Raw genomic sequence first — 60,948 nt, 5'->3', positions numbered from 1 at the left:
CAGTGGGAGCCAATCAGCGGGTCCGGTGGCCACCGCAACCCGTAGATCGTTCAGTGGAGAGACGGAGCAGCGGTGTGCCTATGTAAAGAGGCAGACCGCTGATCTGTCAGGGAGCAAAAGAGTGAGCTGTGTTTCAGCTAAGTTAAAACACAGATCTCTCTTTTCCTCCAGTGTATTCCTTCCCCCCACACAGTTAGTAAGGACCTCCCAGGCACACACTTAACCCTTTGATCGCCCCTGGTGTTAGCCCCTTCCTTGTCAGTGTCATTAATACTGTAACTGCATTTTTATTTAGCACTGATCACACTATTGGTGCCACTGTTCCCCAAAAAGTGTCAATTGGTGTGCAATTTGGCTGCCGCAATGTTGGAGTCCCACTAAAAATCGCTTATCGCCGCCATTACTAGTAAAAAAGATCAAAAGTCCCTAAATATATCCTGTAGTTTGTAGATAACGTTTGCGCAAACCAATCAATATACACTTATTGGGATTTTTTTTTTTACCAAAATATGTAGCAAAATACATATTGGCCTAAATTGATAAAGACATTCGATTTTTTTTTTTTTTTTAATTTTTGATTCTTTTTTTTTTTTTTATATATTTTATAGCAGAAAGTAAAAAATATTGTTTTTTATTCAAAATTATTGTATTGGTCTTTTTTTGTTTATAGCGCAAAAAAGAAAAAACACAGAGGTGATCAAATACCATCAAAAGAAAGCTCTATTTGTGGGCCAAAAAGGACATCAATTTTATTTGGGTACAGCATTGCACGACTGTGCAATTGGCAGTTAAAGTAAAATATTTCAAATAAGTAATTTTGTTTCTTCACTGATGTGTGCTGATAGGCTGCACGGATAATCAGTGCCCTGATAATATGTGTAAGAGATGTGTTGACAGGCTTGCTGATTAAAGAGGAAGTAAACCCCTGATGGGTTTTACTTCCTCTTTTGCTCGCTGCAAAGCCTGCAACTTAAAAGCATAATGGGCCAGTATGCATCGCATACTAGCCCATTATGTGCCACTTACCTGCAAAAGAATCCAGCGATGTCCCCTGTGTAGGCAGCGTTCACCTTCTGGCCCCTCTTCCTTCCGGGCTGCGGACTCCGGCTCTGTGATTCGTCTGAGCCACATGCCGTCCCTCCCGTGCATGCGCACAGGAGCCACGATTAACGGCACAGGCTAGGGAAGAAACGGTACTTAGTTTAGTTTCTTCCCCGCGCATGCGCCGTTGGAATTTTCGGCGGACTACAAGTGAAATATCTCCTAAACGGCGCACGTTTCTTATTCTAGGCTTACCTAGAGGTAGAAGTCCAAAAAATGGGTTTACAGCCTCTTTAACGTCTCTCCTTTCCTTCAACAGACACAGCGTGGAAGGAAAAGACTGTAGCTAACCGGCAAGTCAGTTTACTTGAGGTCAGCTGCGATTGGACACTCCTCTTCACATGATAAAAGGCTGCTGTGATTGGTTCTTTACCCCGATCTGTAATAAGCAGTGTCCGAATGTAGTGGTCACAGAGTGCATCCGATGAGTACACCCAGAAGTTGGGGTTCTGGGAGGACCTCTATGGATGCCCTCCCAGAACTGGAAAACCACGCTGTAGCTGTCTTTTGCATATAGCGCGATCGGGAGGTGGTTAAAGCATTAGTAAACTCATTTACAATTTGAACGTACAGGTAAGCTTATAATAAGTCTTAGCTGTAGGTACGGTTTATATCTCCAAAACTTGCGCCATTTTGGAAATATTTGCATCACCTTTAGATGATGACGTCACTGCGCATACATACTGATGCTCTTCACCCAGTGACTTGTCATGCAATTTGACAGCTCCACCCTATTATTGGCAATGGAACCATTGAAATCGGTGCAACTCTGACTTTGCAGTGCCACACTGATTTGAAAAAAAAAGCCTCTTGCACTATTTTTTGCGCTTTCAGGAGTGACTTGCATAGACATCTATGCACGAAATGGCACAGATATCAGCCAAATAGCACCTGAAATTGTGCTACTTCAAGTGAAGTAGCACAATTTCGAAAGCATCATTGTGAACCATGGGTCAGAAAATAATAAAAATATAAGGTCGGCAGACTTTACTAGAGATTGAAATCTTGTTGCTGGGACTGCACATGCAAGTGTTCATTTAAAATAAAGAACAACTTTCCTTCTTTCTCACCTGACTACTCAGTCATTTCCTACCATGTATACAAGCAACTGGAAAAGGTTTAAGCCATTTGTAGTGTCAGATTAATAGGTTTAACAATTTAAAAAAAAAAAAAAAAAAGTTGTTTCCGCCCGGTTTCGAACCGGGGACCTTTCGCGTGTTAGGCGAACGTGATAACCACTACACTACGGAAACTTCACTAGGTGTCTTACTGCAGTATAACTCAGATCACCTGATCATAGATCAACATTGGGCTTTTTTAATTTTTTTTAAATTTATTGTTAAGAGATTCAAGATTAGGGATGAGCCGAACACCCCCCTGTTCGGTTCGCACCAGAACATGCGAACAGGAAAAAAGTTTGTTCGAACATGCGAACACCGTTAAAGTCTATGGGACACGAACATGAATAATCAAAAGTGCTAATTTTAAAGGCTTATATGCAAGTTATTGTCATAAAAAGTGTTTGGGGACCTGGGTCCTGCCCCAGGAGACATGGATCAATGCAAAAAAAAGTTTTAAAAACGGCCGTTTTTTCAGGAGCAGTGATTTTAATAATGCTTAAAGTCAAACAATAAAAGTGTAATATCCCTTTAAATTTCGTACCTGGGGGGTGTCTATAGTATGCCTGTAAAGGGGCGCATGTTTCCTGTGTTTAGAACAGTCTGACAGCAAAATGACATTTTGAAGGAAAAAACTCATTTAAAACTACCCGCGGCTATTGCATTGCCGACAATACACATAGAAGTTCATTGATAAAAACGGCATGGGAATTCCCCAAAGGGGAACCCCGAACCAAAATTAAAAAAAAAAAATGACGTGGGAGTCCCCCTAAATTCCATACCAGGCCCTTCAGGTCTGGTATGGATATTAAGGGGAACCCCGGCCAAAATTAAAAAAAAAAAATGACGTGGGGTTCCCCCTAAATTCCATACCAGACCCTTCAGGTCTGGTATGGATTTTAAGGGGAACCCCGCGCCAAAAAAAAAAAAAAAAAAAACGGCGTGGGGTCCCCCCAAAAATCCATACCAGACCCTTATCCGAGCACGCAACCTGGCAGGCCGCAGGAAAAGAGGGGGGGACGAGAGTGCGGCCCCCCCTCCCTCCTGAACCGTACCAGGCCACATGCCCTCAACATTGGGAGGGTGCTTTGGGGTAGCCCCCCAAAACACCTTGTCCCCATGTTGATGAGGACAAGGGCCTCATCCCCACAACCCTGGCCGGTGGTTGTGGGGGTCTGCGGGCGGGGGGCTTATCGGAATCTGGAAGCCCCCTTTAACAAGGTGACCCCCAGATCCCGGCCCCCCCCCTGTGTGAAATGGTAAGGGGGTACATAAGTACCCCTACCATTTCACAAAAAAAGTGTCAAAAATGTTAAAAATGACAAGAGACAGTTTTTGACAATTCCTTTATTTAAATGCTTCTTCTTTCTTCTATCTTCCTTCATCTTCTGGTTCTTCTGGCTCTTCTGGTTCTTCCTCCGGCGTTCTCGTCCAGCATCTCCTCCGCGGCGTCTTCTGTCTTCTTCTCCTCGGGCCGCTCCGCACCCATGGCATGGGGGGGAGGCTCCCGCTCTTCTCTTCTTCTTTTCTTCTCTTCTTCTCTTCTTCATTTTCTTCTCCGGGCCGCTCCGCAATCCATGCTGGCATGGAGGGAGGCTCCCGCTGTGTGACGGCGCTCCTCGTCTGACAGTTCTTAAATAACGGGGGGGCGGGGCCACCCGGTGACCCCGCCCCCCTCTGACGCACGGTGACTTGACGGGACTTCCCTGTGGCATTCCCCGTGACGTCACAGGGAAGTCCCGTCAAGTCACCGTGCGTCAGAGGGGGGCGGGGTCACCGGGTGGCCCCGCCCCCCCGTTATTTAAGAACTGTCAGACGAGGAGCGCCGTCACACAGCGGGAGCCTCCCTCCATGCCAGCATGGATTGCGGAGCGGCCCGGAGAAGAAAATGAAGAAGAGAAGAAGAGAAGAAAAGAAGAAGAGAAGAGCGGGAGCCTCCCCCCATGCCATGGGTGCGGAGCGGCCCGAGGAGAAGAAGATAGAAGATGCCGCGGAGGAGATGCTGGACGAGAACGCCGGAAGAAGAACCAGAAGACCCAGAAGAACCAGAAGAACCAGAAGATGAAGGAAGATAGAAGAAAGAAGAAGCATTTAAATAAAGGAATTGTCAAAAACTGTCTCTTGTCATTTTTAACATTTTTGACACTTTTTTCGTGAAATGGTAGGGGTACTTATGTACCCCCTTACCATTTCACACGGGGGGGGCCGGGATCTGGGGGTCACCTTGTTAAAGGGGGCTTCCAGATTCCGATAAGCCCCCCGCCCGCAGACCCCCACAACCACCGGCCAGGGTTGTGGGGATGAGGCCCTTGTCCTCATCAACATGGGGACAAGGTGTTTTGGGGGGCTACCCCAAAGCACCCTCCCAATGTTGAGGGCATGTGGCCTGGTACGGTTCAGGAGGGAGGGGGGGCCGCACTCTCATCCCCCCCTCTTTTCCTGCGGCCTGCCAGGTTGCGTGCTCGGATAAGGGTCTGGTATGGATTTTTGGGGGGACCCCACGCCGTTTTTTTTTTTTTTTTTGGCGCGGGGTTCCCCTTAAAATCCATACCAGACCTGAAGGGTCTGGTATGGAATTTAGGGGGAACCCCACGTCATTTTTTTTTTTTAATTTTGGCCGGGGTTCCCCTTAATATCCATACCAGATCTGAAGGGCCTGGTATGGAATTTAGGGGGACTCCCACGTCATTTTTTTTTTTTTAATTTTGGTTCGGGGTTCCCCTTTGGGGAATTCCCATGCCGTTTTTATCAATGAACTTCTATGTGTATTGTCGGCAATGCAATAGCCGCGGGTAGTTTTAAATGAGTTTTTTCCTTCAAAATGTCATTTTGCTGTCAGACTGTTCTAAACACAGGAAACATGCGCCCCTTTACAGGCACACTATAGACACCCCCCAGGTATGAAATTTAAAGGGATATTACACTTTTATTGATTGACTTTAAGCATTATTAAAATCACTGCTCCTGAAAAAACGGCCGTTTTTAAAACTTTTTTTTGCATTGATCCATGTCCCCTGGGGCAGGACCCAGGTCCCCAAACACTTTTTATGACAATAACTTGCATATTAGCCTTTAAAATTAGCACTTTTGATTTCTCCCATAGACTTTTAAAGGGTGTTCCGCCATTCGAATTTGCCGCGAACACCCCAAATTGTTCGCTGTTCGGTGAACTTGCGAACAGCCAATGTTCGAGTCGAACATGAGTTCGACTCGAACTCGAAGCTCATCCCTATTCAAGATATGTTAGGTGTGTATTAACGAGTTTGAAAGACACATTTTTATACTGTATACAGCCATATAAAAATAAGAGGAAAAATTAAATTAAGCGTCCCTGGGTGGGCTCGAACCACCAACCTTTCGGTTAACAGCCGAACGCGCTAACCGATTGCGCCACAGAGACCTTGCTGATGATTATTGTGGAAAAGAGAGATCCTAATACATTATCCATTCATTACATTACAGAGATCTTGCTGATGCTTTTATAATAATATGAAATAGTTTATGTCGTATTGGACTACTGATAAGTGCTGCAAGATTCTTCAAATGATTATATCTGTGTAGATGGAGCATCTATAGTAAAATGAGTATGATAATTAAGAATTAATACAGTGAAATAAATAATCTAGGGAATTATCAAGACTTTCTGTGCAATCCTTTCTTCATTCAAATATATGACTGAATAAAATTAATCATTTTAATTACAATTAAAATGTGTCATTCCAATAAATGATTGAATAAAATGATTTAGTTTAATGACAATTAAAACTTGCCATGGCAAAATATGATTCCCATACCGGGAGTCGAACCCGGGCCGCCTGGGTGAAAACCAGGAATCCTAACCGCTAGACCATATGGGAGGCTGTTGAAAAGATATGGAGTTTGGCAGTGAAGGGTATATTCTATACTTCTAGGATAACCCATGAGTACATATCACATGGGCACATTTTTCAAAAGGTTCTGCAATCCTCAACCCCATACAAATTAAAAGCATAGGTGTGCGCAGCCCTATTGCATTAGGGTGTGCACCCCAAAGCTAAAAAACACTAAAGCATAGTAAACTGTGTTTACTAAGCTTCAGTTTGTAAATAAACACAGTGAGTGTGTTCACTGCATTCAATTAGCAAAGGAAGGGGCCAGTAAATGACACAATGACTAGCCCTTTCTCCTGCTCTCCATCCTGAAACATCCCCCGCAGCAGCCAAGGGGAGAGGAGCTTTACCACTAATGCACCCGCAGTTGCATTGTCAAAGGGCTCTTAGTGAACCCTGGAGGTTGCTCGCTCTAACTGGGTGCCACTCAGGTAACGCTTTGTATTTTCTCAATGTGTGTGAAGCGTTCTATGATTGGATGAGGTGGAGAGGCATCACAATTTCCACCACATCCAATCAGAGAACGCCTTGTATTCATTAATAATATTGGCTTGAGGGATAACTTCCCTCAATCGCATCAGGCAGTTGGAGTGGAAATTGTAGGAGCAGGGTACATCCGTAGTCTTGTCTCTCTTAGGGTTGCCACCTGCCTGGGATTCCCCTGGACAGTCCGGGTTGTGAATCATGTCAGACTAAAATCCGGACACCAGTGGCGGCTGGTGCTCAATTTTTTTGGGGGGGGCGTGGCAGACAAACCTGCCCCCTTCACTCGCACAAGAACCTTCCCCCACCCCCCGCGTGAGATGAACGGGAAGGCGGCGATCAGTCCAGCCTCACCTTAGGTTGCTCCTCACTCCAGGCTCCCAGCCGAAAAGGCGTTGCTTCTCTTTCCGGTCAAACAGGAAATGGGTCCTGAGACCCAATTGGCTGAGAGTCACAAGACTCCCTGGCCGACCGGGTCTCAGGACCTGCTTCCTAATTGGCCAGGAGGAGAAGCAGGAAGACTATAGCGAATATTAATTTGCTATTTTCACACAACTGAGTGGGCTCAGGGTGCAGTGCTCTGCACCCCGAGCCCAACCTTTTTTTAAGCCAATTAGAGCCTCAGGCTCTAATCATGTGCTTCTAAAAAAACATTGAAATCAATGCATCTGGCGCCCTGCATGTAGACTGCGCCCCTAATGAAACAGCCGTTACTGCCAGAAACATTATTCAAACCGGGCTGTGGCTCCCCAAGTAACCAAGATAGTCACACACAAATCTGTTGCTGTCCGGGAGCTGTGGACTGCTGTCTGGTGGCAGGTTTGGCGTCACTGGGGGGCAGGAAGCTGAGCAGCAAGAGCAGTTTGGCCTCACCCACTGTTCGCTGCAACACACTGTGAGCATAGTAAAGGTGTCCCAGGCTGATAAAGTGTTCGGGTTTGGCTTGCAGAAAAGGCGGCAACCCTAGTCTCTCTCTCTCTCTTCATCACCATCTAAACCAATAATTTCTTCCAGGCATCTGAATAAACAGAAAAGATCTGTTATGCATAGAAAACTGAATGAGAAATACAAAAGTCATTAATCTCAAATAAAATCCTAAAGTCCATCATTTCTTCATTGCTTAGGTTGCGTATGTTCCAAATGTTGAGTCTCTGGTTCTCTTTATTGTCAGTGTAGCACCCTTTAGGTAGGTAGGTGCTAGAGGTAGGATTTTTATTAGGACAGGTAAATTTAGGCAGGCCTGGCTGGCAGTCAGGCCTGTTTGTTTTGTTCTGATCTGGGCTGGGAGTGGCTCAGGGTAGCAGCTAGTGACTCACAGGCAGCATCACCAAGACCTCCCTCTTCTTTCCAGAGTTTGCTAGAAAGATCGGGAAAGAGAGGAGAGGAGAGGTGGAGCTGCCTCTGGTGTTTTGGGGAGCCCTGACCAATCCCCAACCTGGATTGGCAGCGGGCAGGCCTCCTTAAATATCCAGGGTCAGCCCAGCTGGGGAGGAGTTGTCAGCTGGAATTGCTGGAGTGAGAGAATGTGGAGGCTGTTGGGTTATTTGAGGGAGCTCCCCAGTCTGGGGGGTGACCTTGGGCCTGGGCTTGGGTGCAGTCGGGACCACCTTCAGGAACGCATGGAGAGGTCCTGGACTGGAGGCACAAGAGAGAGCAAGGAGAGGATAGTGGGAGAGAGCACTGCTAAGAGACCCTAGGGAGGACAACTGGTCGCAGCCAGGAGGGCTGGTGAGTGAGGTACAGTCAGGAGGACTGGGAAGGCACGCCTAAGAGGACTGGGAGTTTGCAGTCTGAGATGGGTGAAGAACCAGAAGTGTGGACTGTGGTGGAAGGGGCAGTGGAAAGAGGCAGCTGCAGCCAGGAGGGCTGGCAGGGCCTGAAGAGGGTTTACTGGAATCAGTAGACATAGTTAAGGCTACTAGCACAAGGTCTTTTCTGCTACACCTGTGGGCCCCGCGGTCCCAGCCTGCAAGGGCATTTGCGGAGGCCTGGCTGAGTCAGTGTCAGGCCTAACCAACAAATAGCACTAGCTGTCCCTGGGGAACCAAGTGATGTGCTGGAGGTGACTAGAAGTAACAGTCTGCAGCAAGTGATGTGCTGGTGGGGTGAGTTGTCCAAAAAAAGATTGCTGTTTATTCATGCTGGGCATCCCATATCTCCCATCACCGTCCAAGTTATACCCCTCAATAAAACAAAACAAAAAAAAAACAAAGTTCACTGACTCTTTTATGCCTCGGAGTGCCTGAGAGTGAATGCAGGACTGAGCAGGGTGATAGACAAACCATAATTCTCAACAGCCCCTGCAGGGGTACCGCTACATCATCATCCTAAAGAAATAAACCTCCTCTCTGCTCCACTCTAGTTGCTAACTGCCAAACTGCCTCCTCCTAGTTTAGCCAGCCAACTTCCCACCAATGATGGGCTGCCAAATGTGCCCTCCTCAGGCCACTGGATGGAAGTTTATACCTCATGTGATATCTAATGTGCATGTAGGCAAGTTGCCTACTGTGAGCTAGTTAGCATGGCTGCCCTAACCAGGGGGAAGGGGTTAATGTCTTCTGCCACTGCTCCAGATCAATATTCACAGGCTTTTTTGGGTCTGACACACTGGTCTCATGTCTTAAAAAATGGACAGCAGTCCAGACCCGAGAGGTTGGCCGAGCCTTGAGTTCCAAAGAGCAGCTGCTGGAGAAGAAGATGCCGAATCGTCAGTATACCAGCATCTATGGACTATGCCTATAAGGGCTCTACCTGTGCAGGTATCCTGGGGCAGCCACCATTAGAGTTAGTTAGGAGAAGGACTTTTGCCTGTTATGCTGTTATGTTGAGTTCCAGCAGCCTGGTCTGAAGTTATTCAAACTAGTGCATGTTGGGTTCTGGCATATTCTTAAGAACCTGGGTCTGTAAAGCACTATGGGGTATGATTGACACAACTACAAGAAGTTAGCTTGGCAAGACAAGGAAGAGGAGGTAGCTGCCACAGTTAACCGAAGGGAAGAACATGCTAAAGGCAAGGTGTGGTACCTGGTTAACTGACAGGTCCTCTAGTAGCGAGGGGGGCGGTGCCCTGGCTCCCTCCCTAGCAGTCCGTCTCCCATAGTAACTGGAAACAGACTCACGTTACAGAGATACAACGCCTGATCACAAGGTACTGAAGGAAGGATTTAATGAGCATGCATGAGGTCCACGCTATGTGCTTGGCAGGACCCCATTTTGTTACTGGGAGTGAAGTAACAGAGCTACGTTAGATTAGTAGAGTGGGAGCAGGCGCAGTGCATCCATCCTAATGCAAAACATTCAGGTACAATGTGTAGCAACATTGGACAAACCACCTTCAACTCTACACACGGTGAGGCTCATCTCTAAGTTGGGGAACTGTTAACTGTTAATGTTCAAATTTTCACATAACCACAGTCCCTGCCTGGTCCCAGGCATTGATCCGCGTGAACTATACCCCCCATGTGCACAACCATATCCCAGGCAAAAAAGCAAGGACCCTAAAAGGGAAACCTTTGTACCCCCCGGTACAGTGGGACTTTACAGGCGAACAAAGCAGTTGAATTATAATAAAAACTATTTATTTATTGAAAATTGCTTAAAGAAGCATGAAAACATGAGAATCTAGACATAGATCTATACAAAGTGCTTATGCAGAGTGCAACAAACTTTTTTTTTATATATTTCTTTACACTTTCAATTGTGAATACATATTTCTCCATGAGCCTGACATGTTTCAGAACGGTGTCCCTTCTTCAGAGGCGTATTGAGGAGAGAAAATATGGGTGTATTCAGTATCCAACCTTTGGAAAAAGTAGTGCAAAGACTACGCAAGAAAAGCAAACTCTCCTATGCAGAGAGAAGAATGATGTGATTAAATGAATAGATATATGACCGCCAATTAACTGAGGGTAGACATGGCGGCTTCCATTTGGGCCGAGAGAAAACTCCGCAAAGGCCTCCAAAGAAGAGGATGAACCCCGCCAAATCCACAGTAGAGCCTTTCTTAAATTAAAGATTTTCAAGCGAAATGCTGGAGCGTGGTTGTTGGTGGCGTGTATGTTTGACACTTGTCAAACACTTGACAGCGTCAAACATACACGCCACCAACAATTATATATATATATATATATATATATATATATATATATATATATATATATATATATATTGAATTATAATTCAACTGCTTTGTTCGCCTGTAAAGTCCCACTGTACCGGGGGGTACAAAGGTTTCGCTGTTAGGGTCCTTGCTTTTTTGCAACATATTTTGGGATGTTGGCAACGCTTTACTGAGGGTTATATAATTTCACTCTGTGGTTCACCATACTATATAACCATATCCCAGGAGGCACCCACAAAGAAGTGGAGTACATATCATTCTTGTCTAGGCTAAAGGGGCAATGAGAGGGCTGGAGCATGCAGAAAAAAAGTAAATATATTTTTGGGTTGGAGGACAGGCTTTAATCATGCAAAATAATTTTTTGGAGTGAATGTCCGCTTTAACTATATTGGAATTCTTTGTGGATTAACAAATGAGGTTCACCGTTATATGGCAATATCATACAAACCTGGCATATATATCATCTGTCCAAAAATGCCTTCCGGCTCAAAGGAAGCCAGATATTACACAAATGAATCTGAGGTTTTGAAACTTCCTTGTGAGACAGTTGTGATGAGGAAAGTCAACCACATACATCCTTTCTGAAGCGGATGTTGCAAAAGTTTTGCATTAGTAGAACAGCACATTCAAATCATGCAAAGTAAATGGCATCTGATGGAGTGAACCTGATCTAAACAGGAGAAAGCTCCAAGAGATCTCTGCACATCTTTTTCAATATTCTTGAGTCTTCCAAAATGCCTTTAATCTCAGGTATTCAGAGTCACGGCAGCTTCCAGCAATTTGCAAATGTTATGCCCCGTACACACGGTCGGATTTTCCGATGGAAAATGTCCGATAGGAGTGTGTTGTCGGAAATTCCGACCGTGTGTGGGCTCCATCGGACATTTTCCATCGGATTTTCCGACACACAAAGTTTGAGAGCAGGATATAAAATTTTCCGACAACAAAATCCGTTGTCGGAATTTCCGATCGTGTGTACACAAATCCGACGGACAAAGTGCCACGCATGCTCAGAATAAATAAAGAGATGAAAGCTATTGGCCACTGCCCCGTTTATAGTCCCGACGTACGTGTTTTACGTCACCGCGTTCAGAATGATCGGATTTTCCGACAACTTTGTGTGACCGTGTGTATGCAAAACAAGTTTGAGCCAACATCCGTCGGAAAAAATCCTAGGATTTTGTTGTCGGAATGTCCGAACAAAGTCCGACCGTGTGTATGGGGCATTACACCTTTACAATGGATTCTACAGCAATACATGGAATGTGATGTTACTACATAGATCAGTGTTTCTCAACCACCTGAGTAATCTGCAAATATTATTTTTTTTTTTTTTAACTTTGAGGCATAGAAGCTCTTCAAAAGAAATGACTAGGCCCAAGTTGCACAAGTACTGTTCTATTCTAAGTATTCTTTTATAGGAATGGCTGTTTTTCTGAAGAGAGGTTTTCACGTGGTGAATTTAGATACAAAATGCTGATAGACAGATTGTTCAATAGTAAAAAAATTGTTGTAAACTTTGAGGAAAGCTATTAAAGTGGTATTAAACCCAAAACCAAAAATGCAGTAGATTGAAGTTTGCCAAATATTAAAGTAGTTTTAAAGCCTTAAGTTTTTTTTTACCTTAATGCATTCTCTGTATTAACACCTTTCTCCCCGGTGTATAGTAAAATGACGGCCGAACGTTCAGCTTCTGTTAAAGGGGCATGAGCGAAAAAAAAAAAGTCTGCCGATCGGCATGCGATTAGTACTCTCAGCCACTTGCTGAGAGCGCTGACTGGTGTATTCTGGTGTGGGGCCGCTCCCCTGTCAGAACACAATAGCTCAGCAGCAAGATCGCTGTACTAACATTGGATAGTTAGTACAATGGCTCATCCCGAGCTCCTTGTTTTGTTTTCTTTCAACCTGCTGTGTTATATGAAAAAAAAATCTGCTAGTGTGTACTAGGCTTAGGCTGCATTCACACTACAGCGTTTTGAATTGCGGGTAGATTTGCCACGGATCTGCCCGCGATTTGACAGCGCCGAGGTGTGATTGACAAATTGTGGGACTCACATTCGAGATGCCATTCATTTGAATGACACCTCAAATCATGGTGTGGGTCTGCCGCGATTGTCACACGATAAATCGCGATGCAATCACGGCAACCCGCATCGTGGGACGCATGTCGCTCCAAAAGTAGCTCCTGAACTATTTTTGTGCAACATGTGTCCCGCGATGCGGGTTGCAGCACGTTTTATGGCATGACAATCTCGGTAGACCCGCACCGAGATTTGAGGTGTCATTCAAATGTAAGGCATCTCAAATGCTTGTGCCGCGTTTTGTCACACTTCGGCGCTGTCAAATCGCAGGCAAATCTGCCTGCAATTCAAAACACTGTAGTACAAATGAAGCCTTAAGGCTATATTCACATGGGGGATGGGGTGCCGATAGTTTGTTGCATACCTCCCAACTTTTTGAGATGGGCATGAGGGACACCTATTAGCATAAGTATGTAGTCACAGGCAGTGGCAGTGACCAGGGTGAAGATGCCAAAATGCGCCCCCCCCCCCCTCGCAGAGCAGGGGGTGGAGCTAGTATAAGCATTTGCAAAAACATATATGATGGCTGCAGAGGGCACCAGTATTACTATTTACATTTGTGATTGGTCATCACAATGATCACAAAGTACACAGCCAATTAGATTGCTTTGATGACAGCTTGGTTCGCAGCCAATAATGAGTAACCTGGCTGCCCAAGGGTGATTTTTGAAGATTATAAATGGTGCTCTAGAACTAGCTGAAGCTGATCTTGGTCCTGCTGGAAAACATCTTTCGATATGGGGGCTGCAGCACTGATCATTGTATTCTGACAGTGGAGGAGTTCTGCTGTCAGAGTACAATAGCACAGAGGGGGGATTCCTCCACCCACCTTGTTTGAGTGGATGCATGGATCTGTTCAGCCTGCTGGAAAAATAAATAATAGCATATACGAGGACTGCACTGATACCGATATCGGTGCTGATACTAAGCATTTGCACAAGTATTTGTACAGCTGCTTGTCTGACAGAAGATCTCACAACCAGTTTCCGTCGAACAGACATGCTGAAAAACCAGCAGCCGATCGGCATCCGATCAGCACTTGCAGGCAACGGCTGCAAGCTCTCACCGATGTGTGCTGGCGGGGGGGCTGTCCCCCTGTCAGAACAATAGCACAGCGGGCAAATTGCTGTACTACCATTGCATAGTTAGCTCAGCGACCTCCTCTATTTTTTTTTTTTCGTTCAGCCAGCTAGGTTGAATGGGAAAAAAAAAAACTTAATGTGTGTACTAGGCATTACTGGCTGGATCACCAGATCAAAAATAAAAGAAAAATAAATATATATATATATAGCTGCAATATAACACATTCTTGTTTTTTGGTTTAATAGTTTGTTAAATTTGAATCGCACTAGTCAGTTCTTTGTATGTATAAACTAGAAGGGCTGCTAGATCACAAAAGTGATATCAGATAAGTAATAAAAAAAACACTTCCTCTTTCTTTATAGATACCACATCCTCATTCTGCACAGAGACCTTCCAGAGTCAGAAGCACACAACACCAGAGATACATCTCCTGCCTGCACCATGGACCAAGAAATCCTGGGACACATCGTCCTTCTGGCAATTGTCACTTTGATCAGCGTTATCCAGAATGGTAGGATTAGTAATTCAAAATTAATAGTGCAGATCATACTAACTTAATTTTAAAAAAAATATTTGTTTTTACGTTTGCCTTATACATTGATTTGTGCCTGTAACCTGTAGAATAGATGGCATGTATTCCTCATTTTTTTTAGGTCACATTACCTTTCTTTTACCTTTATCTATTTTTCGCTTTGCTGTGTCCTTTCAGCAATGTCCACCTTTTCAGATTTTGCGCACTGTCATGGGAGCCCCTATGTTTACATAACTAATTGGTAACTTACTGTTGGTTGTAAGCAGCAGTCTTCCATAGTGCAGCTCTCAGCATCCTCTCGGTAGAAGCAATTGACATTGGACTTTTATAGATTATATCCTTAGATTATATCCTACCCATATTAGATCTGAACCATAGAAAACTGTATGCACTTAACTACGCTAAGTAGTAAGCTAAATAGACACTGCTATCCAGTATTGCAATAGGTTATCTACTGTAGCCAAGGTCTTACAACGGCCCTGTACTATCCTGGTAGTAAAGCTGAAGACATCGGTGTGATTAGCAAGTAGCCAGGGTTAATAGATGGATGCTGCCATCAACTGATGCTGCTTAAAGTTTGAGCTTAAGGTATTCTGTCACACCCTGAGCTCACCATTGCAGTGTTGTAGTTGGGTGTCTAGATTCACAGGATTAGGCAATGTTTTTGCTGATGTTTCTTAAACCGGTCATAAATGGATAAAGATGATCAGCCGAATTTCGATCCATCTACGGCGCCGTTCCTGCTCAAGAGAATTTGATCTAATGATTGGCTTTTCTTGAACAGGAATGTGGGAAAATGTTTATTCGATCTTTGGCTGCAACCAATTGGCTGTAGCACTGATCAGTGTAATCTGACAGCAGAGGAGTCCTCAGTGTCAGAAACAGAAGCATTGCAGGGAGGATTCCTTCATCTACCTCGCTAATGTGGATGGGTTTTGTTTTTTTTTTTTAACCACTTTAGGACTGCCCACAGTACTTTTACTGTGAGCTGGCAGCACGGCCAAGCTCAGCAATGTATGTGCACTGGTGTGCCCCTACCATAACCGATGTGTCCACCAGACACAATGGAGTACAGTTCCTGTAATCCACAGGATTAAGGCTCAAAGCAGCTGCCGGGAAAACATGATCACAATGTATTCACAACTGTTATGTACAAGTTTAATTCATAACAACCGTGCTAACTGTAGTGATGCTGTGATTGGCCCAAAGGTATCACATGGTACCTGGCACCCTGTACCTAGTGACTAGCTGTAGCCAATCACAGAAACAGTAAGTACAGCTGTTATGAATGAAACCCTTTCATGACAGTTCAAAAGATTGCTGTTACAGTGATCAACAATGCAACAGCAATCACAGTTTTAAAAAAAAAATCAATTTTTTTTTTTATTTTGCATACTGTCACCAGTCAATATTCCTGATCACAGACACACCAGTCATATGATGACACTGAATTGCACTGGTGACAGTATGTAAAAAAAAAAAGTGAAAAAATATATTATATTTAGTTTCTTCATATTCCAAAAAATTGTGACAAAAAAATGACAACTTCAAAAAACTTGTTATGCCTCTTACTAAATACCTTGGACTGCCTACTTTTCAAAAAGGGGTCATTTGGGGGCAGTTATACTGTCCTGGCATCTCAGGGCCTCAAGAAATTAGAGAGACTGTCAGTATTTTAGAATTGATAATTTTTCAAATATATATCTTGTAGTTTGTAGACTCTATAACGTTCACACAAACTAAATTATATACACTGATTTGGGTTATTTTTACCAAAGAAATGTAGGCATTTTGACCTAAATATATGAAAAAATGATATTTATTTAAAAAAAATTATTTTAGAAACTAAGAACATTTTTTTTTTTTAAATCAGTCTTTTATAGTTTATTTAGCAGAAAAAGAAAAAAAACAAAACCCAGTGGTGATTAAATACTACCAAAGAAAGCCCATATTTGTATGAAAGAAATGATAAAATATTAATTTGCATACAGTGTTGCATGACTGAGGAATGACGGTTAAAGTAGTACAGTGCTGAATAGCAAAATATGGCCTGGTCATAAAGGGGGTAAAACCTTCTGGAGGTCAATTGGTTTACAGCCCCACTGGCTGTTAAAAGAAAAACAATTGATCTATGGCCAGTTTTAGCCTATAAAAAATCGATTGGCAGTTTACCATGAATAGAAGAAGGACCCCGTATGGACACAGATGGTATACCCAATAATGAAATGCATTGTGGGCATGAGAATGGCCACTGTACCCTAAAATTAGACTCAATCCAAACAAAGAATTTATTGAGACTTTTAAAGTGCCATAAAAATCACACCAACCAGTCTATAGGATTCCTAAATTATTATTTTATTAATGCAATGTAAAACACGTAATGTAAATCACTTATAAACATCAGCGACAGCATATCTAGACTATTTATGTACCACCCATACATTCCCATATATGTGCCCTATAATGCCCGTGGTTTAATCAGATTTATACACGTATGTCCAATTTACACGTATCCAAATGCCTAAACATGGGTTCCAGAGTTCCGCCATCAACTTCATCACCCAGTGAGTGGGTGTCTTTCTCAATGTGTTCACAGAACACTGCTTCCTGAGGAGGAATGGTCTATAATATTATAACAAAATTAGAATGAATAAACATATCAATATACATATATCTCCACAATATTAAACGTGGATTTTACCATTAACATAAACACTATGGGGTTGATTTACTAAAATTGGAGAGTGCAAAATCTGGTGCAGCTGTGCATGGTGGCCAATCAAGCTTCTAACTTCAGCTTGATCAATAGAGCTTTGACAAAAAACCTGGAAGCTGAATGGTTTCTATGCAGAGTTGCATTAGACATTGCACTCTCCAGTTTTAGTAAATCAACCTCTATGTGAAGGAGTGAGAATGCTGTACAATTGTAATGTTAACTGTTGCTTAGGTTTTTCAGGGATATGCCACCAAATATCTCCCACATACATTTACCAAGGAGGGCCACCATCCATAAATCAATTGTTTTGATGAGGTTGTGTTCTGGTCCACTCGTTGGGCACCCCAGGGTACTTATACATCGTGTGAAGATACAAAATCTTTACACCATCTTTCTTTGCTGACTTTGTCATCCAGTCTGTGGGCCTCTATGAATGGAGGTTAGCTCAGAGTGTGCCTCATGTCAGGACAGATCAGCCTATGAATGGACCAGGAATGCAGGTTTGGACCACAAAAGTGCCACAAAAGTGCCATTCGACACTAACTCAAGCACTCACAAGCAACTGCTGGAAGGAATTATTCATGCGTATGAAGTGGCTGCAAAAAGGTTGCGAGGGATGAGCAACTGTCAACTCTTGAAATAGCAGTAAAAAGGTGTGATGATACACCGCAGCCATGGCTTGAGGATTGGCTTCTCTGTAGGGTTGCCACATCATCCCTTTAATCCAGGACACACATTAATTACACAGGTTCTGTGGCTGATTAAGGTGGTAATTAAACTCACTTGGTGCCTTATCTGCATTAAATCGGCCTCAGAACCTGTGTAATTAATATGTGTCCTGGATTAAGGACACATATTAATTACACAGGAAACCCTACTTCTCTGGCAGTTCGTACCCCTAGCTTTCAGCCTCCTATCCAGGTGTATTGGTCATGAAGACCCCCCACCCCCTCCCGAAGGTGATCTGCAATCCGTGCTCCGCAACTTGCTCAGCTTCCCTGCTGAGGCGGAGCCTGCTGCTAGGTTAGTAATGTGATTGGGCGGGACTCGAGGAGGGGGTGTGGCCAGCCGCGTCAGTGGTGGGACCCAGCCCTCTCAGGTGCATGATGCAGATATGGTAGGTCACTAAGTCAGTGTGTGCGCGGCAGTGAGCTGCTGTCGATTGTTGAGTGGAGTGGACTGTGTTTGATCTCCCCAGATGGGACATCGTACATTGTGAAAATGGATGAGGATGTTTTTGGGTAGAGATGAGAGTTACATTGTGGAGAGCCTCTTCACAATGTAACTCTCATCCCCACCCAGAATCATCCATCCCTCTCCATCATCCTCATCCCCACCCAGAATTATCCATCCCTCTCTATCATCCTCATCCCCACCCAGAATCATCCATCCCTCTCCACCATCCTCATCCCCACCCAGAATCATCCATCCCTCTCCACCATCCTCATCCCCACCCAGAATCATCCATCCCTCTCCACCATCCTCATCCCCACCCAGAATCATCCATCCCTCTCCATCATCCTCATCCCCACCCAGAATCATCCTCATCCCTCTCCATCATCCTCATCCCCACCCAGAATCATCCATCCCTCTCCACCATCCTCATCCCCACCCAGAATCATCCATCCCTCTCTATCATCCTCATCCCCACCCAGAATCATCCATCCCTCTCCACAATGTATCCCCATCCCCACCCAGAATCATCCATCCCTCTCCACCATCCTCATCCCCACCCAGAATCATCCATCCCTCTCCACAATGTATCCCCATCCCCACCTAGAATCATCCATCCCTCTCCCATCAGCCTCATCCCCACCCAAAATCATCCCCAGAGGGATGTGGATGATTCTGGGTGGGGATGAGAGTTGCATTGTGGAGAGGGATGCAGATGATGACTCGGTGGGATGGCCAGTGGGCGGATTTAGTGGGAGGGCCAGTAAGCGAGCCCTGAGGAATGTTGGTGGTCAGGCCCTGGGGGGGCCCAGGTCTAAAGCTGTGTAAGGGGCCCCAAAATTTCTGATGGCTGCCCTGCGTGTGCACAGTACAAGGATAGAAACATGTACAAAATAAGGGCTCTTTCACACGGGGCAGATCAGTCATGATCCGCCCCGTGAACACCCGCTTGCTCAGCGGGGATCGCTCCGCCGATCCCCGCTGAGCAGGAAGATGACAGGTCCATCGCTGCACGCTGTGCAGCGGCGGACCTGTCAGAGCGCCGCTCTCCCCTATGGGGGATCGGGTGATGACGGACCGTAGTGTCCGTCGTCACCCGATCCGATCCGAAAACGGATGGAAAAGTAGGTTTTTCCTCCGTTACACTTTTCGGATCGGAGCGGGGTCGGATGTCAGCGGACATGTCACCGCTGACATCCGACGCTCCATAGGGATGAATGTATGTCCGTTTTTCATCCGAAAACGGAAGGATGAAAAACGGACATACGGATCGTCCGTGTGAAAGAGGCCTTAGGGGAAAACTGTATTCTTTAAAAAAAACACAAACAAAAAAAAAACAATCTTGTTTTACTTACAATGTTCTGCAAAACAAACTATGTATTCTTTTGTGAGAGTTCTACTTTAACTACTAGTGTGTTGTTTCAGTAAATCAGGTGATTTACCCAAAACTCGTCTATGGATGGCCTATGTTATATAGGCAGACAGTTCCTGGAAAGATGACAGGATATAATGCTTGATCTTTACGTTTCCTTCACATACTAGGTGCAGTGACTGGTGCTTTCCTGCATTAGATCAATGGCAGTCACAGCAAGGGAACACAGAAAACAACCGCTTTCTATATGTCCTGTTCACACTGCAACAGAGCAGCTAGGACCTATATTTGTGAGCAACTATCTTCAAGGATGAAGCAAACGAAGGGCAAAATGAAAATCAAATTATCTGATGAGCACCTTGAGAGTTCATTGAGAATTGCTACTACATCCATCGAACCAGATATTGATGCGTTAGTTTATCGAAAACAGTGTCATATATTGCACTGTTTTATGTTGCCCTCTTTTACTTTTATAAAAAAAAATTACAAAAAAACTAAGTTTTAATACTTAGGTACATGGATTGTGATCTGCCCAACTTTTTCTAGTCATCAGCTATCCTTATTGTTAGTATATTTTATGAATCAGTAAGTAAAGTAAGGCACTATTCTCATGAAAAAAGAAAAATAGTGTGAACTATAACATGTTTTCTCAGTATTACCTCAGTATTAATAATACCATATACTGTAACAAAGAAAACGTAGAATAGAAAAAAGCATAAAAAGAAAAAAAAGAAAAAACCTGCACATCAAAAAAATTTGAAATCTATCCCAAAATGATACAGTTCTTTAATAAGGTCCACTGTAGTATTCAATCAATCTTTAAGTCCCATCCACCATACTGTGCATGAAGGATCCTGAAAAGATATATATTTCTCCACTCCCCAACAAACAGGTACTCCACCATGTGTGATAATGCAAATGCACTCACCAGAGACCTATGGTCTCAAGAACCAATATAACCTTTTATTACACCAATTTGATCAGATGTATTAATCATCAAGCTTTCTTCAGCAATATCTGCACACTTCTCCAGAATAAGTATTCTCCCATCAGATGGTTATCAGCAATCACCAAAAAGATAAATGACAGGATGATCGTGCAATACCATTTATTAAAATGTATGCTTTTTTCTTAATTTTTTTTGTATAACAAATCTAACTTCTGATTGTAATAGTTTTAGGGTATAGTAATACTGAGGTTTTGAGCATGGATTGAATGGAGGTTTAATACAACTATAGAAATCACGTAATAAGTTCACACTATTTTTCTTTTTACCTGAGAATAGCGCCTTACTTTACTTATTGATTTATATTTTAGTGTGATTCACATTCAAAGGGGCAGCTGTCACATTAATGCATGGAGGTACACATGGTAGGTGCCCTTTACAATAGGATTTTAGCATATTTTATGTGTCAACCAAGACAATTCCTTTGCTTCCAATGTGGCCCAGGAAGGTCAAAAGGCAGGACAACACTGCTTTAAATTCCCACCCCAGACAGCCTGGCGCCTAAATAAGAGTATATGGAACAGAGACACCCATACAGTATTCTATCAGTATTCTATCAGTCATTTAGGGGTGATCCCGAGATAGCAATGGCAATCCCCAGATACCATTCAATAGCTTCAAGCCCCAAGATGATACAGTCCAAAAAGCGTCATCCAAGGTCAGGGGCTGGAGTGACAGCTTGGTAGTTCCTACTGTAGTTCAACAGCCGTGGCCACTAAACCCCACAGCTAGCATTCAAAGGGACACCATCTCCACCCATTAAATCACTACAGGAGTGGTTTCTCTTAAAGGGGAGTTAGCACCTATTTACAATCTTCACCTTTCCATGCCATGATGACAATAGAACCACCTAGTGGTAGGCAAGTGTAGCACTCCCTGGACACCCCGGAGGCATGGTGTCACCTCCAGAGGCACTGGGTGGGACGGTATTTCACCCTAGGGCTGAGTACATGGCTAAAAAATGGGACTGAAAAAGAACATTGGGCACCAGTCACTTTTGTCATTTTTAAAGATTTATTGCAGAACAGTCAAAGAGGTGAGGTTTAGGGGTCCAAAATACCATAGTAGATCACTTAAAGACTCTCCAGATCCATGTCTAGCTTCACAGTGCCAGAACTTTTAAGCTAACCCAGGCAGTAACTCAGCTGGTTCACAGACTTTGCTCTCACTCCATTTCCCAGGTTCAGTGCACCCTCCATGTGCGTCACTAGGCCCTTCTGAGAGACCAGCCTTCTTCTTGGTTCTGTCCAGCAAGGGTGCCAGCACATGTTAGACCCCACACAGGCTTTGGGCCTAACAGCAGAGCTCTATCCAGCAGCACCTCCCCAGGCCTCAGCCTGTGGGAAGAGATTAAGCATGTGTTCTTTCTCAACAATTTATATCCTCTCCCAGCATGCACCAGTGGCCTGAACATCCTACTGGGTTGGCTGAAGGAAATATAAATATTCATAACTCAGTTTTGTTTGTGAAATCTTATTTTACTGGCAATTATACCAGTGACACCTACTGACAGCAGTAAGAAATCACATCCCAACTAAAAGTGATACTAAACAGACACTATTTAAAGTGATTTTTTTGCTCCTGGCCCCTCCCTCCTTTTGAGTGCCCCCACAGCAAGCAGCTTTCTATGGGGGCACCCGAGCCAAGTCACAGCTTCCTGTGTCCATTCAGACATGGAGCCCCGGTTCGCCCCCCCCTCTCTCCTGATTGGCTGACTGACTTTGATTGACAGCAGTGGGAGCCAATGGCACCGCTGCTGTGTCTCAGCCAATCAGGCGGAGAATCCCAGATGGCTGAGGCACTTGTTGACATCTCTGGAGAGAAATGGGGCTCAGGTAAGTATTAGGGGGTGCTGGGGCAGCTGATGCGCACAGAAGGTTTTTTTATCTTAATGCATAGAATGCATTAAGATAAAAAACCTATTGACTTTACAACCAATTAATTTACATTGTCCTGTCTATTTCTGTATATGGATGATGGGGATGATGGGACTGTAATTATTTTAATTAAGAAAATCGAAGTACCCTTTTCCTAATATACAGCTGTCACATGACCCAGATCTTTCCCAGCCTGTCTGCAGGGAAACACAAGCAGGGGGACCTTCTAGTGCTCTGTTTCTGGTCACATGTTTAAAATAAAATAAAAAACAGCCTTTGGAATACAGAGTAAAAATAAATAAATATCAATAATCTGTTTTAAATTGGAATACAAATATTATAATCAAAATTAAATCTGTATTATTTTGTGGAAATAAAATAGCCTGTGTCTTAGAATAGGAAGGAGGTGAAGTCTCCAATAATCTACATGTAAAATCTCATCCTCATTTTGTTTAGCTGGTTAGTGGGCATGGAGGAGGAGGGAGAGAGTGGGCTGTCATTTACCACTGTGTATACACCTACATGTGTGACTCTATAGTCACATAGGCTGCTCAGATGTGATAGTGGGAAATGCTCAGCATAGAAACTCACTGAACACTGAGCAAGTGCAGAGTTGCCACTATAGGTGCAAAATCCCCACCTGAATCGTGGACAGGAACAGAAGGTGGAGATTGAGAGCAGCAGGATCAACCAGGGTTTTTGTAGAATACAGCAAACAAATCTCATAAGGACCAAGTGAGTATGAACTGATTGTTTTTTGATGTGAGTTTAAGCTTAGGAAAAAAACAATTGAAAAACTACACAATCAGTCTGGGCTAACTACCAGCCAGCCAAAAACTAAATGTAACTAGTAGCCCCTGTTTGGGACAAGGGGGCTACATTAGCTAACTGCACCTGCCTACATGTCTATATAGAAAAGCAAATGGAAGTCCTGATTGGCTAATTCTTCTCTTGGCCTTACCTTGAACTCAAGTTTTTATTGAGGACTGGAACTCTGCCTTGGTCTTTCTAGACCCAGCTCTGCCAGTGAGGCCATCCAAAAGGGCCATCTTCCTATTTACAGAAATTATAGCCAGGCAACTTGCACTTTCAGAAGGAGAGAAGTAGGAGTCTATATTTATATCATGTCAGGTTTCTTTAACAACCAGCATAGTGAATCCTTCAAAGGTCTGACCTCATTACCATGGCTGGTTGTTTACTTATTTTTCTTATGAAATGTATCCACTCCCAACTCCTGACTCATTTACTTCTCTTTTTTACAAGCTTTTTAAGTAAAACGGATGACCAAAAGTTCAGACCAAAGATCTCATGTGTCTTCCATCTCAGACTTAAACTGTATACTTGCAGAAAAGACTCAAAATGGCCTATTATCCCACAACAATGCAAGCAGCAGACCACGCAAGGCAAACTACAGTGATAGCCACTGAAAGTCATTCATTTACTCAACTGTAGCTAATACAAAAGTCTGCATACCCTTAGTTCTTACTACTGTGTATTGCCCCCTTTAGCATTAATGACAGCATGCAGTCTTTTGTAATACTTGTCTATGAGGCCCCACATTCTTTCAGGTGGTATAGCTGCCCATTCATCTTGGCAAAATGCCTCCAGGTCATACAAAGTCTTTGGTCATCTTGCATGAACCGCACCTTTGAGATGTCCCTAGAGTGGCTCGAATATGTCAAGGTCCGGAGAATGTGATGGATACTCCAGAACCTTCACCCTTTTCTGCTGAGGGTAAACTTGGCCTTGTGCTTAGCGTCATTGTTGAGATGGAAAGGTCCAAGAACGTCCCATGTGCAGCTTTCGTGCAGAAGAATGCAAATTGTCTGCCAGTATTTTCTGATAAGATGCTACTTTTATTTTGCCATCAATTTTCACAAGATTCCCTGTGCCTTTAGAGCTCACACTCCCCAAAAACATCAGTGAGCCACCACCATGCTTCACAGTGGGGGTGGTATTTTTGTCACTGCCTTGTATTACTTGTACTCTATGCCTGACCACCTGTGTACTGAACCTGGCTTTGTCTACTGTTTTTGCTTGCCTGCCTCCCACCCTGATCCCGTCCTGCCATATGTACTCTGCACACACGAGTAGTCTCTGTATTGTCAACCGGGCATACCTTAGGGGTGTGACCTGGTTCCAGTTTGCTGGCTTAGACCCCACGCCCTGAGGAATCCTGAGTTGACTTTCTACAAGGGCTCACTACCATAGAAACTTGACACGTCTGCTTTAGCCTATTGTTCATACAAGTATGTGTGGTGTACCTAACTAGTATAGCTATTCAGTGCCGATGAGCTCAGGCATCCTGCAAACTCATCTCTACACAAACTCACGGTTTACTTTTTTACTCAAACTAGTTGCAGGCAAGGACAATTCCACCTAGCAGCCCACCTCCTTGTTTAAGTGAGCTGCAGGGTGGAAATGACCTGGCCTACAGCTGATTGGTGTAAAAAAAAAACAAAAAAAAAACAGCAAGTTTTGAGTTCAGGTAGAATTGAGTTCAGACGATGCCTGAGTTCATCTCTACTAGTCAGCTTTTGGTGAGGCAGGACAAAAGGAACAAAGAAGTTCTTCTTCTTAAGCAGGGATCTCCAAACTTGTGAAACAAAGAGCCAGTTTACTGCCCTTCAGACTTTAGTGGGGACGGACTGTGGCCAGTGGGAGTAGAAAATGCCCTGGCATTGATAGGAGTAAATAATGCAATAGGCTTGGTGGTCAGTGGGAGTGAAAACACTACATCGTTGGTATCAGTGGGAGGAATAGTGCTCCATCATTGGTGTCAGTGAGAGGAATAATGCCCCATCATTGGTGTCAGTGGCAGGAATAGTGCCCCATCATTGGTATCGGTGGGAGGAATAGTGCCCCATCATTTGTGTCAGTGGGAGGAATAGTTTCCCATCATTGGTGTCAGTGGGAGGAATAGTGCCCCATCATTGGTGACAGTGGGAGAAATAGTACCCCATCATTGGTGTCAGAGGGAGGAATAGTGCCCCATCATTGGTGTCAGTAAGATAAATAGTGCCCCATCATTGGTATCAGTGGGAGGAATAGCGCCCCATCATCTGTGTCAGTGGGAGGAATAGTGTCCCATCATTGGTGTCAGTGGGATGAATAGTGCCCCATCATTGATTTCAGTGGGAGTAATAGTGCCCCATCATTGGTGTCAGTGGGAGGAATAGTGCCCCGTCATTGGTGTCAGTAAGAGAAATAGTGCCCCATCATTGGTGTCAGTGGGAGGAATAGTGCCCCATCATTGGCATCAGTGGGAGGAATAGTGCCCCATCATTGGTGTCAGTGGGAGTAATAGTGCCCCATCATTGGTGTCAATGGGAGTAATAGTGCCCCACCATTGGTGTCAGTGGAAGTAATAGTGCCCCATCATTGGTGTCAGTGGGAGGAATAGTGCCCCATCATTGGTGTCAGTGGGAGTAATAATGCCCCATCATTGGTGTCAGTGGGAGGAATAGTGCTCCATCATTGGTGTCAGTGGGAGTAATAGTGCCCCATCATTGGTGTCAGTGGGAGTAATAGTGCCCCATCATTGGTATCAGTGGGAGGAATAGTGCCCCAAGGGCTGGATAAAGGCAAGCGAAGGGCCTCATCCAGCCCACAGACTGCAGTTTGCAGACCACTGTTATAAACCATCGACTGTGCTCCTTCCTAAATATATTGTATTTACATACAGTATCAACACCTACAAAACAAATTCAAAAATCAGAGAAGTTTATTCCTTATTGTAGGTTAGTGAATGATGGAAAATATGAAAGTAAGCCTGCAGAAATACTTCACAAACAGTGGGACTTACTCACTTCTAAAAAAAGTTGACAATTCTATATTTTCGACAGCAGCCCATCAGTATGTAAATAAAGTATCAAAACTTTATTGTACAAACTTATCATTTAAAAAAAATCACATTAAAAGAAGAGCTTGCAAGAATTAAGTACGGTACATGGTTCAGCATGGTATAACCTTGTACCCTACTAGGATACACAGTGGTAAATAGTACATATAATGTACATAGTATTATGACTGATAGCACTTGCTATATACAGGGCCGTCTTTAATTTTGATTGGGCCCTGGGCAAACATTTTCTTGGGCCCCCCCCCTCCATTCTTAGACAAACAAAAAATAGCAGGTAGACTCAAAATCAGTTTACTGCAGCAGATCACGTAGCGATTGCAATTGTTTGCCAGAGGTTACAGCCTATCCTTACTGCTCACTGGCTGGTTTCTAGAGGTTACAACACATAATTTCTGTTTGCCGATTGGTTGCTAGAGGTTAATGTACATTATTAGCGCTCAATAATTGGTTGCTAGGGGTTACAGCACATCATTACCACTTACTGATTGGTTGCTAGAGATTAAAGCAGATCACTACTGTTCACTGATTGGTTGCTAGAGGTTAATGCACATCATTACCTCCCACTGAGCAGTGGAGCAATCCCAAATAATTGAGCTAGTAAAGGGGCACATTAATACACATACTACAGGAGAGGTTCAGAGACTGCGGACATACTGCAGGAGATTACCAGAGACTGCGGACATACTGCAGGAGACAATCAGAGACTGCAGACATACTGCAGGAGACAATCAGAGACTGCGGACATACTGCAGGAGATTACCAGAGACTGCGGACATACTGCAGGAGATTACCAGAGACTGCGGACATACTGCAGGAGATTACCAGAGACTGCGGACATACTGCAGGAGACAATCGGAGACTGCAGACATTATACAGGAGATGGTCAGAGAACTTTCAGCAATGCACAGCTTTACAGTTGAATAACACAGCTCAGGGTTTAAACATTCAGGCATTTTATGGGTGTAAGGACATACCTGGCCAGCCAAACTAACTACATACATTCAGGTGTGTGGGCGGAGCTTTCACTCTCTGCTCTCACTACAACAGCCGGGAGCTCCACTGATGCTTTGTTGGGGGGCCCACGTCACCCGTGAATTGGGGCCCCGATGACAGCTTTGCAGAGCGCATAGAGGACACGGGAGGATGTATTCCCGCGCTAACCAGCTGAGAGGGGCGGGGCCAGGAGCTCCACTGATGCTCTGACCCCGCCCACGTACAGCCTGTGTACTCGGAAGAGAGCGTCTGTAGTTAGAGCCAGTGATCGGAGTGGGAGTGTCATTGGAGCTCCTGGCCCCGCCCCCGGACCTTTGTATTCACCAGGCAGTATAGAGCTCCACTGACGCTCCCATTCCGATCACTGGCTCTCACTACAGACACTCTTTTCCAAGTATATAGGCTGCACGTAGGCGGGGTCAGAGCGTCAGTAAAGCCCCTGGCCCCGCCCCCCCTCAGCTGGCTAGTGCGGAATACATCCTCCCCTGTCCTCTGTGCGCTCTGCAAAGCTGTCATCGGGGCCCCAATTCACGGCTAGCGCGGGCCCCCCAACAAAGGTTGGGCCCAGGGCAAGTGCCCCGTTTGCCCTGCGCTAAAGACAGCCCTGGCTATATATCCACAACACCCAATGTATTCTTATCCTCTTCATCACGGGTGTGTAAAAAGAACAACCATGTTGAGTAGTGAGTATACTATGTTACTGAATAACAAGTATTTATAAAAACATTCTATATACCAATATTGTATAACAGTATGATCTATAATTTCTCTTTAGACCTAGGACTTTCTATGTGACATGCTGAACCATGTACTTATTTCATGACAGCTCTTCTTTTGTTGTGATATTTTAAATTATACGTTTGTACAATAAAGTTTTTTTTTTGGTTTTTTTTTACATACTGATGGGCCACTTGTTTCTTCTTCTCTGCAATTGTGTTGTAAAATTCCCTATTTTATTCTTAAAAGCAATGTGTACAGAAGAGAGGCACAGTGGGGTTGATTTATTAAAACTAGAGATTGTAAATATGGTGCAGCTGTGCATGGCAGCCAGCTTCTAACTTCAGCTTGTTTAATTAAAGGGTAACTCCACTTTTATGGGGAAAAAAAAAAATAATAATATAGCGCATACAATTGCAAAACAAGTCATACTGTAATTGAATGTTATTAAAATGACCTTTCCTTTTCAATCTGCAGCTGTGTAATATTCTGTGAAATGCAATATGGCTACCTGGAGGTGTTCTGTACACAGAATGTACCCCAGAAACATCATTTCCTGCTCATGTGTGTAGCACTAACTCACGGTGGAGCTGCTGATTTGTTGTGGGCTGTTTTCATCACCTTTTTACCTGTGGTTTCACCAACACCGGGTCTAGGGTTCCCGTTGAGCTTACTATCAGACAATGTAGGCACCAGTCACTTGAGTATTTTTTCGAATACTTTAATGGGAGATAACTGGAAGAAGTAGCAGGAAAGAGATAGAAGAAGAGTTGCAGGGAAGTTCAAATACCTTTTCTTGGTGTAGCACTGAGTAATTAGAATCTTTTGGATGAATATACTTTCCTTTCAGGGTTAAATCTTTGCCCGCCCGGATAGGTCTCTCTCACCAACCTAGCAGCCGATACGCAGCACGAACAAAAAGTCTCTGCCACAGACTTGAGTGAAACAAAACCCGTATGATCCTCTGCCACAGGATGTAGTAGTTTTCGATGAACAGCAAACACAGTACCAGAACCTTTAAGCTGACCCGGCAGTACTTGTGCGGTAGGGTAGTTTAGGACACGTCCTCCAATCGAGTCACCAGGCCCTTCTTAAGACCAGCCTTGCATGGTCCCTTCCAAGATGGGTCCTCCCCTGGATCTTCCCGATTGTCTGGCTTCTTCCCGCAGGACAGACAGCACAGGACCATCCCAGCGATAGCAGGCCCCAGACAGGCTTCTGGGTCCACCCGCTCGGCTGCCGCAACGCAACCCTCCAGGCTGGAGGGCCGCGAGGTAGACTCACTAACACATGCCTCTAGGCCAGGAGGGCCACGAGGTAAAGCTCCCAGAAACATGGCGTCTGTCCCATAAATACCCTCTCCCAGAATGCAACTCGGAGGACCACCTCCACCGAGTTATCTCCGCGACAGAAGAGCACTCATACACTTCAGCATGTTGCCTTTCCAACACCGACCCATGGTGACAACGACACCCACAGGCACAGTGTGAAACTACACGCAACACAGCCAAACTGGAACAGAGGCTAAATCTGACAATAAACTGAATCTGAACTATGTACAGAACATATGACCCACTAAATTTACCTATAAGCGGTAGATTGAAAAATCTACCAGCGCTACATGTGATTGGCTCACTGATTTTCCCTGCACTAGGATAAAAGTCAGATATCCGGCATCCCCTGCAACAAAAATGTCATTTTTGGTGAGATGCTCCCAATAGTAAATCACGTCTAAAGGGATGCAGACAGTAGCAGCCGGTATTTTTTTTTCTGGGGGGGGGGGGTGGCAAACAATGCACCCACAGCCACAGCCCTGGGGGGTTGGACAGTTGGGTCAATCACAACCCCCCATCCCCCCCCCCGTCGGTCTGTCGGCCCTGCACTTACCCCCTCAAGTTGGCAGCGTTTCTCTTCACGGTGGCCGTGCGTCTCCTCCCTCCTCCTCCTAGGCGGTCAATAGGCTCGCCTGTTCTTCCAGCCAATTGGATGATGGGTCTCAGGACCCGCTTCCTGATTGGCTGGGAAGAGAATTAGTGTGACAATAGTGAATATTCATTCACTATTGTCACGCACAGGGATTTTTTTCAGAATTACAAAAGGTAGGAATCTGCAACAAAGTTTGTTAAAATCTCTACAATGTACATAGATCACCCAGAGGGAAATATTTTTTTCTCAACAAAAGTGGAGTTACTCTTTAAGCTTTGGAAGCTGATTGGTTTCTATGCAGAGCTGCACCAGAGTTTACACTCTCCAGTTTTAGTAAATCAACACTAGTGCTTCACAGGGGCAATACTCCTTCTTCATGCCCATGTATTCTTGCTTTGCACAAAAAATAAAATAAAAAATACCTTTTTATGCTTCTTAACCACTTCCGGATCGCCGCACGCCAATATATGTCGGCTGTTTGAAAAGGGATATCTTTGTTATGGCAGCAGCTAGCTGCCATAGCCCCGGTATCCTCTTCTTCAGTAGGTCGGTCTGGTTTCTGATAATAGTGGTCTCTGCAGCAGATTTGCCGCAAGATCACTTTTATCAGTGGCGGGAGAAGGCCCCCCTCCCGCCACTCTCCAGTGCCCTCCGCCGCTTACCGGAGCCGTCGGCAGCAGCAGAGGTGATCAGGTCCTCTTCTGTGTGGAGTAAGGAGACGAGTGAGGGGAAGATGGCCCCCACCCATCTCCAGTCCATTGCAGGGCGGAAGCAAGGTCAAAACTTTACTTCCGCCCATAGCTCTTAAAGGGCCTTTTTTTAATATTGCATTTTAGTGTAAATATAAATATAAATATAAAAATATAAATACCCTTTAGTGTAAATATAAATATAAAAATATAAATACCCTCTCCCAGAATGCAACTCGGAGGACCACCTCCCCCAAGTTATCTCCGGGACAGAAGAGCACTCATACACTTCAGCATGTTGCCTGAAGCGAGCGCATACGTGAGTAGCGCCCGCATATGAAAACGGTGTTCAAACCACACATCGCCACAATCGGTAGAGTGAGAGCAATAATTCTAGCTCTAGACCTCCTCTGTAACTCAAAACATGCAACCTTTAGAATTTTTTAAACGTCACCTATGGAGATTTTTAAGGGTAAAAGTTTGTCACCATTCCACGAGTGGGTGCAATTTTGAAGCGTGACATGTTGGGTATCAATTTACTCAGAGAAACATTATCTTTCACAATATAAAAAAAAAATTGCGCTAACTTTACTGTTGTCTTATTTTTTTAATTCAAAAAAGTGTATTTTTTCCAAAAAAAAGTGCGCTTGTAAGACTGCTGTGCAAATACGGTGTGACAGAAAGTATTGCAAAAACCACCATTTTATTCTCTAGGGTGTTAGGGAAAAAAAAAGTATAATCTGATGTATTTTTGAGCCCAGATCTCATATTTAAGAGGTCCTGTCATGCTTTTTTTCTATTACAAGGGATGTTTACAAATAATATAAGTGACACAATTTTTTTTTTAAAAAAGAACAGTGTAAAAATAAAATATAAAAGGTAAAATAAATAAGAAAAAAAAATTTTAAATGTTTTAAATGCGCCCCATCCCGCCGAGCTTACATGCAGAAGCGAACGCATACGTGAGTAGCGCCCGCATATGAAAACGGTGTTCAAGCCACACATCGCCACAATCGGTAGAGTGAGAAGAATAATTCTAGCCCTAGGCCTCCTCTGTAACTCAAAACATGCAACCTTTAGAATTTTTTAAACGTCGCCTATGGAGATTTTTAAGGGTAAAAGTTTGTCACCATTCCACGAGCGGGTGCAATTTTGAAGCGTGACATGTTGGGTATCAATTTACTCAGAGAAACATTATCTTTCACAATATAAAAAAAGTGTATTTTTTCCAAAAAAAAGTGCGCTTGTAAGACTGCTGCGTAAATACGGTGTGACAGAAAGTATTGCAACAACCACCATTTTATTCTCTAGGGTGTTAGGAAAAAAAAAGTATAATGTTTGGGGGTTCTAAGTAATTTTCTAGCAAAAAAAACCTGTTTTTAACTTGTAAACAACACATCTCAGAAAGAGGCTTGGTCCTTAAGTGGTTAAAAAGCAAGCCCTCATTCACACAGACCTCCTGTATTTGTTAAATTCAAATGATGGAGAATTTGATCTGGGAATTATAGTCTTTGTCTTCAATTTATTAGATGTTTTTCTTTTTGCTGAGGAGGATAGAAAACCGAGGAAGTTTATATGTGTTTACAAGTATTTACATGGGTTTAGACACGTTCACAGTATCTGATCTGTCCCTGGACACACAGATTAAAGGAAGTGCACCTGAATGCCCAGGTATTTCATAGTTGCCAACATTGTAAAAAAAAAATGTGGGACACTTTTGTGGCTGTAGGCGGAGCTGTACAATAATTAGGGGGCGGGGCATTCGTTTGTAGGCGTGGCTTAGTAAAAACAGTAAGTGCGGCGCGCGAAGCGCGTCGCGGCGAAAAATGGGCGCGGTTTATGTGTCATAGTGGGCGTGGCTTAAATGGGCGTGGCTCAAGAGGGTGTGGTTAGAGTCTGAGATGAATGAGGGATGGAGAGGGAAAGGGGGAGAGGGAAAGGGGGAGAGGGAAAGGGGGAGAGGGGGAGAGGGAAAGGGGGAAAGGGGGAGAGGGGGAGAGGGGGAGAGGGAAAGGGGGAGAGGGGGAGAGGGATAGGGGGAGAGGGGGAGAGGGGGAGAGGGAGAGGGGGAGAGGGAAAGGGGGAGAGGGGGAGAGGGAAATGACGGGACAGCAGCCCCAGATCCTACACAATAAAAATATGTGTATTCTAGAAAGTTTAACAATCAGCAGATAAAGATACTCCAAACACCTGGTGTTAGCACTTCAATCATCCCGGCACCATGATTGTTATTGTGTCAGGATGATTGAAGTGCATTATTTCTATTATTACATTGTAATATAAAATTAAATCATTCAACTCACCATAATGCAGAATCAGTGGGAGCCCTGAGCGTGTCACTAGCCACGTCGCCTGCCCCCGGCAGAGTCCGTCCTCACATCAGGTGTCCCCGGCAGAGCCCCCCCTCGCATCAGGTGTCCCCGGCAGAGCCCCCCTCGCATCAGGTGTCCCCGGCAGAGCCCCCCCTCGCATCAGGTATCCCCAGCAGAGCCCCCCCCTCGCATCAGGTGTCCCCGGCAGAGCCCCCCCTCGCATCAGGTGTCCCCGGCAGAGCCCCCCCTCACATCAGGTGTCCCCGGCGGAGCCCCCCCTCGCATCAGGTGTCCCCAGCGGAGCCCCCCCTCGCATCAGGTGTCCCCGACGGAGCCCCCCCTCGCAACAGGTGTCCCCGGCGGAGCCCCCCCTCACATCAGGTGTCCCCCAGTGGAGCCCCCCCTCACATCAGGTGTCCCCCAGTGGAGCCCCCCCTCACATCAGGTGTCCCTGGCGGAGATCCCCCTCACATCAGGTGTCCCCGACGGAGCCCCCCCTCGCATCAGGTGTCCCCGACGGAGCCCCCCCTCGCATCAGGTGTCCCCGGCGGAGCCCCCCCTCACATCAGGTGTCCCCCAGTGGAGCCCCCCCTCACATCAGGTGTCCCTGGCGGAGCTCCCCCTCACATCAGGTGTCCCTGGCGGAGCCCCCCTCACATCAAGAGTCCCCCAGTGGAGCCCCCCCTCACATCAGGTGTCCCCCAGTGGAGCCCCCCCTCACATCAGGTGTCCCCCAGTGGAGCCCCCCCTCACATCAGGTGTCCTCCAGTGGAGCCCCCCCTCACATCAGGTGTCCCCCAGTGGAGCCCTCCCTCACATCAGGTGTCCCCCAGTGGAGCCCCCCCTCACATCAGGTGTCCCCCAGTGGAGCCCCCCCTACAAATTCCCAAAGCGGCGTGCGCCCTCCCTCCCCTACCTCAGAGTCCGCCGGTCTTTTCGAATTCCGCATGGATGGCAAAACCCCCGCCCCTTTCCCTGGCAGCGGGGCGGGGGTAGGCGGAGTGAGGCGGGGCGGAGCGGGGCGGAGGGTGGGCGGAGTGAGGCGGGGCGGAGCGGAGGGTGGGCGGAGTGAGGCGGGGCGGAGGGTGGGTGGCGTCGGAGGAGCTCCGTCTAGCCCCCCCCCAGCCGTCTTCAAGCTTCTTCAAGATGGCGGCCGGCGGAGACAATGTCTCCACCGGCCGCAGACCTCTAGCGGCGGCGGCGGGCGGCGGCGGCAAAAATCAAAAACCGGATTTTTCGGGACATTTACCGGGACACAAAAAATTCATGAATGGAGTGTAAGTCCCGGGAATGTCCCGGGAAATCCGGGACAGTTGGCAACTATGGTATTTGTTTATTGCTTTATTGAATTTCTTTTTAATCAATGAATTCATTTTTTCAAATGATTTTAGTTAAACTTTTTTTTTTAATGCATCTTCATTGCAATAGATAATAGCTATCTATTAATCTCTGTTATCAGCAAGCAACACATTTCTATAGCAGTGAAATGTTGCAGCAAGTGGAAGTGAGGCAGAGCTGACTAAGCATGGATGCTGGACCTCAAAGGAAGTGATAGATAACATCACAGAGCACTCCAAATTTAAACACAACGCAGAAGCATCACACTGTACTGTAAGGCCTGATTCACACCTATGCAGGTTGCAGTTTGACTATTCCAGGTGTATTTTTCGTTGTTCAATACACGTTTTTTGTTCCATTGAAGCCTATGGAACCAAAAACCAGAAAAAAAATCCCTGGTCCTTTCCATAAAATGCACAGATGTGAACATGACCCATAGGAAACCATGTTAAATGGACTGCAGTGTGTTTCTGCAAGACTGAAAATGCACTAAAAAATGCATAGATGTGAATCAAGCCTAATTGAGCACTAATTTGCAGGATCACAAGCCAAGCTATTGGTTCATTCAGCACCTAAACTTAGTGCTGGACTGCGGTTACCAACATTTGGTGGTTCCAGTAATAGTCCTACGGGGAGCGCTGCAACCAGACCACTTTTCAAAAGACAGTCAGGATCTTAGTGTCTGTTTACTGACTTGTTTAGCCTAAAAAGGTGCTGTGACTAGCTAGATTATCAAACAATATTTTTCCAAGAAAAACAAACTGCTGAGACTATAAATGCTGCTACCCCGTCAGTGTCTCAAAATGCTAGTTGTGTGCCAATGGCAATGTGCAAATTTCCTAGAAGTTTCAGTTAATCTGCCCAGGGGTGGACATACTATTTCTACAGACTGCAAAGGGGCCCTTTGGTTTTAAGGGGAGAAATGTCATCAGCACACCAAGGATTCTTCGAAAGGATCCAAAGCATTATTTTTTTGTGGTCATATGGTAAATATACGGCAATGTTCCAGAGCCATGCAGGGCCCCTTTATCAGGCAAATGACTGACGAAGGGGCCTCACTTGCCTGACGAAGGGGCCCTGCATGGCTCGGAAATGTTACCATGTGACCACGAAAATAAAGCTTTGGACCCTTTTAAACAATTCTTGGTGTGCTGATGACATTTCTTCACTTTGATCGTCCACCGTTTCCAGCACTCAACATTACTGAACAGCTATTTTCTTGAACGTATGCGTGGGGAATATTACATTTGGTTCTAAGGGGCCTATTTCTATTAGATGTGGATCAGATGAGTGGTGGGATACCTCCCACTGTCAAGTAGACTTGGACACCGCTCACTTTTATAATAAAGCTGACTTCATATGAGCGGCCAGGTGTAGCAAGCTTGCTGTGTTTAGAGGCAGCTACATGTTACCCTTGGACAGGGCTGCGCTCCGTGCTATGGTCGCATATAAACTGGCTGATTAGCTGCATAAGTAGCTACCAAGTCAAATTCAGGAACTTACATTAGTTCTTTAGTTCTTTGAGGCCGGGTTCACAATTAAAACGGCTGATGTGGCTGTCGTCAGGGGTCCGGTGCGTCCCTGTTCTCTGTTTCAGGGACGAATCAGGCCCGAATTTTTGCCTGAATTCAGAACCTGAAACAGAGCCAACGACGCACAGGACCCCTGTCCAATTCGCTCCGCAGCCGCTACGGGGATGTGTGAACCGGCTCCATTAAGAGCCGGTCACAATCTCCTGTCATACTAATTGGATGCGGCGAAACCCACATCCAATTTGCACTAGTGTGAACTCAGCCTAAAACAACACTTATAGACTCTTTTATAAAGCAGTGAATATGACATTCAACAGACATTCACAGGTTGTTAATCATTCCCTGTAATTTAAAAACATGCACCAGGAAGATTCACCTGCAGTGAATCACCGATTGCCACATTCATTATTATAATTATAACCTTTTAACGTTTGTTTACACTTGCTTTGCTATTTGAAGCATGATCTGTTTTTGGATCTCTCTTCAGACAGCAATAGACAGGTGGCCAAGTGTCGTTTTATTGTCTCATCACCACCTGTTTTAACCCCATAATTACCAGACAACTGCGCCACAAGCAGGCGTGTGGTGCATGGTTGCGGAGTGCTTGCAGTGCGGCCACCTCACTTGAATGGGTCGTGTTTGGCAGGTGGTACCACCCAACGAGCACGACAGTGGGTATAACTCACAAAGCATCATGGCCACGGCATATTTTCACCTCCAGCCACTGTAGGAGTAGGAGTAATGGGAGGTAAAAACAGCTCAACTGCAGGGTTTTACCACCAATAACAAGTGTAAATGAGGCCTTAAAGTGGTTGTAAACCCGGGTAACAAAAAAAAAAAAAAAACCTGCAAGACAAAGGCATAATGAGCTAATATGCATAGCATACTAGCTCATTATGAATTACTTACCTGAGGACGAAGCCCCCGCAGCCGTCCTCGTCCCCCCCTCCAGCCAGCGAGATCTCTCCCAGGGGTTACTTCCGGGTATCGCAGCTCCGGCGATGTGATTGGCCGGAGCCGCGATGACGTCACTCGCGCGCGTGTGCGCGGGAGCCGCCGGGAACGGCACAGTACAACTGAAGCAACAGCACGTACGTGCCATTGCTTCAGTTGGCTTAAGTGCGCATGTGCGATGATGTCGGCACATGCAAATACAGGGATATCTCCTAAACCGTGCAGGTTTAGGAGATATCCAATGCAGCTACAGGTAAGCCTAATTATAGGCTTGCCTGTAGTTTAAAGTAGTTGTAAAGGGTTTTTTTTTTTTAAAAACACATGTCTGAAAAAACTGAATTAATAAAATTTGCTGTAGAACTGTTCAGAAAGGAATCCCAAAGAACAGAGTAACACACGAGACTTTAAAGAAATTGCAGGTGAAATTTCAGACAGGTACTTACCTGACAGGCTCTATTGAATTTTACGTGCTGCCATCCCAACATACAATATTTCAGACATTGGTGGCTGAAAGGGAGGCGTTTAGGCAGCATGCAAAGAAGGAGTGGGTAGGTATTAGAATACCTGTCAGTTTTTATTTCTGTCTCTGCCCCTGTCAGGGAGATTCATCCTCTCTAGTTCTCCCGTTTACCATTATCACTGAAAGTGAAATTAAAAGAAAATCCCAAATTTTTGGTTGTTTCCAGAAAAGTAATAGAGGAGAAATCTTCCAATGGAGACACTAGCTCTGGTGACCTGGGGGTCCCCAAGGAATTCCCTTAATTTGCAGGGATTTCCTCTCACTTCCTGTTTGGCTATGGGACAGGAAGTGAAGGGAAATCTCAACAATGGGACACAGATGGCAAAAAAAAAAAAAAATACCCTACTCTATCCAAAATAAAAATAAAATGTTTTGCCTACAGCTCTACTTTAAGTGTAACTAAGGGGAAGACTTTTTTTTTTTTGTTTGTTTTCGACAGAGTGGAGAGGGATTAGAACACCTGTCAGTTTTTATTGCTGTCTGTGCTCCCGTTAGGAAGATTTGCCCTCTCTATTTCTCCTGTTTACCATTATCATCAAAAGTGAAAGTAAAAGAAAATCCCCAAATTTGGGTTGACACCAGAACAAGAATAGAGGGTAAATCTTCCAATGGGGACACTAGTCCTGGTGACAGCCCAGGATTCCCTCACTTTGGAAGGATAACCTCTCACTTCCTGTTTTGGCTGTGGGACCGGAAGTGAAGAGAAATCTCCCCAATAAAACACAGAAGGCGAAAAAAAAAAAAAACTGACAGGAGTTTTAACCTCCCCTTACTCTATCCAAAGTAAAAAAAAGTTGTGCCTTTAGTTACACTTAAAAGTGATTGTATACCCTCATCTTAAAAAAAACAACCCATTCAGTTTAAAATAAAATGAAAGGCAAAACATTTGTTAATAGATATAAGAAAAAAATTATAAATATCTTTTTTTTTCATTTTATAGAAGTGATCACATTGTCTCTTTTCTCTGCTGCATAAGAGCTGGGGGAGGAGACAGCAGTATACTGAACTTCCCAGTGAAAGGCTGTGCAGGGGCATGTGTAAGGACAAATCTGATCATTGGAGGAGAGCAGGCTGAGTTCCCAGCATAGCCTGAGACCTGACCACAGTGTGTTCTCCTGCTTAGTGTAGTCAGTTTTTAATAGGAAAGCAGAGAAACTGGCAGGAACACCAGGGATTTCACACAAAGGAAGTAATACAAAGAAAACAGGATACTTTCTCATGCAAGTACATGGTACAACAGGCACATATCAGGAATATAAAATGTTGGGTTTACATATTCTTTAAGTAGATAATGTTATTTTAACAGTGGTTTGTTATTTATAGGTGAATATGCACTTTCTACCTGTATTTTTATGCCTGTATATTTTTTTTGCAGTATTCTTTGCATATAAAGTTGAAAACGAATCCAAAAATCAACATTCCAAGAGTTTCCAAAGAACTGGTTCCCCCGCCTTCGAGAAAGTCTACACAGCAAAGTAAGTTTGTGAAACTTTATAAATCCTCGGCCTCTGTTATTGGACTTGATGACTGTATACATTCCCAATGAAACTTCAATTTCAAGATGGATCATTTAATAATTGAAAACTACATTGTTTGGGAGTCAAGCTTGGAACCATCCCAGATCTTTGGGCATGGTAATTAGTCTGGCAATTTTAGTGGAAGGATTCCATGAGCTGCAGGCATCACCCCGGTATCGTTTTTAGAGCGGGCGGTCGGCTCTGTTGTAATAGCAATTGGAGGGGCTTACTAGCCGCTCGATGCGGGAGGGGACCCCCCCCCTTTTGCCGCCTTCTGCGGCTCTCTCAGGCTCTCGCTGACTTGGTCGGACAGCCAAGCAAGACCGGGATCAGCTTTAATCGGCTGTTTGTAACAGTAAACCCGAAGTGATGACATCACTTCCGAGTTACTCGGAAACCATCAATTTTTTTTTTTAACAATCAAAAGCATTCAAAAACACCGATCTTGTTGTTTTAAATGCTTTTAGTGCAGAGGAGGGATTTGGGGTCTTTAACCACTTGCCGACCGCCTCACGCTGATATACGTCGCCAAAGTGGCACAAAATGCGCAAAATGATGTACCCGTACATCACTCTGTCATCGACGGCTAGCGGGCGCACGCACCTGCTGCGCGCTGCGGGAGCGTCCCCGCGGATCCTGCGGACTCGATGTCCGCCGGTTGCCCGCGATCGTGGCACGTAGAGGCAGAATGGGGAGATGTAAACAATGCATTTCCCTGTTCTGCCTAGCAACATGACAGGGATCTACTGCTCCCAGTGATCGAGAGCAGTGATCTGTTATGTTCTAGTGAACCCATCCCCCCTACAGTTAGAACATGCTGAGGGAACACATTTAACCCCTTGATCGCCCCCCTAGTATTTAACCCCTTCCCTGCCAGTGACATTTACACAGTAATCAGTGCATTTTTTATAGCACTGATCGCTGTATAAATGTCAGTGGTCCTAAATTAGTGTCAAAAGTGTCCGATCTTTCCGCTGCAATGTTGCAGTGATGATACAAATCGAAGATTGCCCCCATTACTAATAAAAAAAAATAATAATAAAAATGCCATAAATCTATCCCCTATTTTGTAGACTTTTGCGCAAACCAATCAATATACGCTTATTGCGATTTTTCTTTACCAAAAATATGTAGAAGAATACATATCGGCCTAAACTGAGGAAGAAATTTGTTTTTTAATATATTTTTTGGGATATTTATTATAGCAAAAAGTAAAAAATATTGCTTTTTTTTCAAAATTGTCGCTCTTTTTTTGTTTATAGCACAAAAAATTAAACCCCAGAGGTGATCAAATACCACCAAAAGAAAGCTCTATGTGTGAGAAAAAAAGGTCGTCAAATTTGTTTGGGTACAACGTCGCACGACCGCGTAATTGTCAGTTACAGGGACGCAGTGCCGTATCGCAAAAAAGGGCTTGGTCAGGAAGGGGTAAATCCTTCCGGGGGGCTGACGTGGTTACGATTTCTCCATAAAGATTACCCGTCTCTGCCTATTGCTGTCATACGGATGTTTACATTCCTTGTGACAGCAATAAAACTGATAAAAAAATAAATAAAATGAAAGCAACGGTGTAAAAAATAAATAAATAAATAATGGGGGGAAAAAAATTAAAGTGCCCCTGTCCTCCTGTAATTGTACGCAAAGGCAAAAGCATGTTAGTCCCACACACACGCAAACAGCGATTGTCCCACACGTGAGGTATCAGCGCGAGTGTCAGATCGTGGCCAGTAATTCTAGCACCAGATCTCCTCTGTAAATCTAAAGTGGTAACCTGTAAGCGCCGTAAAATTTACGTTGCTTGTTGCCCTTGCACAGGCATGCGCAATTTTAAAATGGCTGGGATGGGACAAATTTAGATTGGGGAGCACCAGATTTTAGTCTTGCTTGGGCAGCACAAAACCAAAATTCACAACTGATTGCAGGGATTTTGATTAATTTATACCTGAATTAAACAGTTTATTCTGCAGATGATGAAAACCTTCTAAGTTTATGACCAGCATAAAGCAGCCTGTTGGTCTATAGGTAGGGTTGCCACCTTTTCTTCAAACCAAACCCGAACACTTTAGCGGCGCAGGGCAAATTTCTTCTTGTGTGATATAAGTTATAGGATTATAAAAGACCTGGGACACCTTTGGGTTCCCCAAGGAAAGTAGTAATGCGGCACGCATAGCGTGCAGTGGGTGAGTGTGCCCAAAATGCTCTTGCTGACACCAACGCCCAGCCTCCCAGTGATGACAAACCTACCACCTAACAGCCGCCCGCAGCTCCCGGATGGCAACAGATTTGTGTGTGGCTATCTCAGTTACTTTGGGAGCCACAGCCTGGTCTGAGTGATGTGTCCGGGTTTAGAGCGGACTGAAACCCGGACACATAATTCAAAACCCGGACTGTCTGGGTGAATCCTGGACAAGTGGCAACCCTATCCATAGAACTGTACCAAGTCCTTCACTGTGTACCTGGTCCTTTCTGACAGTTCACCATTTAAAAAAACCAAGGGTCTATTTACAGGCTGGCTAACCGGCACTGTGGCTTTGTGCCTGTACCAACACATCCAAGTGATTACATATAGCCATGGACCTGCAGTATGAAGTTACATAGGTTTTAATGGGAATAGTTTTCATGTGCTCTTGTTGCCCTGAAGAAGCGCGTCAAAAGCACACCAGTGTGATAGGGGCCTAAAATGAACAGCTGGCATTTTGTATTGTTTGCCTTCACGCAGGACTTCTAACATTTGCATAGAAAATAAAGCTCACGATATATGCACTCTATATAGCACTGTAATGAATTATAGTTTTCATTTAAAATAGAATCATGAAATTAAAGTGGTGTTCCGGACGAAATTATACTTTTTAAATAAAAATACCCCTATAATACACAAGCTTAATATATTCTAGTAAAGTTAGTCTGTAAACTAAGGTCTGTTTTGTTAGTTTATAGCAGTAGTTTGTTATTTTATAAACTTACAGCAGGCCGTGGCCATCTTAAGTGTGGGCATCTGAAGCCAGACTGTATTTCTTCCTGGATCTCATCCTTGCGGATCTCGCACATGCTCAGTGCAGCACAAGCAGTGTAATAGGTTTCAGGTCGGGTTTCCATAGCAACAGCAGTGTCAGAGGAAGTTTCCGCCCCTTCCCAGAAGGCATTGCAAACAGGAAATGATGCGATGGGCCACGGCCAGGGAGGAGGAGGTGAAAAATGAATACAGCAGATATACAGTAGATGCTGAGAAAAAAAAAAAATATCCAATTCGTTTACAGTGCACAGTTTAGTGAGGGATGCTGAAGAGTTGTAAAAGTGGGTGGAACTCCACTTTAATGAAATCGTCTATTTTTTTTAGAAAAAGAATCCATATTTGCTCTTATGCTTTCATCTTATTGGTTCGTTCTTTTCCTCCCATGTAATGATAAGCATGAAGACCAATTACTGAACTGATGATGAATATTTTGAATCATTACTGAATATCCCTTTGTTTTCCCTCAGCCAAAACTGTATTGACGCGTATCCCACATTTCTCGCAGTGTTTTGGTGCGCTGGATTATTGTGTAGCCAAGGTAAATTACACCATGTTAAATATAACTATGACTACATTATTGTACATTTTAAAATGGACCAATTGGAATATGGGAACTGCCATTGGTTATGCAATCTGAGGTCACCTGAAAGGTCAACTGTTTAAACTCACACAATGTTTGCATGCGGGTGTGTGTATGTATGCAATTTCATCTGGGAGACATGCGGAGGAATGTTGGCAGCAGATAATACTCTTACCAGACAAGATGATTGCTAGACATATGGCTAAGCCCTTCTTGTTTTTTTTTTTTTTTTTCTTTTGGAAAACAACTAGGACAAAGAGATGGGAAATGACATTATAATTGTAACCATATAGTTCCCCCAACACAAGCATTGCAATACAAATATACAAATATTACAAACAAAAGCACCCAGTGGCAGAACTACTAATCACAGTATAACATATGAGAATTGTTGTTGCACTTATGTCTGCATAAACAGCATGCTAACAGGGGCTTTAGGAGACCTCCGAGGCCTTGACACTCCAGCAAAAGTATCCTTTTCAGAATAAGTACAACTAAGAAAAGGAGAAACATAAATCTTAGGTGAGCCTGCACAATCATAGCAATTAACGACTGGATATTCATATTCCTGCATAAGCCCTTTTTTTTAGGATTTTAGGCCTTTACAATGTATACCTGTATTTGAGTAAACACACGTACAGTGGGGATCGAAAGTTTGGGCACCCCAGGTAAAAATGTGTATTAATGTGCATAACGAAGCCAAGGAAAGATGGAAAAATCTCCAAATGGCATCAAATTACAGATTAGACATTCTTATAATATGTCAAAAAAAGTTAGATTTTATTTCCATCATTTACACTTTCATGGCGTCTGCAAAAGTTTGGGCACCCTGCAGAATTTATAGCATGCACTGCCCCCTTTGCAAAGCTGAGACCTGCCAGTGTCATGGATTGTTCTCAATCATCGTCTGGGAAGACCAGGTGATGTCAATCTCAAAGGTTTTAAATGACCAGACTCATCTGACCTTGCCCCAACAATCAGCACCATGGGTTCTTCTAAGCAGTTGTCTAGAAAACTGGAACTGAAAATAGTTGACGCTCACAAAGCTGGAGAAGGCTATAAGAAGATAGCAAAGCGTTTTCAGATGTCAATATCCTCTGTTCGGAATGTAATTAAGAAAATGGCAGTCATCAGGAGCAGTGGAAGTTAAAGCAAGATCTGGAAGACCAAGAAAAATATCAGACAGAACAGCTTGCAGGATTGTGAGAAAAACAATTCAAAACCCACGTTTGACTGCACGATCCCTCCAGAAAGATATGGCAGACACTGGAGTTGTGGTACACTATTCCACTATAAAGAGATACTTGTACAAATATGGTCTTCATGGAAGAGTCATCAGAAGAAAACCTCTTCTACGTCCTCACCACAAAAATCAGCGTTTGAACTTTGCAAATGAACATATAGACAAGCCTGAGGCATTTTGGAAACAAGTTCTGTCGACCGATGAGGTTAAAATAGAACTTTTTGTCCGGAATGAGCAAAGGTACGTTTGGAGAAGAAAGGGCACAGAATTTTAATGAAAAGAACCTCTGTCCAACTGTTAAGCATGGGGGGGATCAATCATGCTTTGGGGTTGTATTGCAGCCAGTGGCACAGGGAACATTTCACGAGTAGAAGGAAAAATGGATTCAATAAAATTTCAGCAAATTTTGGATGGTAACTTGATGCCATCTGTGAAAAAAATGAAGTTAAAGAGAGGATGGCTTCTACAAATGGATAATGATCCTAAACACACCTCAAAATCCACGGGGATTACATCAAGAGGAGTAAACTGAAGGTTTTGCCATGGCCTTCACAATCTCCTGAACTCAACATTATTGAAAATCTATGGATAGACCTTAAAAGAGCAGTGCGTGACAGACAGCCCAGAAATCTCAAAGAACTGGAAGACTTTTGTAAGGAAGAATGGGCAAAGATACCTCAAACAAGAATTGAAAGACTCTTGGCTGGCTACAAAAAGTGTTTACAAGCTGTGATACTTGTCAAAGGGGGCAGTACAAAATATTAACTCTGCAGGGTGCCCAAACTTTTGCAGACGCCATTTTTTTGTTTTCTGTAATTTTGAAAGTGTAAATGATGGAAATAAAATTCTAACTTTTTTTGACATACTATAAGGGCCGGTTCACACGGGGGCGACTTGTCAGGCGACCTAGATGCCTGACAAGTCGCCTCCCGTTCTGTACAATGGAACCGTTCTAATCGGAGCGACGCAAGTCGCTCCGACTTAGAAGAAAGGTTCCTGTACTACTTTGGGGGCGACTTGCATAGACTTCTATACAGAAGTCGTCTTGCAAGTCGCCCCGGCAGTCGTGTGCAGGTCGCCTCGGTGAGGCGACCTGCAAGTCGTGCCGCCTCTGGTGTGAACCGGGGCTTAGAATGTCTAATCTGTAATTTGCTGCCATTTGGAGATTTTTCCATCTTTCCTTGGCTTCGTTATGCACATTAATACACATTTTTACCTGGGGTGCCCAAACTTTTGATCCCCACTGTATAGCATAAAGGCATAGACAAAAAATAGAGCATTTTCTATTTTTTGCATGCACCCATATGCTTTACTCCTGTGTACAATAGCACCCGCATATACCTGAGTACAGTCGTATATAGCCATTCACGTCCATGGGTGACTGTACGCTGGACCTTGGCTTTCCGGGTGAGGGAAATATGCTGCAATGTACATAGCAGGTGGTCAGTTGCCAATGTGCAAAATGCTTCACTATGACCAGGCTGGATTAAAGAATAGCTCTAGCATTTATGTAAAATTTGGCAGTTCACATTAATGCAAGGTAATCAAAGTTTTTACAGTTATACTGTTATCAGCATTTCTGGTTTGGTGCAATACTAGAGCCATTTTGCTGTTTTAGAGATTAAAGTGAACCAACCATGGGTGGCATTAGACAATAATCTGAACATTGAATTTTAAATTATTACAACCGTGCAGGCATACTAGTCATATGTATAGACAGTATATTTATATCATTATTCAGCTTTAGTTAGGGCTCATATACACTAGTGTTAGCCCTCTACAGAGCGATCCTCAGTGGAACACTCTTAAAAGGGCTTTTGACATGCAGGGAGGAGGCGTTTTATTGCATCCTCACCGGCTGTTCTAACTCTGAAAATGCAGATTCACCATGCTCCAATTGCATGCATTTGTATACAGCCCCCTTTACTGTGATAGCCCTAACTAAAATCTAGTGGAACCAATTGCCTTCAGAAGTTACCCAATTATTACATAGAGTCCACCTTTGTGTAATTTAATCTCAGTATAAATGCAGCTGTTCTGTGAAGCCCTCAGTGGTTTGTTAGAGAACCTTAGTGAACAAACAGCATCATGAAGGCCAAGGAACACACCAGACAGGTCAGGGATAAAGTTGTGGAGAAGTTTAAAGCAGGGTTAGGTTATAAAAAAATATCCCAAACTTTGAACATCTCACAGAGCACTGCTCAATCCATCATTCAAAAATGGAAAGAGTATGGCACAACTGCAAACCTACCAAGACATGGCCGTCCACCTAAACTGACAGGCTGGGCAGGGAGAACATTAATCAGAGAAGCAGCCAATAGGCCCATGATAACTCTGGAGGAGCTGCAGAGATCCACAGCTCAGGTGGGAGAATCTGTCCACAGGACAACTATTAGTCATGCCTTCCACAAATCTGGCCTTTATGGAGGAGTGGCAAGAAAAAGCCATTATTGAAAGAAAGCCTAAGAAGTCCTATTTGCAGTTTGGGAGAAGCCATGTGGGGGACACAGGAAACATGTGGAAGAAGGTGCTCTGGTCAGATGAGACCAAAATTGAACTTTTTGGTCTAAAAGCAAAATGCTATGTAAATATAAAAACTAATACTACACATCACCCTGAACACACCATCCCCACCGTGAAACATGGTGGTGGCAGCATCATGTTGTGGGAATCCTTTTCTTTAGCAGGGACAGGGAAGCTGGTCAGAGTTGATGGGAAGATGGATGGAGCCAAATACAGGGCAATCTTAGAAGAAAACCTGTTGGAGTCTGCAGAAGATTTGGGACTGGGGTGAAGGTTCACCTTCCAGCAGGACAACAACCCTAAACATACAGCCAGAGCTACAATGGAATGGTTTAGACCAAAGCATATTCATGTTTTAGAATTGCCCAGTCAAAGCCCAGACCTAAATCCGATTGAGAATCTGTGGCAAGACTTGAAAATTGCTGTTCACAGACGCTCTCCATCCAATCTGACAGAGCTTGAGATATTTTGCAAAGAGGAATGAGCAAACATTTCACTCTCTAGATGTGTAAAGCTGGTAGAGACATCCCCAAAAAGACTTGCAGCTGTAATTGCAGTGAAAGGTGGTTCTACAAAGCAGGGGGTTGAATACAAATGCACGCCAAACTTTTCACATATTTATTTGTAAAACATTTTGAGAACCATTTATAATTTTTCTTCCACTTCACAATTATGTGCCACTTTGTGTTGGTCCACCACATAAAATCCAAATAAAATACATTTATGTTTTTGGTTGTAACATGACAAAATGTGGAAAATTTCAAGGGGTATGAATACTTTTTCAAAGCACTGTATGTGTACCTGTATTTGTGTGCTGAAAGTTGGTAGCTCCTGGTCTCATACATTGCCTGTATCTCTCTGTGAGGAAGAAAATACACATTGAGAAGAATTTAGCAAAGAAAAAAAAAAATTATCACAACTGGAGAAGACAGAACCTGTAGCAGCTGTGCATGGCAACCAATCAGCTTCTACCTTTTATTTTCAAAGCTTAACTGAACAAGCTGAAGCTAGAAGCTGATTGGTTGACATGCACAGCTGCCCCAGATTCTGTCTTCTCCAGTTTCGAAAAATGTCTCAAATGTATCCTCCCCTCCTCTCTAGACAAAAAAGTATTATATTTAGTTTAATTAATATTTGGTGTCAGTGTGCTATAGGTATGATCTTTGGTGGTGGTTTGGGGTGGTAATGACAGGCAATTTACAGCTAAAGTTCAAAAACTTTTTTTTGTACTATTTTTGGCCAGTTAATAAAAAAATGTTGTTGATAAATTGAATATTCCTACATTAATCATTTTGTTTGTGTTTTTTCCCTACAGCACCTGCAACTTTCGCTGGCCTTATGTATTTATTTGTCCGACAGAAGTACTTTGTTGGTTACCTTGGTGAGAAGACACAGAGGTAACACCTGCCACTGAATCTATAATATTAAAATTGTGGTAATAAGTGCTGGACATGCAGTACTGGGCCTCATTCGCATGGACAATGTCGCCAGTACAGAGTGAATGAGTGCCTTGTTTATATGTCTGGAGCTGCATGCAGGGAGCCCATGTTTCTCTATTTGGATGCAGCAGCTGTATGGACACATCTGCATGTCCTAATATGACAGGCGTGTAAGGGCAGGTGAGTGGCCCCAAACGCTCAATGTGCGCTTAAGCGTGCTCACCCAACCCTGCATGCCCATCACGTTAGGGAAAGCGGCTGTGCCTATACAGCTGCTGCATCCCCATAGAGAACCATAGGCTGCCTGCATGCAGCTCCAAATACATAAACAAGGTGCTCATTTGCTCTGTATGGGCCACAGAACCCATGTGAATGAGGCCTTAGCTGCCTTACATTCTGTGATAACTCATTACATTGGGGAAATGGATAGTTACCAACATTTCAAATACATTTTCAGGTACACAGTTCAGCAAGCTATTGTAAAATGTACTTTATCTGAGTGACGTTTATTTATTTATGGAAGGTATGGTGGTATGTGCAGCAAAGAGGTGCAGTGTGTATGACCGTATGTGCAGGAAAGGAGTGTGGAATGTATGATGCTATGTGTAGGAAATGAGAGTGGAGTGTTTAATGGTATGTGAAGGAAAGGAGTGTGGAGTATGTGATGAAAGTTATAGCGTCTACAAACTATGAGATATATTTATGTAATTTATATTTATTTATTTATTACTAGTAATGGCTGCGATTAGCAATTTTTAGCGGGACTGCGACATTACGGCGGACAAATCTGACACTAAGTGACACTTTTTGGGGACCAGTGACACCAATACAGTGATCAGTGCTAATAAAATGCACTGTCACTGTACAAATGACACTGGCAGGAAAGGGGTTAATATCAGGGACAATCAAAGGGTTAAATGTGTCCCTAGGGGGTGCTTTCTAACTGTGGGGGATGTTCTTTGACTAGAGGAAAACAGAGATCTGTGTTTCTGCTTAGCAGAAACACAAGATCTTTGTTTTACCCTCTGGCAGAACGGCAGTCTGCCTTGTTTACATAGGCAGACCGCCGTTCTGCCTCTCCTCAGAACAATTTGCAGACCGCTGATTAGCTCCCGCTTTGTCCAATCACAGCGGGTCCGGGTCACCGGCAGCGTGCGCGCACACCCCAGACTCCCTGCACGGAATTACGTACCGCAGTATATCTGTATGGGACAGTCCTTAAGTGGTTACTGAAACAGTCCGGGAGTTGCCATTTTCTGTATTTATCACTGGTAAATGTCAGCTAGGCTGCCTGAGAGGTTAGCAGCCCTCCAAGCTGGGAACTTCTCCTCTTGGACAAGAACACAGACTGCTCCAGCCCCAAGCTATGCCACCTGTGGGACCCTGATCAGTCCAAAGCAATCAGCAACTGCTCAACTGATTTCAGAGGCAGTTAGTATGTACAGAATAAGAGTGCAGAGTATATGACAGCAGCTAGTATGTACAGGAGAGGAGTATGGAGTGTATAACAGCAGGTACAGTGTATGCTCAGGAGTGTAATGCAGTGCATATGCTCAGGAGAGGATTGTGGAGTGTATGAGGGCAGGTGGTATGTTCAGGAGAGGAGTGTGGAGTGTATGACAGCAGGTGGCACTGTATGTGTGGCATGTATGAGGGCAGGTGGTATGTTCAGAAGAAGAGTGCAGATTGTATGAGGGAAGGGGGTATGTTCAGGGGAGGAGTGTGGAGTGTATGAGGGAAGGCGGTATGTTCAGGGGAGGAGTGTATGAGGGAAGGGGGTATGTTCAGGGAAGGAGTGTGGCATGTATGAGGGCAGGTGGTATGCTTAGGAGAAGGGTGTGGAGTGTATGACAGCAGGTGGTACTGTATGTGTGGCATGTATGACTGCAGGTATAATGTTCAGGAGAGGAGTGTGGACTGCAGATGGAATGAAAGTACATGGTGAAAGGGTGGGTTCACACTACCCATAAAGAAAAATGTTCTGCTTTTCTCTGTGGGTAGTGATCGCAGTTAGGGAGCGGTGCCTTGTGTTTTTACAACACAAGACACTGTTTCCCTTTTTTTTATGACATTCTATTAATTTCTAAGTATGGCAGCCCTTGCATAAAAACACAGAGACATGCAGACAGTTGCGGAGCGATGTGGAAGAATCTCTCTGCATTTTTTTACACCACTATGTGCCGCAGGGCCAAAGTGCAAACAGGGCACACAGAAAACGTTTTCTGTGTACCCTAGAAGACAGCTGTGTTTTTCTTGTACAGCTATGCTATGCTGCTATAGGGTGAACCTGCCCTAAAGGAGCCCTAATTCAATGCTCCAACACTGCAGTGGCCACTGGGCAATATCATGCACAGAGGCAGCAACTGATACTGACTGCAGGCACACTGCACCAGAGACTGGTGTCTACCACCCTCCTGCACTCTCCCGCATGCTCACCCCTCCTCCTGACCCTCTCTGCCACCTAACGCCCTGCCATCCATAACATTTTTTCCACAAGTCCCTCCTGACATCCCACAAAAAACTGCCAGCTTACCCCCACCCTGGAGCTGGCATCATTTCAGCGGGATCTCTGTGACTGGACAATTAGTTCCCATCCAACGCATGTAAGCAGCAGCCGGTAGTAGAAATGCTCTGCCTCCACCTCTGTAGCACACTGTAGCTGTTGGGACACAGATCAAGACAAAGTTGTGGCAGGACAGTTTACTAAAAAAGCGTGACTGTCCCGGCAAATCCGGGAATGTTGGAAAGTACGGAAACCAACAGTTTGAACGAAAAAAAACTGAACCGTCTCCCCCATTCACAGATTCAATGAGGATGCGGGAATCCTCTCCGCTGTGTCATTGTATTCTGACAGTGGGGAGACTCCCCCACTGTCAGAATACACAGCCTATTGGCTGTGGTGCTGATCGAGCGAGAATATACCGACAGGGCAGTTGAACAGAAGTTGACTTCTGTTCAACCACAGTGGCCACACATGGATCTGGTTCCTGCTGAACTAGGTGAATTTCATTCTTCATATGGCCAGCTTAACACTCCCCTCCCCCCAGATTATCAATACTGCTGTCCAAAGGTCCCCCTGTGCTCCTTCATCCAGAGTGGGGGCACTCTAATACAGGAGGTGTGTTTCTGGCCAGATCACCAGGTGGAAAAAGCCTAAAAAAAAGAAAACAAAACAATTGCAGCCACTACAGCTAATGATTGATAAGCTGCAATATATTACATTTTTGGTTTTGGGTTTAATACTGCTTTAATGTAACACACAGATTTAAATCTAGCCTCAAACACAACAATCTGCCACCCATGGTTTCAAGTGTTTCCTAGTTTTTATTGGCCAAACTGCTGCATTAATGTGGTAATCAATCACAACCTAGTCAATAGAAAGTGTCAATCAATTTTTACTCCAATAAGCTCTTCTAATCTGGGAAACAATTGAAACGGTGGGAGGCAGATTGCTGGGGATGAAAACTAATGGAATTCGATAAAATTGCCAGGTTTGTACTGTGCTTTAGAATTATTTTACTAAATGAATTTGCTGTGTTTGTTTTATAGCACCCCCGGATACATATTTGGAAAGCGAATCATATTCTTCCTGTTTGCCATGTCCGTGGCCGGGATCCTTAACCATTACCTTGTCTTGGTGTTCGGAAGTGATATGGAAATGTATATTAAAACAATCAGTAGCACTTTTTCTCCTTTACTGCTTATTCCATAATTGGATCATGGCCCCAGTATTAAAACTTTGATGACTTGATGATTTTTGACGCAAATCTGTGTGCTAATGTTCTGTTAGTTTTGGATATTTGTCTCTTCCTTTGCACAAATAAAAGCTATTCATTTCGGTTTATCTCAAAATTTTGTTTTCATTTTGTACAAAACATAAACTCACTCGTTACATTATTCCTCCACTGTTATTCTTGTATAAGCAATACGTGATGAAGTCACAACCACCACCTTTCCCTTGTTCTTGCTACACACATTCTATTGTTTCATATTGTTATTAAAGTAAATGTAGACCTTAAATGAACTGCATTAGTTTAAGAAAGCTATTTGTATCATAAATCTCCATATTTTCAAATAAAATACTGTTTTCACTTTAATTTATCATCATTTGCTGCATCTCAGTGTTACAGATCAAGTGCAGTCTCTTTGCGACCACTTCTTGTCTTCATGCTCTACAACAGGGGTCTCCAAACTTTCTAAACAAAGGGCCAGTTTACTGTTCTTCAGACTTTAGGGGGGCCGGAGTGGCCAGTGGAAGTAGAAAATGCCCCTGTGGCAGTGGGAGTAAAAAATGACATAGTGTCTGTAGTCAGTAGAAGAAGCAATAGTGCCCCATTATTGGTATTAGTGGGAGGAATAGTACGTAATTGTTTTAGATCAGTGGGAGAAATTATGCCTCATTGCTGGTGTCAGTGGGAGGAATGGTTCCCCACTCCTGGTGTCAGTGGAATGAATGGAGTCCCCTTGTTAGTGTCAGTGGAAAGAATAGTGTCCTGAGGGCCAGATAGAGGCAAGCAAAGGCTCGCAGTTTGGAGACCACTGCTCAACAGCGCTGGCTGCGTAGTATTTCTTGGGGGGGTTTCCTGATGGTGACAACCGTGGTCCATGCCTGTGTTATTTGTGTTAACAGCTACTTGTAGTCACCACTGGTAGCCAGTGGTGGTGTGTGACAGGTTGACAATACAGAAGCAGATTCGGGAGACAAGGACAGAGCATTATCACCCTATAAAACAAAGTACCAAATGTTTGTCAAGTCTTCTGGTCTTTGGCCCAGATATAGCCAACTTTAGCTGTATGGCTTTTACTTTATTATTTGCAAGTGCTAATAACTGCTCTTCAATATGCATATGTTTATGAGATTTTAAGAGGTCCTCACCAGCCACACTTCCTCTTAGCTATAGACTGTATAAAGAAGAACATTGTTGTGCTACAGATAACAGATAAAATAATGCAAATGATTACTAAAGTATGAGGAACATCGGTTATATTTTAGGAAGTGATGATATGCAGCCCAGTTCATCACTATTATTCTGCTTATCAAGATTAAAGAAGCTGATGTTTAAAAACTGCAAAAAGTAGAGACCAGGTATTAGAGCTCACATTTTATTTAAAACGTTAAAGGAGAAGTCCTGAGCTTTTTAGGCTGGGCTTCTCCTCTGGGTCAAAGAAGTGTAATTCGTTTTGCACTCCTGTGACCCGTTTTCAGTGGAGAGTGGTCTGAAGTCCGCTCTCCGCTGATGTCCCTGCCATCAGTCGAGGCAGCGCGTCATTCCGACTTCTGAAGTCTGGATGCGCCAGCTGCCTTGATTGATGGCAGTCTCATCGGCTCCGCTCCCCGCCCCTCCACAGCTCTGTGCTCCAGTGAGCCTGGAGGAGCAGAGAGGAGCGACGCTGACTGACAATCTGCAGCTCTCCTCTCTGGGATCTGTGAAAACCGAGCCATCGGTGATGTTTGGTGGCTCGGTTCTCAGTGCAGAGACGGCGGGGGACAGCTGCAGCATCGGTCTGATGCTGCATCCACATAGGTAAGTATGAATCCAAAATAAAGTAAAAACCCATACTTCTCTTTTAATCCTGATGCAGATTAGCTGCAGTTTCCAAAATTTACCATCAATGGGTCTTATTTTATTATTCTTATTGATTTTTATTGAAGAAAATACAAAAGGCCTGGCATTGAACAATTGTGTACAAAATACTTCTTAAATATACACAGTTGTATAGTATAGTCAGGTGCTTGGCTAAGAATGAAAAGTGAGAAAAACACTGGCTGCAGCTGCTCTCTGACGCTGTTGCCCTGTTGAACTGGTTAACAGCTATATCAGCAAAGAGTTCAATAGACTGAGTCAGGTAGCACTGCACTGTGGGAACTGTAGTCCTGAGAGAGAGACGCTACTGTAATCAAGAGCTATTGAACTGCATTTCCCGATGGAGATTTCCAGGAGGAAGGGTAAGGGCTGCATTTTCTCAAGCTGTACAGGACACGGCTCCCTCTTGCCGTGATCAGAGAGGGCGCATCTCTGTCCAGTGTATACCCTCACTACTTCATGTCAGTGGCCTGAGCGGGATCTGCAGTGCTAAGTTAGGGGGCCAGAGTCTGTGCAGTGCATTTTTCCCCTCTTTTTTTCTTCACCTTAAATGGGCATATGTGCGTTTTGGTGCATTTAGGTGCATTCCAGTGTGTTTTTGATGCGTTTTCCCATGTTTCAATACAGTTCAGTGCAGAAAAAGTACAGCATGTTTTACTTTTTTCCCTGGAACTGGAAAACACTGGAATTGACCGCACTGGTGTGAATTAGGCCATTGGAAACCATATAACCTACTGTAGCGGTACCCCCGCTGCTGATTGATTCTATACCCCACTGGCTACCCTGACTCTGCAGATCCTCTCTTACCTCTGACACCTTGGGTTCCATTCTGCAATTTGACGTCAGCGATGAGAAACTCACACAATATCACTGAACCACTTAGAAAAGTTTACTAAAATAAGTAATGGAACACAATGAAGGCCATGAATGAACACAAATTATGATTGGCAACTGTTATCACTTAATGCACATATAAAGAGCTTATAACCTTATAATCACTTTAAGGAGTATATGTGAACAGGTGCACAGAGGGATAGATACTCAATATCTTCAAAACATATATTAAATACCTTCCCACTGAGGCCTCAACACGCAGACCAAATGCAATAATAAACTTTACATTCAAAACACAGTGCAGAGTCTAGCATATACTCAATGGCTCCCCCTAGGGTGTAATTCAGAGTTCAATTTATGAGTGTAGCAGCAATGCTTAATAAAGGAGGAAGATGATGAAAGTTCTTTCTACTCCGGATATCTTCAGCTAGCCTGATGTTTAAACTGCAGTGTTTGTAATCCACAAAGACAAAGGAAAAGAAATGACCGTAGAGCAAAAGATAGGCTGATGGCTGTTAAACTGAAGAAATATCACCATCTGTAGATTCCTCCTTACATGTGAGTGCAATATAGTACTAACCTTACAGCGCAGGGGAGAAAGACAAGGCCCCAAAGTCCAGCTGTATGATGCCTGCGAAGAAGTAGATTCACCTCCGTGGAACTACAAGTCTCACCAGCAGTCTGTGAAAGAACTCACTCGGTAATACTGTACTCTTTACTGGAATGGGCAGGTGCCCTGGTGAGGCTGCATTGATGGGCACTGATCAGGCTGCATTGATGGAGACTGATGAGGCTGAGCTGACGGGCAATGGTGAGGCTGCATTGATGGGCACTGATCAGGCTGTATTGATGGGCATTGATCGGGCTGCACTGATGGGCACTGTGACGTTGCATTGATGGGCACTGATCAGGCTGCATTGATGGGCACTGATGATGCTGCCCTGATGGGCACTGATGAGGCTGAGCTGATGGGCACTGGTGAGGCTGAGCTGATGGGCACTGGTGAGGCTGCATTGATGGACACTGGTGAGGCTGCATTGATAGGCATTGATGGGCACTGATGAGGCTAAGCTGATGGGCACTGATGAGGCTGCATTGATGGGTACTAATGAGGCTGAATTGATGGGTACTGATGAGGCTGCATTGATGGGCACTGATCAGGCTGTATTGATGGGCACTGATGAGGCTGCACTGATGGGAACTGGTGAGGCTGCATTGATGCATTATTTTTATTAAACCTCCTTTGTTGCTTTTAACATTAAATGATGTTACCACATTGTATAATATTTGTCTTGATTGATAACATCAAGATCCGGTATGAAACCGAGTGGGCATGGATGGTGAGCAGATTCGGTGGTTAAATGGGCCACTTGACTGGACTTGCCCCCCCAGGCCTAAGGCTGCCAGCTAGGGTTGCCACATAATCACTTTAATCCAGGACACATATTAATTACACAGGTTCTGAGGCTGATTTAATGAAGATAAGGCACCAAGTGAGTTTAATTACCACCTTAATCAGCCACAGAACCCGTGTAATTAATGTGGGTCCTGGATTAAAGGGATGATGTGGCAACCCTACTGCCAGCCCTCCCCTGATACTAATACTTGAGCTCATACAGGTCTACGCAGCACTCCATTACCTAACTAGGTGTGTCAGAGAGGACAAAGCAGTTCTCAGAGTTGTGGCAAAGAACAGAGAACCCATCATGCCAAGTGGCTCCAGTAATAAAAATTAATATTGTCCAAAGGAGGGGCTGTCCTTCTTAAACAGAGATAATTGGGAGCTATGCAGTTTTGTGTTCTCACTTTCTGGGTTGGTATTTCAGAGTGGGTCATGACTAGCTCTAACTGTAATCTAATCCATGTGGAATTACTTAAAGCGTGATACAGTCTCGTTAGATATGAGCATAGCTGGTCTAATGTTAGTTAGATACTGAATATACGTATATTGTTGGTGGAACAGGCATGTTGATTGTGTCATAGCTGTCTCCAGATGCCAAGGCCAGAAAACACCATAAGAGATCATTAACCAATGTAGATTGTAAGCCAAATGGCGTATCCCAATACAAAATACAGATACAGGTGATCAGCTTTTACTATAGACTAGATATTACTGGATTTTGTGATTTGACTAATGTTATTTTGATCTATTGTAAATCATGGGGAAAATGTGGATATTTTCCTAAGAATGGCCACAGGATGGCAACAGAAGCAAGCATTAGTTGTGTTGATACAGCGATCATTGCAAAGCAGCTAACAAATATTTTGCCTATGTAACATGGATTTCATGTCAACCAACGTCTGCAGAGTGGGCAATGCTTGGTGCACTTGCATGACTCAGTTTAGGGTTATCCAAAAACATTTCTCTCAAGGGTCAAGGGCTACCTAAAGTGGTTTCTCTGAGCTTAAGGTTCTTTGCTATGTTCTGATCCCTGGGGGCGGGGGGGGAGTTCAAACTCCAGATCTAAACAGTGAACTCCTGATCAACACCTGGACCTCTCCATGTCATGTCTCTCTGCTGATTGGCTCCCCCGCCGCTGGTCAATAGGAGCATGGGCCTCTGGCAATGCGTGCGCGCCCACAAAAGCAAATTCCCATGCAGACGTACACCTATGGCGATTTGCAGGGTCGTGCCACCTTGCCGCAGTATAATGACGACGGCTGGTCGCAAATGGCATTTTAAACCTTCCTGCCTGCGCCTTGTGTTTCTCACCTGCTTAAGATGTGCATTGATCAAGTAGTTTAATGGTGTCATTTGTAGAAAGGAAGAGTTTTGGGCCTTTGCGTGAGGTGAGTATGGGCGGTCAAAGAATCAGTAAATTTTTTGCAAAAACGTTTATTATGAAGATGTTGACACAGTATCATAGTATATGCCCAGGTGAATGGGCTGAACAATATCACACAGGGCATTGAGAGCCAGGCCAGCTGACTTAGCTCCTCCCAGGGATATAATTTGCTGCCTATCTAAATTCAGGCGTGCACTGCGACCTCTGCTGGAGATACTCCGCAAGCAAAGCATCCCATATAAATGAAAATTCCCTTTCGCTCTAAATGTGACCTTCCAGGGCAGGCAATAATATTTATGCACCCCTAATGACCTTCAAAAGTTCTGCAATGATCTTCAAATACCACTTGTTGAACTGCTGGACTGGTATCGGGAGTTCTGTAACCTGCCGAAAGCACACAGTGCCCATGGCTCACCCCACTCCTCACCAACTAAACCATTCAACAAGGAAGGGAAATATCAGAAGCAGCATAACCCGGGACCTAGCTCTACCCCTAAGCACTCCAATGCATCAAGGGTGCTACATATCGAAGCAGACCATGACTGGCAGGGGCAAAGCCTGGTCCATTCATCTACACATTCTTTTTTTCACTGATTGAAACTCCATGTGACAGGGGAGCCGCAGCGGATGGGATTCCTTATTGCGACTGCTCCAATCATCCACGGCTCGACCTGTCACACGAGAACTCCTGATGGCCTCTTTGGAACTACACTCATTTGCCCCTGCCTTGCTTTCAGCTGAACTGATATGAGCAGGTTAATATACACGCAGATTGTAGATGGACACTAGGACACTTCAAGCAAGGACCGGGATGTGAGATTACTGCCATAATTCTCCTTACATGTAGTTCTGGGCGGTACTTACAGTACCTGGACAAGGGTATAACACTGGACCCCCCACCTTAACCTTTTCATCTGGGTCCCACAATTCAGCACTCTTACTACAAACAGATTATGACTCTCATCATATTGCTGATCACTATTTGTGCCCAGAAATGCAGTACGTGGGTGGCTCATATGAACGAGGGCTGGAAACCCACTCTCTTGGGGTTTCTCATTACAGAAGACACTATTACCCTAATTAGGATTCCAGGGCCCCCCACCACCCATCTCCTTGAGTTGCCGTTGAAGTGTATACTAACATGTTGCTGTTTTTGCTTACGCATTCTACTGTTACCTGCCCTTTAATCAAATGGTTAAGTCCGTATGTCCTAGTTTAAATGTTTTGATTGTTTAAACCCCCTTAGGGGGTTATGGTTGCCGTTAACAATAAACAATATACAATTTAGCTTTTTTTTTAATCTAGGAGCCGAGGGTTGGGATGCGGCTCTCATCATTGGTTAGTTGACTTTGTTTTCTGGGTCCTCGTTACTAATTGTGACACTAGCACTCCCCCTGCGAGGTGTTCTTGTTGACACATTACCTCACAGTTCCAAATTATTCCTTACACCTCTAGGTGTCACTATCTAGAGGCTAGTTACCAAATACCCCGATCCCACTTCCTCAGCATCGGACAGTGGGATCGTTTTCCTTCTATCTTTCTTATCTTTCTCACTTACCCCCCCCTTTTTTTTGTTTGTTGTGCTTGCACCCCTAACCTGTCATTCACCATGACATACTCCTCAATGGGCAACCGCCCAACCATGATTTCGCACAATGTTAGGGATCTAAATGTGCCTCAGCTGTTACGTCATCTTGGGAAGGGGAAGCCACCCTTTGTTTATCTACAAGAAACACACTTTAGATCAAATTCCATCCCTAAACTTACTGATGGCTATTTCACCAAAGCCTACCACGCCACTAACCTGGCGGCTAGGACCAAGGGCGTCTCCATATTGATAGGAAAGGATTCGAGATTCAAGCATAATCAACAATTGGCAGATCCGGAGGGCCAGTTTCTTCTTCTCAAGGGGAACATTGGGAAATTTACCATTACCTTAGCTAATGTGCTTACGCGGATGATCTTTTATTTGTTCTTATACAACATCATATATCAATCCCCAACTCCTAAAAGAATTTGAACTGTATGGATATGTCTCCAATTACAAGATCAATTATGACAAGTCAGAGGCACTCAGCATCTCTTTGAACCCCAGATCCTTAAAGAAGGCCAAATCCAATTGCCCCTTTAAATGGGTGAACTCTTTGATCAAATACTTAGGGATATGGCTTATGCCTGACTTGGCAAATCTTTACACACAAAACTTCCACCCCATCTTACACAAACTACAACAGGGCATGTGGCTCTGGAATCTCAAACCATTCTCCTGGTTTGGGAGGGCGGCTGTAGTGAAGATGACAGTATTGCCCAGGGTATTGTACCTATTCCATAATTTACCCATTCTTCTGCCTAAAAGATTTTTCTCCCAGTTAACCTCAATATTAAGAGAATTAATTTGGGCTGGGAAGAAATCACTTATTAGCTTGCAAACTCTGACTAAGAGGGAGGTATTAATCTACCAAACTTTAAGCTAACTTTAATACTATTATGCGACACATTTGACACAAATTCTGGATTGGAATTGTCACGCATCCTCCAAGGACTGGGTGGGAATAGAAGGACTACAGACTACAGACACCTCTGAGGTTTTTTCCATGGGTCTCTAAGGAAGCATGCCCTACCAACCTAACACTAAATCCGACAATTGGACCAACATTGAAAGTCTTCCAAACAGTTACACAACACTATAATATAGCCTCCACTCCTGTTCCACTGACGCCTCTGATCCACAACCAATGTGGGTAGTTTTACAGCGGTCACTGACACTGATCATGGGAGTTGTTATTGTGGTTACTAATACCAATGATGGTGGTTATTATTATGGTTACTGGCTCCAATTCTGGTGGTTATTCTTGCATTCACTAACACAAATTCAGTGGGCTATCAAGCAGTCACTGACATCCTAAACTTCCCTTCTGACAAAAACAAATTCAGGACTACTAATTGTCAAAGTTGATGGTCCTTCTTTATGTTGTTTTGACTTAATACAAATAAATAAAATTTAGAAATATACCTCTGAAGAAATGCCTCTAAAATGTTTTTTTACATTTTACTGCTTTTCTTGTTTTATTAAAAAGAATACCATGAATACTTTGTTCTGTATTCTCTAAAGGTGGGAGGGAGGTGTGCTGGTAGGTGGGCGGGGGAGAGACAAAGGGTTGCCTGGGGGAAGTGGAGTAAAGCCCCATACACACTATTAGATTTTCTGCAGATTTTTGTCTTCAGATTTACCAAACCATATATTATGAGGTCAAACCTTAAGAGTTTCAATTTGTATGCAATCAGGCAGGTCCTTGCACTACATGGTTTTGGTAAATCTGAAGACAAAAATCTGCAGAAAATCTAATAGTGTGTATGGGGTCTAAGTATGTGGTGAAAAGTATGAAAGAGTACAAAGACGGTTGCTTGAAAAACTTTTAGCTGTATTAAAGACAACTGCTACACCAGATTGGAAAATATACCTCCACAAGGGTCCACCATCACATAAGCTCCTTTACGAAACCATGTAATATCGTTTGTACTTTTATGTGTTCATTATTAATAATAGAAAACGCACTGGCGTGCAAAAGAAGTCGCTGGCAAAGACAGTCAGACACACTGTGCAATCAACAAAATAAACAAAGTTTTGCCGCACTAAAGATATCGTGATACAAAACACAACAATAAAGTAAAAAATATGTTTGTGACAAAAGATATATTATAAGTCCATTTTAAATGTGCAAAGATTTATAGACTCTATTATGAAAGTGCGCAAGGGAAAGGGGAACAGGGAGAGTGAAGAGGTGGGAAGATGGTCCCTGAACCTGAAAATGAGTATTTTTAGGAAAATGTACCATTATACCTATATATATGTATAAATGAAAGAGCAATAAAAGAAAAAAACTTTTAAAAGAAAAAACTTTTAAAAGAAAAAAACAGAAACTAGCTGACCAGTGTATGCAAACAGCTGCCTGGGCTGCCAGCCTATCAGATCTGCCCAGTAGGGAAGACGGGCTGCTTAAAGATATGGCACCGGAATCATCTTGCCCTTAGCGGAAGCTGTTCAGCTTTCCTC

At 44.0% G+C, this 60,948-nt stretch overlaps 1 protein-coding gene and 2 non-coding genes across 3 annotated transcripts; 1 reads left to right on the top strand and 2 right to left on the bottom strand.

Moving 5' to 3' along the window:
- Positions 1–2,281: 2,281 nt before the first annotated feature.
- On the bottom strand, positions 2,282–2,354 carry TRNAV-AAC (transfer RNA valine (anticodon AAC)). Its single transcript has one exon. It is a non-coding gene; the product is annotated as a tRNA-Val (tRNA).
- Positions 2,355–6,004: 3,650 nt separating this feature from the next.
- Positions 6,005–6,076, bottom strand: TRNAE-UUC (transfer RNA glutamic acid (anticodon UUC)). Its single transcript has one exon. It is a non-coding gene; the product is annotated as a tRNA-Glu (tRNA).
- Positions 6,077–14,215: 8,139 nt separating this feature from the next.
- ALOX5AP (arachidonate 5-lipoxygenase activating protein) lies at positions 14,216–51,541 on the top strand. Its single transcript, XM_073613361.1, has 5 exons — positions 14,216–14,366; positions 38,750–38,849; positions 42,372–42,442; positions 47,566–47,647; positions 51,239–51,541. The coding sequence occupies exons 1-5, from the start codon at positions 14,297–14,299 to the stop codon at positions 51,399–51,401; spliced, it is 486 nt and encodes a 161-aa protein (XP_073469462.1). The 5' UTR covers positions 14,216–14,296; the 3' UTR covers positions 51,402–51,541.
- Positions 51,542–60,948: the final 9,407 nt, after the last annotated feature.

This window comes from Aquarana catesbeiana, linkage group LG02, assembly GCF_042186555.1.
Source record: "Aquarana catesbeiana isolate 2022-GZ linkage group LG02, ASM4218655v1, whole genome shotgun sequence".
NCBI lineage: Eukaryota > Metazoa > Chordata > Amphibia > Anura > Ranidae > Aquarana > Aquarana catesbeiana.
The sequence above is the reverse complement of the archived record's forward strand: the minus strand, read 5'-3'. Positions and strand labels throughout refer to the sequence as shown.

Excerpts from the sequence above, each read along its gene's own strand:
- ALOX5AP (XM_073613361.1), top strand. The coding sequence starts at position 14,297 with ATGGACCAAGAAATCCTGGGACACATCGTCCTTCTGGCAATTGTCACT. Across the intron at positions 38,850-42,371 it reads GAGAAAGTCTACACAGCAAA|CCAAAACTGTATTGACGCGT; the intron begins GTAAGTTTGTGA and ends GTTTTCCCTCAG. Across the intron at positions 42,443-47,565 it reads TGGATTATTGTGTAGCCAAG|CACCTGCAACTTTCGCTGGC; the intron begins GTAAATTACACC and ends TTTTCCCTACAG.